This window comes from Sinohyriopsis cumingii, chromosome 1 (genome assembly GCF_028554795.1).
Source record: "Sinohyriopsis cumingii isolate HCF-2022 chromosome 1, ASM2855479v2, whole genome shotgun sequence".
NCBI classification, from domain to species: Eukaryota; Metazoa; Mollusca; class Bivalvia; order Unionida; family Unionidae; genus Sinohyriopsis; species Sinohyriopsis cumingii.
Genome location: NC_142961.1, coordinates 78,160,595 through 78,222,104, shown reverse-complemented (window position 1 = coordinate 78,222,104; position 61,510 = coordinate 78,160,595). Strand labels below are relative to the sequence as shown.

Below are 61,510 nucleotides of genomic sequence, written 5' to 3'. Positions count from 1 at the left end.
ATCATGTAAATTTATCGCGATAAATCCTTGTGGAGTAAATTGTGCTTTTGAAAAGAATTTTTTGAACTTAATCATATCCATGTCACCTGAACACCAAGTCTGATGAATATTTCGCTGAGTATGTGTATCGACTCCATTAAACACAAGTAAAGTATTGCAGTCATCTCTGATCACTTCAGATATTTGTGTATATCGCTGAGTAACATAAATCACGTCTGTGTTTTGTGTCTTCCTCGAGAAAATATCCTAGCTGGATTTGATTGTTTATACAGCATCACATCATCTATGGTTCCCACGCGTTTCTAAAGATAAATTTCCAGGTTACTTCCAGGATGAAATTAATTTTTTCAAGGTTTACATATGACCATTACTGAATGGAAATAAAGAACATTTTAAATTATAAAACATACATTATAAAGATGGTTCTCTTTCAAGACTCTCCAAAACATCTAAACCAGAAAAGATGATCATGTACAAAACCACAAAATTTACCACACGAAACATGTTTGATTATATTCCTATAAACTGGCATGTAAAGTCATTTCAGTGTACAAAATAAAAATTTTAACTTTATCTTGCTGACCTGCAATATATTGCACAGTGGGAACAACATAATGAACATAAATTAGTTTTGTTCCTTTCAAACCTTTAATTCTAAATAATTCTCTCTCTCTCTCTCTCTCTCTCTCTCTCTCTATATATATATATATATATATATATATATATATATATATATATATATATATATATATATATATATATATATATATATATATGCATTTTACAGAAAGTAAACATTTGCTATTACAGTATATAAAAAACAATAAACGCAAGTAATTAGAATCGTGTCTTGTAACGAAGAGAGTTTAAATCTGAATTTATGTGCCAATAAAATCCCACGCAAGATTTTACAAAAAACCTAATATCCTTAAGACGATCTAGTTAAAAATCCATCAGTTTAAAAACATTTTCGAAAGGGTTGATTTAAATTTTGACAAAAGAACTTCAAAATTATAAACTGTTGTATAAACAAGGACTGAGTTTTCAGTAAAATCAACTTGTCTTCTTGTAATCTGCTAAACCAGTCCCCATACCTGTATTGATACAGGGGCTCGAATCGTTTTTTATAATACAAGGGACGACAATTTCTCATTTCAGCTCTGAGATTCAACAATTTGAACTACAAATTTTGATTTGAAACGAATAGCAGTCCGTTTTCTAATCCGGGTTTCCGCCGAATATTCCCACCCCATTTTTCATATTTGGACATTTAGGTTGGGGTATGGGGTCCTTGCAATCGAATATCGAATGGATATCAAAGTTTGTCTCTCAAAGATATTCCCTCTTCAATAGATATCAAAGTCTTTCTCTCAAGGATCTTCCCATTTCAATGGATATCATAGTCTGTCTCTCAAGGATCTTCCCACTTCAATGGATATCATAGTCTGTCTCTCAAGGATCTTCCCACTTCAATGGATATCAAAGACTGTCTCTCAAGGATCTTCACACTTGAATGGATATCAAAGTCTGTCTCTCAAAGATCTTCCCTCTTCAATTGATAGCAAAGATTGTCTCTCAAGTATTTCCCCACTTCAATGAATATAAACGTCTGTCTCTCAATGATCCTGCTTCATGAATGTATATTGAAATATCATAAAACTATGCAACCAAATTTAATGAAACTATGCAATCAAATTTAATGAAACTAAATTAATTGTGGTCTTCAGATTCAGGACAGTAAACGTTGCATTTATCTTGTAAATGAATATAATTGTTAATGATCTTCCTACAAATATATAAATAATTTTTAAAAATTCTTTCCTGACTAGTAAACATTTAATTTGACTTGCGGACTTTTATGCCTGAAAATCTTGTAACCTGCATTTTTCAATAAACCTCATGAGCATACTGGGTAAATCTTGCAAGATCCATTTTTCAATAGCACTCAGGAGTATGTTGGGAAAATCTCATAACATCCAATTTTCATTAACACTCAGGGGCATGTCGGGAAAATATATTGTAGCTTCTGTTTTTCAGTAACACTAGGGTATGCCAGATAGAATATAAAGAAAGATTAAAAGCAGTTCTAGCAAGATTGAGAGCAAATACTATGAAAAGTAGCTCAAATATGACCTAAATTGTAAAAAGATAATGGAATGCGGTATTGAGATATTTCTATGAATGAATGAATGAATGAATGAATGAATGAACAGTTTATTTATCAAAGTATTAGAGTCCTCTGGACCACATTAGAGTGAAATCTTAAACAAGAATATGCGAATAATAGAGAATGTTGCGTGGTGGAAATAAAATACAATGACGGTCACATTTTACATCCATGAATAAGGGTAAGAAAATACACTGACACATTTTACATCAATGCATATGGGTAAGAAAATACACTGACAGTCACATTTTACATCCATGCATACGGGTAAGAAAATATACTTAGAGTCACATTTTACATCCATGCATACGGGTAAGAAAATACACTGACAGTCACATTTTACTTCCATGCATACGGGTAAGAAAATACACTGACACATTGTACATCCATGCCAGTTCCGGGTTACCAATAGGCAGAGTAGGCACCTGCCTATGGGCCCAACGCCTTTAGAGGCCCACGACAACGGAAGAAAATAATATTTAATAATTTTTGTTTAATAACATAAAATGTTAATTTGTTTAATAACATTAATAATTGTTAATATTTGTTTTGTGTAATAAAATTGGTTTATTAAAATGGTTGCTTGGTCAAATTAAAAACGTATTAAAAAAATAATCTGCGATGGGGGCCAAAATATTTCGACTGCCTGAGGGACTCCATAGGGTTTAATCAGGCCATGATCCATGCATACGGGTAAGAAAATACACTTACACATTTTACATCTGTACATACGAATAAGAAATTAAAATGACACATTTTACATCCATGTAAAGGGGTAAGAAAATACAATGACAGACAATTCTTCAACCATTGTTGTTGTTGTGGGGTTTAACGCCATTTTTTCAGCACACGATAGGCTATGCATGGCGGCCAGTATTAATGGTGGAGGAAGAACCCGGGAAGAACCACCGACCCACGAGAAGCTACTTGTAAGCTTTCTCACATACTCACATTGGCCGAATCCTAGACTCGAACCCACGCAGACAGAGGTGAGATGGCAGTGATCCGTAACGGAGAGCGCTTTAGACCACTCAGCCACTCGGGGCCCCTTCTACATCCATGCATACGAGTATATAAAAAAAATACAATGACACATTTTACATCCATGCACACGGGTTAGAAAATACGCTGACACGTTTCACATCCATCCATACGGGTAAGAAAATACGCTGACAGTCACATTTTGCATCAATGCATACGGGTAAGAAAATATAGTTACAGTCAAATAATTTTACATCCATCCATACGGTAAGAAAATACAGTGAGAGTCACATTTTACATCCATGCATACGAGTAAGAAAATAAACTGACAGTCACATTTTACATCCAGGAATACGGGTAAGAAAATATGCTGACAGTCAGATTTTACTTCCATGCATACAGGTAAAAAAATACACTGACAGTCACATGTTACATCCATGCATACGGGTAAGAAAATAAAGTGACAGTCACATTTTACATCCATCCATACGAGTAAGAAAATACACTGACAGTCACATTTTACATCCGTACATACAGGTAAGAGAATACAGTGAGAGTCACATTTTACATCCATCCATACGGGTAAGAAAATAAACTGACAGTCACATTTTACATCTATGCATACGAGTAAGAAAATACACTGACAGTCACATTTTACATCCATGCATACGGGTAAGAAAATATAGTGACAGTCAAATAATTTTACATCCATGCATACGGGTAAGAAAATATAGTGACAGTCAAATAATTTTACATCCATGCAAACGGGTAAGAAAATATGCTGACATTCACATTTTACATCCATGTAAAGGGCTAAGAAAATACAATGACAGACACATTCTACATCCATTGTTGTTGTGGGGTTTAACGCCATTTTTTCAGCACACGATAGGCTATGCATGGCGGCCAGTATTAATGGTGGCGGAAGGACCCGGGAAGAACCACCGACCCACGAGAAGCTAGTGGTAAGCTTTCTTAAATACCCACATTGGCCGAATCCTAGACTCGAACCCACGCAGACAGAGGTGAGATGGCAGTGATCCGTAACGGAGAGCGCTTTAGACCACTCGACCACTAGGGGCCCCTTCTACATCCATGCATACGAGTAATAAAAAAAATACAATGACACATTTTACATCTATGCATACGAGTAAGGAAATACATTGAGATTTCACATTTATGCATATGTGTAAGGAAATTCATTGAACATTTTGTATCCATGCACACTGGTAAAGGAAATAAACCGATTTTCACATTTAAATTCATGCATATGGGTAAGAAAATACACTGACAGTCACATTTTACATCAGTGCATACGGGTAAGAAAATACGCTGACAGTCACATTTTACATCAATGCATACGGGTAAGAAAATACACTGAAATATTTTATATCCATCCATAAGGTAAGAAAATAAGCTGACACATTTTACATCCATCCATACGGATAAGACAATACACTGACAGTCAAATTTCACTTCCATGCATACGAGTAAGAAAATATACTGACAGTCACATTTTACATCCATGCATATGGGTAAGAAAATAAAGTGACAGTCACATTTTACATCCATGCATACGGGTAAGAAAATACACTGACAGTCACATTTTACATCCATGCATACGGGTATGAAAATATAGTGACAGTCAAATAATTTAACATCCATGCATACGGGTAAATAACTTTATTTTCTTTTACAGTCAAATAATTTTATATCCATGCATACGGGTAAGAAAATAAAGTGATAGTCACATTTTACATCCATGCATACGGGTAAGAAAATATCCTGACAGTCACATTTTACATCCATGCATATGGGTAAGAAAGGCAAGAAAATATAGTCAAATAATTTTACATCCATGCATACGGGTAAGAAAATATAGTGACAGTCACATTTTACATCCATGCATACGGGTAAGAAAATATAGTGACAGTCACATTTTACATCCATGCATACGGGTAAGAAAATATAGTGACAGTCAAATACTTTTACATCCATGCATACGGGTAAGAAAATAAAGTGACAGTCACATTTTACATCCATGCATACGGGTAAGAAAATATAGTGACAGTCAAATACTTTTACATCCATGCATACGGGTAAGAAAATAAAGTGACAGTCACATTTTACATCCATGCATATGGGTAAGAAAGGCAAGAAAATATAGTGACAGTCAAATAATTTTACATCCATGCATACGGGTAAGAAAATACACTGACAGTCACATTTTACATCCATGCATACGGGTAAGAAAATATAGTGACAGTCAAATACTTTTACATCCATGCATACGGGTAAGAAAATAAAGTGACAGTCACATTTTACATCCATGCATATGGGTAAGAAAGGCAAGAAAATATAGTGACAGTCAAATAATTTTACATCCATGCATACGGGTAAGAAAATATGAAGACATTCACATTTTACATCCATGCATATGGGTAAGAAAGGCAAGAAAATATAGTGACAGTCAAATAATTTTACATCCATGCATACGAGTAAGGAAATATAGTGACAGTCAAATAATTTTACATCCATGCATACGAGTAAGAAAATATAGTGACAGTCAAATAATTTTACATCCATGCATACGGGTAAGAAAATAAAGTGACAGTCACATTTTACATCCATACATATGGGTAAGAAAATAAAGTGACAGTCACATTTTACATCCATGCATACGGGTAAGAAAATAAAGTGACAGTCACATTTTACATCCATGCATATGGGTAAGAAAGGCAAGAAAATATAGTGACAGTCAAATAATTTTACATCCATGCATACGGGTAAGAAAATAAAGTGACAGTCACATTTTACATCCATGCATATGGGTAAGAAAATATAGTGACAGTCAAATAATTTTACATCCATGCATACGGGTAAGAAAATAAAGTGACAGTCACATTTTACATCCATGCATACGGGTAAGAAAGGCAAGAAAATACAGTGACAGTCAAATACTTTTACATCCATGCATACGGGTAAGAAAATATGCTGACATTCACATTTTACATCCATGTAAAGGGGTAAGAAAATACAATGACAGACACATTCTGCATCCATTGTTGTTGTGGGGTTTAACGCCATTTTTCAGCACACGATAGGCTATGCATGGCGGCCAGTATTAATGGTGGCGGAAGGACCCGGGAAGAACCACCGACCCACGAGAAGCTAGTGGTAAGCTTTCTTAAATACCCACATTGGCCGAATCCTAGACTCGAACCCACGCAGACAGAGCTGAGATCGCAGTGATCCGTAACGGAGAGCGCTTTAGACCACTCGGCCACTCGGGACCCCTTCTACATCCATGCATACGAGTAATTAAAATAATACAATGACACATTTTACATCCATGCATACGGGTAAGAAAATACAATGACACATTTTACATCTATGCATACGAGTAAGGAAATACGGTGACACGTTTTACATCTATGCATACGAGTAAGGAAATACACTGAGATTTCATATTTATGCATATGGGTAAGGAAATTCATTGAACATGTTGTACCCATGCATACTGGTAAAGGAAATAAACCGATTTTCAGATTTTAAATTCATGCATATGGGTAAGAAAATACACTGACAGTCACATTTTACATCCTTGCATACAGGTAAGAAAATACGCTGACAATCACATTTTATATCCATGCATACGGGTAGGAAAATACACTGACACATTTTATATCCATCCATACGGGTAAGAAAATATGCTGACAGTCACATTTTATATCCATGCATACTGGGTAAGAAAATACGGTGACACGTTTCACATCTATGCATACGAGTAAGGAAATACAATGAGATTTCACATTCATGCATATGTGTAAGGAAATTCATTGAACATTTTGTATCCATGCATACTGGTATAGGAAATAAACCGATTTTCACATTTTAAATTCATGCATATGGGTAAGAAAATACACTGACAGTCACATTTTACATCAATGCATACGGGTAAGAAAATACACTGACACATTTTATATCCATCCATACGGTAAGAAAATAAGCTGACACATTTTACATCCATCCATACGGGCAAGAAAATACACTGACAGTCAAATTTCACATCCATGCATACGGGTAAGAAAATATACTGACAGTCACATTTTACATCCATACATACGGGTAAGAAAATATAGTGACAGTCAAATAATTTTACATCAATGCATACGGGTGAGAAAATACACTGAGAGTCACCTTTTGCATCCATGCATACGGGTAAGAAAATACACTGACAGTCACATTTTACATCCATGTATTCAGGTAAGAAAATACAGTGAGAGTCACATTTTACATCCATGCATACTGGTAAGAAAATACACAGACAGTCACATTTTGCATCCATGCATACGGGTGAGAAAATAAAGTGACAGTCACATTTTACTTCCATCCATACGGTAAGAAATTACAGTGAGAGTCCCATTTTACATCCATGCATACGGGTAAGAAAATACACTGACAGTCACATTTTGCATCCATGCATGCGGGTAAGAAAGTACAGTGAAAGTCACACTTGACATCCATCCATACGGGTAAGAAAATACACTGACAGTCACATTTTACTTCCATGCATACGAGTGAGAAAATACACTGACAGTCACATTTTGCATCCATGCATGCGGGTAAGAAAATACAGTGAGAGTCACACTTTACATCAATCCATACGGGTAAGAAAATACACTGACAGTCACATTTTGCATACATGCATGCGGGTAAGAAAATACAGTGAGAGTCACACTTTACATCAATCCATACGGGTAAGAAAATAAACTGACAGTCACATTTTGCTTCCATGCATACGAATAAGAAAATACACTGACAGTCACACTTTACATCCATGCATACGGGTAAGAAAATACACTGACAGTCACATTTTACTTCCATGCATACGAGTAAGAAAATAAAGTGACAGTCACATTTCACTTCCATCCATACGGTAAGAAATTACAGTGAGAGTCACATTTTACATCCATGCATACGGGTAAGAAAATACACTGACAGTCACATTTTGCATCCATGCATGCGGGTAAGAAAATACAGTGAGAGTCACACTTTACATCCATGCATACAGGTAAGAAATAAAGTGACAGTCACATTTTACATCATCCATATAGGTAAGAAAATACACTGACAGTCACATTTTACATCCTTCCATATGTGTAAGAAAATACACTGGCAGTCACATTTTACATCCTTCCATATGTGTAAGAAAATGCACTGACAGTCACATTTTACATCCTTCCATATGTGTAAGAAAATACACTGACAGTCACATTTTACATCCTTCCATATGGGTAAGAAAATACACTGACAGTCACATTTTACATCCTTCCATATTGGTAAGAAAATACACTGACAGTCACATTTTACATCCATGCATACGGGTAAGAAAATATAGTGACAGTCAAACAGTTTTACATCCATGCATACGGGTAAGAAAATATAGTGACAGTCACATTTTACATCCATGTATACGGGTAAGAAATTATGCTGACAGTCACATTTTACATCCATGCATATGGGTAAGAAAATATAGTGACAGTCAAATACTTTTACATCCATGCATACGGTACGAAAATACACTGACAGTCACATTTTGCTTCCATGCATACGGGTAAGAAAAATACATTGGCAGTCTTATTTAAGATAGTACATCGACACATTTTACATCAATGCATACGGGTAAGAAAACACACTGAAACATGTTGCATCTATACAGACCGCTCCGGTAGCCTAAGTGGTTAGCGCGTCCGCCTCTCATACGGGAGGTCGAGGGTTCGAACCCTGTCCGAGTCATAAGAAAAGACTTATAATGGTACTAGCAGCTGCCAAGCTTGGCGTTCAGTATTAAGAAATTAGTGCTACGACTGGTCGTCCTGGTATCAGGATAATGTGATTCGGTGGACATGATGCTACTTGTCTGCGGCATGATGCCCCAGTGCTTAGACATCACTATAAACTCCCACAATGCAGACATCGTAGCTATATGACTGAAAAATTGTTAAAGCTACGCTAAAAATCAAAATGACATACATACAAACATACATACATGTATACATACGGGTAAGAAAATACACTGACATTCACATTTTACATCGATGCATAATGGTAAGAAAACACACCGACGGTCACATTTAGATACCCCTAATGTCACGGTGAAATGACTTTGAGATAGTCCGAATGTCAGGGTGAAATATTTGGGAGATACTCCTAATGTCAGTTTGAAATGATTGGGAGATACTCCTAATGTCAGGGTGAAATGATTGTTCCAAATGTCACGGTGAAATGATTGCGAGATACGCCTCGTGTCACAGTGAAATGATTGGGAGATCTCCTAATGTCACAGTGAAATGATTGCTTCAAATGTCACGGTGAAATGATTCGGAGATACTCCTCATGTCACGAAGAAATGGTCGGGAGAAATCCCTCAGTCCATGAACGGCGTTTGGGGTTGGCATGTTATTATTTAGATTTTTAAAAAAGCCGTTTTCCAAAAATTAGGATATTTTTTAAATAATAAAAAAATTAATTTCGTGCTCCAAATCGCGAAAGTTGATCTAGTCTAGACATAATCAGTGCTTGCAGTAGCATACCAATCAAGATACCGATACTCTGGCCCTACGCGGTCATGGTCGGTCCTAGGCCCCGCATACTCCTAACGTCCCCTCTGCCTCAGTCTGTGGAGATTTAACTATACGTGCGAAGTACTATTCTTTATTCAATTATAAATGAGTACAGACATTAAATAGAAGAAAGTACTATATGTATTCAATTATAAATGAGTACAGACATTAAATAGAAGAAAGTACTCTCTGTATTCAATTATAAATGAGTACAGACATTAAGTAGAAGAAAGTACTATCAGTATTCAATTATAAATGAGTACAGACATTAAATGGAAGAAAGTACTATTCAATTATAAATGAGTACATGCATTAAGTAGAAGAAAGTACTATATGTATTCAGTTATAAATGAGTACAGACATTAAGTAGAAGAAAGTACTCTCTGTATTCAATTATAAATGAGTACAGACATTAAGTAGAAGAAAGTACTATCTGTATTCAATTATAAATGAGTACAGGCATTAAGTTGAAGAAAAAGTAATATCTGTATTCAATTATAAATGAGTACAGACATTAAGTAGAAGAAAGTACTATCTGTATTCAATTATAAATGAGTACAGACATTAAATAGAGGTACTATTCTTTATACAATTATAAATGAGTACAGACATTAAATAGAAGAAAGTACTATCTGTATTCAATTATAAATGAGTACAGACATTAAGTAGAAGAAAGTACTATATGTGTTCAATTATAAATGAGTACAGACATTAAGTTGAAGAAAGTACTATCTGTATTCAATTATAAATGAGCACAGACATTAAGTAGAAGAAAGTACTATATGTATTCAGTTATAAATGAGTACAGACATTAAGTTGAAGAAAGTACTATCTGTATTCAATTATAAATGAGTACAGATATTAAATAGAAGAAGGTACTATCTGTATTCAATTATAAATGAGTACAGATATTAAATAGAAGAAAGTACTTTATGTATTCAATTATAAATGAGTACAGACATTAAGTAGAAGAAAGTACTATCTGTATTCAATTATAAATGAGTACAGACATTAAATAGAAGTACTATTCTTTATTCAATTATAAATGAGTACAGACATTAAGTAGAAGAAAGTATTATCTGTATTCAGTTATAAATGAGTACATACATTAAGTAGAAGAAAGTATTATCTGTATTCAGTTATAAATGAGCACAGACATTAAGTAGAAGAAAGTACTATCTGTATTCAATTATAAATGAGTACAGACATTAAGTAGAAGAATGCACTATCTGTATTCAATTATAAATGAGTACAGACATTAAGTAGAAGAAAGCACTTTATGTATTCAATTATAAATGAGTACAGACATTAGGTAGAAGAAAGTACTATCTGTATTCAATTATAAATGAGTACAGACATTAAATAGAAGTACTATTCTTTATTCAATTATAAATGAGTACAGATATTAAATAGAAGAAAGTATTAGCTGTATTCAGTTATAAATGAGTACAGACATTAAGTAGAAGAAAGTACTCTCTGTATTCAATTATAAATGAATACAGACATTAAGTAGAAGAAAGTACTATATGCATTCAATTATAAATGAGTGCAGACATTAAGTTGAAGAAAGTACTATCTGTATTCAGTTATAAATGAGCACAGACATTAAGTAGAAGAAAGTACTATATGTATTCAATTATAAATGAGAACAGATATTAAGTTGAAGAAAGTACTCTCTGTATTCAATTATAAATGAGTACAGACATTAAGTAGAAGAAGGTACTATCTGTATTCAATTATAAATGAGTACAGATATTAAATAGAAGAAAGTACTTTATGTATTCAATTATAAATGAGTACAGACATTAAGTAGAAGAAAGTACTATCTGTATTCAATTATAAATGAGTACAGACATTAAATAGAAGTACTATTCTTTATTCAATTATAAATGAGTACAGACATTAAGTAGAAGAAAGTACTATCTGTATTCAATTATAAATGAGTACAGATATTAAATAGAAGAAAGTAATATCTGTATTCAATTATAAATGAGTACAGACATTAAGTAGAAGAAAGTATTATCTGTATTCAGTTATAAATGAGTACATACATTAAGTAGAAGAAAGTATTATCTGTATTCAGTTATAAATGAGCACAGACATTAAGTAGAAGAAAGTACTATCTGTATTCAGTTATAAATGAGTACAGACATTAAGTAGAAGAAAGCACTATCTGTATTCAATTATAAATGAGTACAGACATTAGGTTGAAGAAAGTACTATCTGTATTCAATTATAAATGAGTACAGACATTAAGTAGAAGAAAGTAATATCTGTATTCAATTATAAATGAGTACAGACATTAAGTAGAAGAAAGTACTATCTGTATTCAATTATAAATGAGTACAGACATTAAATAGAGGTACTATTCTTTATTCAATTATAAATGAGTACAGACATTAGGTTGAAGAAAGTACTATCTGTATTCAATTATAAATGAGTACAGACATTAAGTAGAAGAAAGTACTCTCTGTATTCAATTATAAATGAGTACAGACATTAAGTAGAAGAAAGTACTATCTGTATTCAATTATAAATTAGTACAGACATTAAGTAGAAGAAAGTACTACCTGTATTCAATTATAAATGAGTACAGACATTAAGTAGAAGAAAGTACTATCTGTATTCAATTATAAATGAGTACAGACATTAAGTAGAAGAAAGTACTATCTTTATAGACTGTCCTTAATAAACCCGTTCCCCCATTTTAAAAAAAGAATTGGCATATTTACTTAGGATATATTTGATAATAAGAACAGTTTCTGCTGTCTGACACTTTTACAGTATTTATTTCTTCCTTGACAATAGCATAGAGTCATAATAAATAAGATGTCCAAAAGTAGGGTGGGTTTATCATCCAATTAAGATAGCCCTATTAAATAATATTTGCCAGAACGTTCCTGAAACTGGGTCTGGGCTTATCATAAAGCATGTAATAAATCCCATATTTTTATCCTTGAAGAAGTAGCTTGCACAGACAGTGATCTGCTGGTGTTATCAGGTGATATTTTAGCTAAATTGGGTCATAACTGTTCACACTTGGCTACACACTATATACATTGTAGCAAATACAGTATTTACATATACCTGTAATTCTTTAACCATTACTAATAATACTTGGAAAGTCGCACACTATAGGTCACGTGACTTTCGTTTTCAAAAAAGAAACGGTCCGTCTGTACCAGATGTATATTTGATGTCAGTATGAAATTTAATATCATCCCATCCCACTTTGGAATCTATTCACAGGTTAATACAGTGTATCACATTGACAAAAGAACAAATCCGTTGGTGTGTATATAATTTACTTGCATTCAGTTAATATAGATTGCCTTGTAGTTCAAGGTGCCCTGAAGTATATCTGGCATACATATTTTAAACTCTCTGTATTTAATTTATTCCCACCCACCCACCACCTATTTTTAAAGGAGGAAATAAAGGACACGCTAAAATTCATTCTTTCCCCCAGAAAGCTTACAAATTCTGTCCAGGCTTCAAATTATATTGCCTTTTCAACTACTGTCATCATTGAAGTTCTTGGATGCTGTATGTTTTTATGAACACATGTTGAGTACCAAAAACTTAGCGTCATATCCTTTCTTGGAGATTATTCTGCGTTGCTGGGAATTACAAACTCAATTCGTTCAAGTTTGTGGACATTTTGGATGAGAACAAATGGACTCCATTTTAGAAATACCAACACTGGAGCTTTTTATCTTTTGATGCTCTTGTTAAGATTGGGGTAGAATTTTTTAGCATGGTTTATCTTTGAGATTAATCAGTATTTTATTACAGTAGCAATACTACACTTGTTGATGTTGTTGAAATTTCTATTTCCCGGGCAAAACATTCTCATAAGTATTTAGATATAGCACCTGTAAGAGAAAATTTGCAAGATGAAATATGTGTGAATTAAGGTTTGCCTAAACGTACACTATTTTGCATTGTCATATAGTCTTGGCTGTAAAACGCATTTTCACAAACTCAGATTCTTTGATGAATTTGTGAACATTTTATGTTCTTGAATATATTGTCATTTCCAGCTAATTGCCAAATGTCCGCTCAGACCATTACGTATAATAAAACTTTGCATGACTTACTTTAAAACTATTCTGACTAATCAGAAGGGTTAATTGTTTGTTTCAATTAATATCGCTTGAGTAACATTCACAGTCACGCCCGCCTTGAAGTTAGAGATACCTCTGGAATGTGATAAAGTGACCAATAATGACAGGTACAGGATTGTTACTGGCCGTTGATTTCTTTCTGTAACGTGGTTGATGGGACGGTGAAAAGCGTATGTTTAAGACAGGTGATTACTTATTAAGGTGACCCTAGGTTTGACTGCAATTTTATTTCAGTGTGACCTATAAGCCAATGAATTTTACATATTATTTACTTGCTCTGCCAACATTTCTGCATAAACATGCTGAGATAGGAAATGGTAAAGTATAGTTTTTAAGATTATAATATTCATTTCATCTCAAATAAGTGTACAGTATACATTGTCTTTATCGTACCAAAAATAAGGTTAAGTAGCAACTATGGTGGCTGAAAATCTTGCCAAAATCCCTAGAAGACAAATCAGGATACAAGATTAAATGGTAAATGTTGCAAAATGTCGATAAAGTAGATGGGCAAAAACAAGAAACAAGGTAGAAAGGGTAAAATCCTTAAAAGTACAAGGTAAGACTTTTTTTTCTGCATAAACTGCACTTTTAAAAATAAAAAGTTTATGACCCTTCTCAGGAAGAATACACTGGTCAACAGTGAAATCATTACTGACTTGAAAAGGCCCTAATCTGTAGTATTTTGGTGTGCCGAACACGAATATAACCGTGAAAAATTTGTATTGGCTCTCGTTTTGAAGATATTCATATACCTCATTTTCTATGTTTCACTGTGTAAATTTCTCCAGTAGGACTGCAGCAACATCCGGAATAATGATGTAACATTGCATAATACCATCATGCTCACATCATCCACAGTTGATTGCATCATTTTCTGATGCAATGCAATACTAATGCCATGCGGCTGCTGAAGTAAGTTGACGTCAGCAGTGTACTATACATGTGTAGGCCTATTATACTAATGCCAGGCGGCTGCTGAAGCTGACGTAAGCAGTGTACTATATAAAGCCCAATCAGATAGGTTCAGCATTTAAAATATTTTAGACGTTGTGCGAGACAGTTCAAGCTACTGTTACATAAAACTTATTATTTTATCCATTTACGTACAATAAAGAACAGTAATGCCTCGAAAGTGTGTTAATACCGCGGACAATTTTTGCTATATTTGTGGGGAAGTGACATTTGCCAACCAGAAGAAAAGTATCAATTCTCAAGTGAAGAAGGCATATCATCTTTACTTCGGATGCAAGGTTGGTGACCAAGACAAGCCTTGGGCTCCGCATATATGCTGTGCTACATGTACAACACAGCTTTCACAGTGGTTGAATTGCAAAAGGTCATCAATGCCGTTTGCAGTCCCAATGGTGTGGAGAGAGCCAAGCAACCACCTAAATGACTGTTACTTCTGCTTGGTTCCTCCTCTTTCCGGCGGAATAACGAAGCGAAAGAAGTCGAGAATAGTCTACCCAAACATTCCGTCTGCATTGAGACCAGTTCCACATGGTGAGGGACTTCCTATTCCAGAACCTCCAGCAGAATATTCTCTTGATTCATCTGACGAAGACAAAGGTGAGTCGACCTGTTCTTCTCCTGGTCCATCAGCATGCAGTGATCCAGATTTTCACTGTGGTGCATCATCAACCCCACACAGAATAACACAGGAAGAACTAAATGACCTGATTCGTGATTTGGACTTATCAAAGAACAAGGCAGAATTGCTAGGATCAAGACTCCAACAATGGAATCTTCTAGAAGAAGATGTCACAATTACTGCATATCGAAAGCGCCACCAGCAATTGGAGCCTTTCTTCAGAAAGGAAAGTAATCTGATATTCTGTTCCGATATTGAGGGCCTCATGAATGCTTTAAAAATCACTCATGACCCACAAGAATGGAGACTATTTGTGGACTCTTCGAAACTGAGTCTCAAGGCTGTGCTTTTGCACAATGGAAACATTCTTCCATCTATTCCAGTAGCGTATGCTGTCCACATGAAAGAGACATACGATAACTTAAGGCAGCTACTGAATTCCATTGAGTATAACAAGTACAGCTGGCACCTCTGTGGTGATTTGAAGGTAGTTGCCCTTTTAATGGGACTGCAGCAAGGATATACAAAATACATGTGTTTCTTATGCGAGTGGGATAGCCGAGCAAGGGAAATGCACTACATGAGGAAGGAATGGACTCACAGGCAGAATGTAGCCATTGGAGAGAAGAATATCCAACACCCAGCTCTGGTTGAGGCTCAGAAAATCTTGCTACCACCCCTTCACATCAAACTAGGTTTGATGAAGAACTTCGTGAAAGCCATTGACCGGACTTTGCCAGCATTCCGATGCCTGCATGAAAAATTCCCTCGACTCAGCGAAGCAAAGATTAAAGAGGGAGTTTTTGTGGGTCCTCAGATTCGAGAGCTTTTCAAAGATGACCGGTTCAACAACTTGCTGGAAGGTGACGCGAAACAAGCATGGAATGCTTTTCGCCTAGTTTCTACAAACTTCCTCGGAAATGTTAGGGCAGAAAACTATAAGGAACTAGTAGAAGACATGTTGATGAAGTATAAGAAACTTGGCTGCAATATGTCTCTAAAGATTCACTTCCTTCATTCCCATTTGGATTTCTTTCCTAGCAACTGTGGTATTGTTAGTGATGAACACAGCGAACGTTTTCATCAAGATATCGCAACAATGGAACAAAGATACCAGGGAAAATGGTCCACTACAATGCTGGCTGACTACTGCTGGACACTCCTCAGAGATGCTCCCGAACAGCTGTACAAGAGACAGGCGAAGAAATCTAAGATGTAGTCAATGACTTGATTTTTTATAGGTAGGCTATTACAGTTGACCTTTTACTATTGGAATGCATTTCGTTATGTAAACATTAATTTCTTGCAGATTACAAAAAAACTAGAGCCAATTTTGCAATTTGACTGTCATATTCGTGTTCAGCACATAAAAATTGATAAGAATTGACTAATTTTATTTCAGTAACATGACTTTTGTAAAAATTTGTTGTCCAGTGATACCATCACAGGACACGTTGGACTGCAAGCATTTTGTCTTGTCTTTTTCAGCGTCAACAAATTTATAATGGTAGTACATAAAGATTCTGCTCTGAATTGTAAAGTCTTTCTGACTATTGTTTTGATGTAACATTGTCCATTTTATTAGGCAACATAACGATTTGCCAATCCTGAACATCTGAAAGAATTCAATATTACCTCCTACAGCTATGTAAATTATTTATATTGATCCTAAAAATTAAAGATCTGTCTCCCACGGGATGGAGACTAATTTTAACCGCTGGGAGACGATAGTGAGAAATTGCTAATTTTGTGTCAATTAAAGACAACGACTGGGAGACAGGCAGTGTTTAAAGTAAAACTTTTGTTAAGTCTGTCATCACGTTTGTTCTGGGAGCCATGGTAGAGCACTGGACTCGTAATGCACAGGTTTCGTGTTCAATCTCCATCCAGGCCAGCCCATGTTAGTTGCTTTATTGTGTCCACGTGAAAATCGCCTATTTCCCATTTTTTGCCTGGTAAAACAAGCGATGCGTTAAAATTGTTATTATAAAACAACCCATCTACAATAATCACAATTTTGCAAGTAGGATACAGAGTGGTATGCATGAAACCACATGCAAGATTATTTCCATACTTGCATTGTTTAAAATAGCTCCTCTATGCATCACTTTGAAATTAAGATATTTTTTCAGGTTGGTAAATATATTGATCATTCTGGCTGGTAGAATACATCACATTTGCGTTATGTTATCAATAATTGATGACGCTTGAATGGCTGGTCATGTACGTATGAAGTAGCTAAATAATTCAACCCATCCTTTGATGCTATGGGCGTATAACATAACTCATTACCATTTCAATTTAGTTTGTGTCACTAGGGAAGGTAAACCAATTTCATTCATATTAAGTGCCTATTTAAAAACTTGGATAGTCACATGATGGGTGGAGACCTGAAAATGCAATCATCCTTGATAACAATCTACATGTATTATAAATCTCTCAAGGGATGTATTAGTTTGTTTCTGATACATCAACAGAATTTCCTTCAGGGGCATACTAGGACATAGTGATAGCCAGTGTATTGATTCCATTCATCCTAGACAAGAGATTCTGGACCTTACAATTACAACATAATACTACAGTAATAAGCTACAGGAAGGATAAGTAGAGTACAGGTAAGTTTACGCTCATTGTTATTATTGATTTTGTTGTACTTATTGTATCCATAAATAATTGAGCCGTATTTGCTCCCACGTGTTACAGATTGAGGTGACCAGTGGCTTTTGAAGATCGAAAGGATGTTGGGGGTTAGGGGTTATGGGACTGGGAAGAATAAATGGTAATCGAACATAAATGACAAAATTAAGATTTTGATTAAATTACATAGGGGTTAACCTACCCATAATTTTGCAAATATCCTGTTTCAGATAAACAATTGAAAACTCTTAGTGGGTGGGACCAGGATCATTGGGTAGGGTAACCCATGCCACTTCATGTGATGCGGCACATAAAAATATACAATGTGTCCTGTACTTTTTTTCAGTGAATTTATTGATACCAAACGTGTTGTATGTATGTATGTATGTTATGTATGTATGTATGTATGTATGTATGCAGGCAGGCAGGCAGGCAGAAGGAAGGCAGGTATGTAGGTGGGTAGTTAGGTACGTACGTACGTACGTACGTACGTATGTGCATGCATGTGTGTATTGTGTGTTATGTTAGAATGAACAAACTTTTGTATAATGGTGGCTCATCAAAATCACTGTCTGTTGTTATTCTTGTGCTAGCTGTGTAATCTTGATACATGAAAATCTGCAGCCTGTCTTACCACCTGTAAAAATCTTAACAACACTATTGATGGTAAGAACAATCTGGTACCTATATAATCGCTTATAAGTTGACTGAGACTGAAACAACATGATGCGCCTGCAGATCAGAGTCTATGTTATTTTGTTCAACTGATTACTCCTGCCAAACTCCATAGACGCAGATCTACCAGTGCATTATGATATGCTAGATCTGGGGTCTGTGCAGTTTGCAGTTGGACTCAAAGGCGAGTCCATATGGTATTTATAGATTTAAGAATAAAAACTGGTAGTGTCGGCATTTAAAATGTCTATTGTATCAGCTTCATTGATACATTTTCAGTAAAGCTACATTTCTGACAGCAAAATCTGTATTTAAAATTCACAAAATCCTCATATACTGGACTATTATTACATTATTAAATGAATTATTCAGTTTGATTTATTTACACCACATGCAAACTGCAAAGAAATACATCGGCACACCTAGATGTTTATACTGTTGATAGGAAAATTTCTGCCAGATTTATTTTTGTTTTCTTCACAACCGCATTGATCCATGAAAATGGCATAACTGTATAACTGATGAATCTCTGTATTTAGCCACACAATAGTTTCCACTTGATGAATCTCTGTATTTAGCCACACAAGAGTTTCCACTTTAATATATTTAGCCACACAAGAGTTTCCACTTGATGAATCTCTGTATTTAGCCACACAAGAGTTTCCACTCGATGAATCTTTATATTCACACATAAGTTCCCTCTGATGAATCTCAGTATGTAGCCACAAAGAGATCCAACATGATGAAGAGTTTCCACTTGATGAATCTGTATTCATTTATGTAGCCACGCAAAACGTCCCACTTAACAAACAACCCCTTTGATTTCCAGTTTCCATAGTAACTGACTTTTAAAACAGCTGTGAAACTGATATAAAATAGTACATATATCTCAATTGTGCTGCTGACTAATCAAGGCTGGTATGGTCATAGTCATACCAGATTTCCAGGGAAAAGTATATGGACTGAAACAGTAGAATAAACAAGACATCACAGCTAAGAGGAAACAAAAGGAAGCTGCTCATCTCTGTCCTTCTCTTTTTCTTGGTTTGCTATATGGAACTTTCAGTATTATGCTAAGAAAAAATTGCTTTCTGTTCATAATATTCATCTCCTGTGCATTGCATAATATGGGGGAACCTCAGCCAATGCATGCCACTGAGTGTGGAAAACAGTCTTATTAAGCGTGGAAACTTCCAGCTTGTGAAACAGATGTATTTTTACATCGACTGAACAAATAAAGTATTTGATGATGTACCAGTACTATCAAAAAAGCCATAGACTTTGTGCGGGAATTTGGGTTATATAACGTAATTTGACCATAGTGCTTTAAGTTTTTTTTTCTTCTTACATTTTAATGAGTTTCAGCATCTTAAATTTGAATGTTAACAAACACCACAGTCTCGCTAAAATATGAAGATGCTTTAGCAGAAACAAGACCTTATTTGTCAATTATATATTATACACAACTGTTTTTAATGAAGATCAACAATGTTGAAATTCTGGAGGACCACGTTTCTGAAGGCCTTATTGCCCTGTGGCAGTATTGTGTGTGTGAAATGTCCTTACTTTTGGGAAATTAAAAGTCTTAAAATGTAGAATACAAATCAACTTAAATTTAAAACTGTTATATTAAATGAAAGAAAATATTGCAAAATTGTTTCTTCTTAATTCTGTTTTGATGAGCTTAAGGAAAAACCAATGACAATGCAGATTTACATATGTCCATAATACTAGCATTAGGCGAATTAGCAAATACTTTTTACCTTTGACCTTAATAACGTCCCTGTTCAAACTGTTTGAATTTATCAGTGACATGTCAGGAATAATTGTGGCAGTTTCCTATTCCTGTCTTTAGCATAGGACTGTTCTTTATTTTGAGAAAATCCGTCATCATATCACTGTAATCATTACACCATGTATTTTGGACCATGACTTCAAAAGAGCACAACAAAATCATAGACTGTAATAATTACACCATGTATTTTGGCCCATGACTTCGCAAGACCACAGCAAAACTATTCACTGTAATGAATTTTAATGACTGGTAGTACCTTGATTACATTATGGCAATTACAAACAGGTACAAAACTATTTTATAACTCCCATTAGAACAAGTAATATATTTATTGTTTCTAAAATATACATGTAATTTTATAGGTACAAAGACATAGAAGGCTGGTCAGTTGACCAAATGAGCTTTAAATTATTTTATTAAAAACTGTCAAATATAATAAATTTATGTATGCCTTAAAGAGGGCAGTAATGAAACCATTGCATAACGGCAATTAGAAAAATTCTCCAAAAAATTACATATCCATTCAATTATTTGCAACATTTCCAATATCTTCAAGAAATATTACCCATCATTTCCAAAATTTGTAAGAAACAAATTTTGAAACATAAGAAATATGTACATTCTTACAAACAGATGACCGTACCGCTCCGGTGGCCTAGTGATTAGAGCGTCCGCCTCGGATGCGAGAGGTTGTGGGTTCAATCCCCGGTCGAGTCATACCAAAGACTTAAAAAATGGTGCTAACAAAAAATGGTGCTAACAGCTACCTCGCTTGGCGCTCAGCATTAAGAAGTTAGTATTAGGACTGGTCGGCCTGGTGTCAGGATAATGTGACTGGGTGGGACATCATGCTACATGTCTGCCACATGATGTCGACTTCATGCTACATGTCTGCGACATGATGTCCCAGTGCTAGACATCAATATAAACTGTCACACTGCAGACATTGTAGTGATATGACTGATGATAAAATTATAGTCCTGTCTAATGTCATATCATCCCAGGAGTATTATGTTGATGATAAAATTAAAGTCCTGTCTAATGTTACTGCATCCCAGAAGTATTATCTTGATAATAAAATTAAAGTCCTGTCTAATGTCATAGCATCCCAGGAGTATTATGTTGATGATAACATTAAAGTCCTGTATAATGTCATAGCATCCCAGGAGTATTATGTTGATGATAAAATTAAAGTCCTGTCTAATGTTATAGCATCCCAGGAGTATTATCTTGATAATAAAATTAAAGTCCTGTATAATGTCATATCATCCCAGGAGTATTATGTTGATGATAAAATTATAGTCCTGTTACAGATTCCAAAAATGACATTTCTACAAAAACTGAAGAAATATCTGACAAATAAATTCTTTATCAAAAGAAAACCAGTGTAAAGTAAAGCGTCATAAACACGTCAGCAGGTGGTGTAATTGGATTGACATCTAGAATAATTCTAGCTGCATGCTTTTGAATTTTGATTACATGAGGAACATTGGTTTGTGTGCATCAACCCCACACTGTGCAGCTGTAGTCAATAACAGGTAATATGTAGATGAATAAATTACTTGGATGAGATGGCTGATGTCATAAATATATTTTGGTTTCTAACGCCCTTGTCACCTAAAACATTTTTACCTGAATGATATACTAGTCCTAATCAGTAATGTGACCTGCATGTACCATATAAGATCAGCTTCAAAAAAATATACAACTAAGTACTAATGCATTCAATGTATCAATCATATATACTAAATCTGCTTTACTCAGACTGGCTACCAGTGAAGAAAAGCAAGCAGACAATCTAACCATGCTCAAAAGCGTGATGATTTAATTACCCAAGCATGTCATTAGTCTCTCTTTTGTTCAAATTATTTGTATGCATTAATCAATTTATAAGCGTAATGCATTGTTGTACATCTCCACATTTTTGTAGATTATGTAAATTTTAAGTGAAAGATTTGTGATGTCGATTCACAAATGGACAATAATTCATGAAAATGTCATCTCCATAGGTCTGTCAGTAACTGTCAATTATGCATGTATAGGATTTAATGGCATATCAGCACATTCATGACCACTAAATGTTATGCAGTGAAGACAATAACAATTACTAAACTCTCTAGGAAGATAAATACTTCCATGTAAAACATACACTCCTTTAAGATAAACTGAGATGAGATAAAAACTCCTAACATGGTATAAAAACAAGAAAAGGGTAATTAAGACAAAATCTTTAAACAGGGTCATGCATCATTTTAAATAAATACCCTTTAGATGGCAGACTTGGTTTTTGGAGGAAGGACCTCTTATTTGGACATGTACTGTAGATGTGCATGCCATTGTAAATCATTGCTTGAAAATGAAAATTCAGCGTTAAATACATTATCCAATAATACTGATAGAATGATTTTGTTTGGTGTGTTGTTTTATGTCATCTAGGTCTATGCTGGTTTTAGGAAAGTTGGAGTTAATTCATGGGTTCATGGCTTTTAAACATTGATTGCTGATTTATATAACAGTATTTGTACAATATTTTGTAAGATTTTTCCAAAGATAGTCCCCCTCACCTGTTGCAATCATATATTACCTGGGCTGATGTCTTACATTGTATGACTAGTACATCAGTAGATTAACAGTGTGATTGAAATGTTATGATGGTAATAAGTCTGTTCTGAATAGCATGCCTAGACACATTACATTTGCAAATCAGAGTGTATTCATAAAGTTTACCTGGACCAGGAAGAGAAAATTGATTTCTCACTGCATTGGGTATAATTAAGTTAATAAATGCAGTGATGCCATGGTACTTTCTTTTTTCCTTCCTTTCCTTAGATGTCACTATGTCAGGAAGTTGTCCGACGATTGTTATTGACATTCAGTTGAATGTAACTTTGGACACAAAAATCTAACGTGGTGGTGGGGTCCTTTATTAAATCTAGAGCAGTGAAGAAACCTGGAACTGGAAATCTGGTGTGGGTTACTCCAGAGATGTGCAAAATTATATGAGAAAAACAGAAGCTAGAAATAAAAACAATTTATAAAATAATTAATTGTGTTTTACTAGTTTCCAGGTGAAAATCTCATCCACCACTGTAGCACAAGAATAGCCTTAACAAGAAATGTGGTCAGTGAAACTTGATTACATGATAAGGAGATTTAATTTTACCCCTGCCTCAAAATATAGAGCTGATGATTTCGGTCTCACAATTTTGTTAGAGTTATTGCCCTTTCTTCTCCTGCTGAGTGTGATATAAGATAGAAGCTTGTGATTTTGTGAATGCAACTTTTCTTGCTTCCAAAATGGAGAAAATTAAAAATTATTGTGCAGAAATGTACAACAGAGTCTAGAAAAAAGAACAATCTACAGATTTCCCATACATGCTCCAATGGATGACATGATAACATATAAATAAGCTAACTTGATTTCCATTATGATATCCATCATCTACCTGTAAATTCACTATGATTAAGGTCAGTGGCACATACCACACATACAGTTATTACCAATAATTTAACTGAGATTTGGAAGAGCCAAGTTTAGTACACATGTTCTAACCATCCAGTGTCACAACCAGACATTTGAACCTGACCTAAAACTTATTCAACCCCAAAAGCATTAGACCCAATCAAAAACCAAAAACCGAATTACAACCATCTAAACAGTGGGATTGTTTATAATATTGGTAAAGTGAGTTTAATTGTTTTAAAAACCTATTTTAGTGTAATCAATGCCTTTTTATTCTTTTATAAAGGATATCATACACTAAACAAGCAGAACTAATTTGGACAGGGTATAACAAAATCACCATAGTATAGGTGCTAATTTGGACAGAGTATATAAAATCACCATAGTCTAGGTGCTAATTTGGACAGGGTATAACAAAATCACCATAGTCTAGGTGCTAATTTGGACAGAGTATATAAAATCACCATAGTCTAGGTGCTAATTTGGACAGGGTATAAAAAAATCACCATAGTCTAGGTGCTAATTTGGACAGGGTATAACAAAATCACCATAGTCTAGGTGCTAATTTGGACAGAGTATATAAAATCACCATAGTCTAGGTGCTAATTTGGACAGGGTATATAAAATCACCATAGTCTAGGTGCTAATTTGGACAGGGTATAACAAAATCACCATAGTATAGGTGCTAATTTGGACAGAGTATATAAAATCACCATAGTCTAGGTGCTAATTTGGACAGGGTATAACAAAATCACCATAGTCTAGGTGCTAATTTGGACAGAGTATATAAAATCACCATAGTCTAGGTGCTAATTTGGACAGGGTATAAAAAAATCACCATAGTATAGGTGCTAATTTGGACAGAGTATACAAAATCACCATAGTCTAGGTGCTAATTTGGACAGGGTATAAAAAAATCACCATAGTATAGGTGCTAATTTGGAGAGTGTATCAAAAATCACCATAGTCTAGGTCAGTGCTGTCCAACCTTTTTGACACCATGGGCCACTGAAAAATGTTTTTCTTGAAGCCGAGGGCCACAGCAGAAAACTGAAAAGCAACGACTATATAGCTGCTCGAGCTCTTGCAGGCCATTTAAAACCCAGGTTGGACAGCACTGGTCAAGGTGCTAATTTGGATAGAGTATAAATAGTCACCATAGTCTAGGTGCTAATTTGGACAGGGTATAAAAAAAAATCACCATAGACTATGTTTGCATTATCTTGAATGACATGACTGTAAATTTAAGTGCAAGTGAACTTTCTAGAACTTTTTCAAGTACACCTGTTTGATTGTCCACATATGCAATAAGCCAAGAGTCCTATGTCAATAAACATTTTATTCTCTGTTTAGGATTTATTGCTGGTTTTTAATGAATGCAAGTAACATTATTCACTGATCAACAGATCTTTTTAAAAAATTCAGTAAAACAATATTAATGATTTTCTTACCTACTACACATGACTGTATATAAATGTTCCTATTTATGACTTTTTTCTATATCTCCAATACTCCTGCATAGTGCCAAGCCTGTCTTAGAGGAAGTTTAAAAACCAAGAGGTCTAACTCAATAAAGATTCTATTTTCTGTTTAGGCTTTATTGCTGTTTTTTATTGAATGCAAGTGACATCATTCACTGATCAGCAGATCTCTAGAAAAATTCAGCAAAACAGTATTAATGAGTTTCCTACCTACTACCATAGACAGAAATAACAGTTGATTGGCTAAATCAATGTAGTGATCCCTTCCCTTGTTGGCAGCTCCAAAACAGATTGCTCTCTATTAGTTGAAAACTGGTTTGTGGGTGGAATACAGATTTAAATTAAATGACTGCATATAAATGTTCCTATTTAGTACTTTTTCTATATTTCCACTACTCCTGCATAGTGCCAAGCCTGTTTTGATGGAAGTTAGCAGAGTGATCATTTTGACATCTGTGTCTTTGTCATTTGATTCTACATCTGTCCATATCTTTGATTACCTTCAACATTAAAAGTTTTCTGCTTCCTTTTATTTCAATGCAATTCTTTCCCACCATCTTTGGATTTCGAATATTGTTTCACTATGTACTTGTCTTTAATAAAGAAATAAGTGCCCTGAGGTCAAAGTTCTGGGATGAGTTTGACATGCAGATCAAGGTCAACATCTTGTATGATGTGACAAAGCATGCTAAAATTGGGTTTCTGATGTCTTTGTTGTATTTTGCTGGCTTGGTATGGTAATGGGCTAGGAACATGCATTTACTGTAATATACTTACTTATAAGATGAGACCAACTCTATAGTGCACAGACCTAGATCTGCATTCGCATAATTCTCCAGCAGATCTGGGTCTATGCAGCTTGTTTGTAGTAATCAGTAGAACAAGCAGCATATACCCTGATCTGCAGATGCATTATGTTATAGTTGATCAGGATCAATGTTGTGTGTGGGCAGACTTGACAAACTATATATGGTAGTTCTTTGTCAGTAAGGAGGAACTTCTTCCGATAGATTGGAGATACATCAGTTTATTGTATGGATTTCTCATTTGAGATTTATACTTTTCTTTTATAATGATTTAAGTTATAGGATGTTTGCTAGGGAAAAAATGTCCAGCATTTTTGCCTCAAGTCTTATTCTTTTAGAAGTTATGTTCAATAGTCATTGGAGCATCAAAAAGAAACTTGATTTTTGTTCCCAGCTGTTTATAGCATTTTACCCATCCCCTGTATACAATGGATACTGTTTGATTTTTTTTTTCCCATCTGTATACAGTATCTTTTCCCATAGCCTGTATGCACTGGACATTGATTGATACTTATTTCCAGTTGTGTACAGTATCTTTACCCATAGCCTGTATGCATTGGAGAAAATTAAAAATGTGCATAAAGTCATGCTGAGATTTACTGGGGTAGATTGACTTTTGCAAAATTATGATCTATTCATCATTAAAAGTATATGAAATTAACTATGATATATGAAATAATTTTATTACCATACATGTCTGAAGATAAGTCCATGCTTGATGATACAGCCATGCTGGATAATAACCACATGCTTAATAATAGAGCCCATGTTTGAAGATAGAGCCCCTGCATGATGATAAGCCCATGCTCGATGATAGAGCCATACTTGATGATAGGCCCATGCTTGATGATAAGCCCATGCTTGATGATAGAACCATACATGATGATAGAGCCCATGCTTGATGATAGAGCCCATGCTTGACAATAACCCCATGCTTAATGATAAGTCCATGCTTGATGATAGAGCCAGGCTTGATGATAGGCCCTTGCTTGATAAAAGAGTCCACACTTGATAATAACCCCATGCTTGATGATACTGAAGATTAATAGGATTCGTTGAGGTTCAAAAAAAGTTGGGGAAGTTTTAAATTTTCTGTCCTAGATGAAAACTGAGAATAGTTGCGTTCACAAAATTCTGTGATACACTGCCTCTGGATTCCAAATCAAAAAGGGCAATAACTCTGCTAACAATTATTGGACCAAAGTGGTTTGCTGATATGAGCATTTTTAAATAATGGCCTTAGTTTTTCCCAATTTTCATGGTAATCCATTTATATCTGAGAGACTAATTGCATTTAGATAATTCTGTCCTACACTGAATTAATCTGCAAACCAAAAAGGGTTGTAGTTTTAACCAAATTTGTGGGCACTAAGTGATATGTCAATATACACATATGAAGTTGATGACCATGACATTTACAAAGTTTATTGTGATCAATTACAGAGAGTGAGAATAGTTTAATTAACAGGATTATTTTGTATAGTGCATTCATTTGTAAGACAAAAGTGGGCAATAACTCTTTAAAAATACTATATGAGCAAAATTATTTATCAATATGTGCATCTTTAATCCATAACATTCACCATATTTGATAAAAATCCTTTAAAGATGGTGGATTATGTAGGTTCCTATATATCCCAACTTTTAATAATTTTTTTTGACTGAAGTTGCTGATGCATTGATATAGAGTGTACAAGCCAATGTTGGCAAGAGTACATAACCTGCCAGTGTCCACTGACAATGGAATATATTCTTCTCAGATGTGTCAACAAGATCTGAAATGAATAATTTTTAAAAGAATATTCTTTGTGAACATTAGAACAGAAAATATGTGTACAAATATTTCTTTGTTTACCTAGTGGGTTGGCATCATTTTGTAAAAGAAATTAACAAGCAAAATCTAAATTGTGCAACACTGAATTAATCTACAAGGGAACAACCTGAAACCTGCTAAAACACCTGTGATTCAAAATCTCCCATTCACAAGGTAATGATAATGTAAAACTTTTAATATTCACATTGCTCAGAACATTGTCATACCATTTCTATTTTTTGTCATGCCATTTCTATTTATTGTCATGTCATTTCTATTTATTGTCATGCCATTTCTATTCATTGTCATTCAATCATTCTTGAAAAGATGTGTAATCTGACAGGTTGATAAGGAACTAGATGTAAAACAGTGGTTAATTACAAAGTCAACAATGTCTTTACATGTAAATTAACATATCCAAATTTAATTAAATTGACCACATGTTCATATGATTTTCATTTTGAAGAAACAATTTCTTAGAGAATTGTTTTCATTTTTCTAGATAGTCCCAATATTTAACTGAACATGTTACAGGGTATTATAGCCCATCCTTGCCCATAGTACGCTTTTGGCAGTTGAGGAACAAGATTAAACATAAGCAGGATACTTAACACCCACACATTAATTTGATTTTTAGCCTCCATAAAGAAAATCTTACACGAAACGTCTGAAAGGTCAGGCCAAGAGTGATTAGATGACCGAGTTCAGTGTAGCTTGGTGGGAATTTCATTTTGCGGTCACTGCTTAGAATATAATTGCTTAACTACTGGAGAGTGACAATATTACTTCTATTTGTCAATACAGGCAAGAATTGATGAAAGAAGTCTGTATTGGGTTGTGGTGATAACAGACATAAATAGCTTAAATTGTATATCAAATGATATAAATTTCCAATAATCAACTACCTGTAACTGTATATTTCAAAGGCAACCCATTGAGTGTTTTGAGAGGAAAACGCCCAAGGTTTTGTATCTATAAAGATAACACCCAGCCTGGAACCAATGATTTGGAAACACCCAGTTTAGTTTACATGTACTGCAATAAATAATTATAGCATATGGAAAAAAACTGATATTTGCTATCAATTTACTTTTGTCTTGTATTGGAAATTACTTTTTTTTACAGATTTCATGATTTTTGTCTTTCTTGTGAAAGTAGATGGAACATATCTGGGATCATTTTGTATCTGTTGAACTTGTTAACCTCATGCTGTATTGTGGTGGCTACTACGTTAACCCTCTGTCCATCGATCTTTCATTCTTTTCCCTCCTCACCTGATAGAAGGAAATTTATTAAACTTGATAACCATTTTTGACTGGGGAGGAGACATTTTGGTTTACTACTTAAATGTCACTGGATTAGGGTCAAACATAAAATATACTTTTTTTATCTCCTACTGACATTTTAAAACATTTGACAGTTTTTACACTTGCAGCCATCACCAAGAGCAATACAAATTCTGGGTTATGACCTGGTTCCTAAAGCATGGGGTTCCTCTATGTGATGCTAATTTCATGCTTATCAACCTATTTAAGTTTTCTGTTGTACTTTCTAATCAGTGCCTTGCAGTTTAAGAGCTTTGTTTTTTGCAATCAAGACTTTGCAATACTGTACTTGGAATATTTGTTAATTGTCAATTTCTTCACTTTATATCTGTGCACTACCAATACAACTGAAATTTTGTTATAAGGATCATCTCTTTTAGCAGTCCATTTATTGTATGCATTATTTTTAATTTTTGTAAAAAGCAAAGACACTAATTTTAAAAGCATTTAAGCAGTTAGCAGGATCATTACAATTATATATTATTGTTGGTAAGTACATGTGGTTCTCTCTTGAAAAGTATAATCTATATGCAAGAGTTAATAAAACATAAATTTATTTTTATGTTGTTTTGTTCTGATTCTTTGAGATCTTTCCTAAAATCTGATCTTAAAATATATTTGTCAAATTTGAATAATCTATTAATATAGTATTTTGCATTTTCATGCCACAGTCATATCAGTTTTACCTATGGAAATTTTGTCATTTTTTAAAGATTTCATGGATAAAAATCATATTTTATATAAGATTTTACATTTTTAAAATACATGTACCAGATCAAATTCAATTTTCACCATTTCTTACTAAAATGGCTGATTTAGAACTTTGCTTTTAATTGCATCAACACAGGAAGATTGTTGTTGTTGAGTTTAATAATAGTGGCGTGCGCACAATTGTGCATGTACCACTTTTTTCTGACCGCACCGCAGCCTGCTAGTTGTTCCTGGGGAAGGGAATGGTGCCACCTCCCCCAAGCTTTTATGGGTTCAAGAAACCCAGATAGTTTGGCCTCAATCTGTGGGTCCATAAAGGTCCCTTACAGTTGAATGGTTGGCTGTCATTAGTGTGAAGGAGAGCTCAGGAACGGTCCTGGTTGCTTCACATCACTGGTTTCTTGTTGCATTTGCCTGGTGTTTCTTGCATTTTTTTCTTCTTCTTCAAAATGTTCTAAAAAGGTGTGTGTGTGTTCTATGCTGTTTATAGAGGCTGTTAGTAGAAATCATGCATGAAGACAGGAAGATGAAGTGCATCTTTGTCATACTGAAGCATTTCTACTTATGTACCTGAATTATGTATCTTTTGAGTCTTTCTCACTTATTACATCTGCTAAACTGTTAATTGAGCATTGCTTTAAAACAATAAAAAACAGGAGAACTTTAAATTTGGCATTTTAAAGTCTTTTCTTCTGTTCATCCACTTTCAATTCTGCAAAATAAATGACCTTATCTGTTATTGGATTTCAACCAGATTTGGTATGCAGCTAGAAACTGATGACTGCTTGGTGAGTTCAGTTGTCAACATTCCAGATATTCTTTCAACATAGTTATTGCCCCGGGTTGTCAGAACAACCCACTTTCATTTCTACAGAATAATTCCCTAATTATTATTAGATACCAACTAAATTTTGTGTACAGCTTTGATTCTGATGAGACAGGCTTGGTTGAATTTGATTGTCAGAAGCCTTCAGCTTTTAGCAAACATATTGCTCTTGATTGTCAGACTTGTCCACTTTTGTTTCTGAAAATAAACCCCATTAATTATAATCAGATTTTAACCAAATTGTATAGGCAGCCTGATATTTTTCATACCTTGACTGAGTTGTTTTCTACATCATAATGGCAGAGGTTGGATATCAGCATTGTATATAATTATTTATTGATTTATAGAAGTCAATTCATTTTAATTGGATTTCAACCAAATTTGGTATGTAGTTTGAAAATTTAATGAGACCTCCGCTAAGTTGTCAAATCCAGTTACTTTAATTTTTACACAGGAAGTCAACTCATTTTAATTGGATTTCAACCAAAGTTGGTATAAAGTTTAATAATTTAATCAGACCTCTACTGAGAAAGTTATCAAACCCAGCCACTTTCATTTGTGCACATGAAGATGTTTTACTTGATTTCAAACAAATTTAGTTGGCAGCTTGATATTTATGAGATTTCAGCTGAGTTTCATTTTCAGTGTTGCTTAGTTTTATGTTCTGCATGCAACATGATGAAGCAGTGGTAACTACAGCCTCATATTGTCAGACTTACAACCATCAACTATTCTTTCTACACAATAATACCTTGTTGATGACATCTCTACTTAAGTCTGATTTTTTAGCATTCAATCTGCATTATTTAGTGGAGCTGTGGTCCATGGTTGTTGGATCTATCTACTTTTGTTTCCACACCATTATTATTGCTTGATTGCAAAAAGATTGTTATATGCAGCTCTATAGTTTATATTGATATCACTTCAGTAGAATTTGATTATCAGTTTCATATATCATAGTTTATTTCAGTTATGGCAACTAAATGTTGAACCCACATTTTGTATACAGCTTTATTTTGACTAGTGCTCTACTGTAAGTGTTCTCTGTTGCCAGTAGTGTTCCATTTTCAGTGTTCTATTTTACCAGTACTGTTCTAATGTCAGTGTTCTGTGTTGCCAATAGTGTTCCATTGTCAGTGTTGTGTACTATCAGTAGTGTTCTATTGTTAGTCTTATGTGTTGTCAATAGTGTTCTACTGTCAGTGTTCTCCAATGTCAGTAATGTTCAATTATTGTTTTGTGTTGTCAGTAGTGTTCCATTTGTATTGTTCTATGTTGTTATTAGTGTCTTCAGAATTGTCCTCTAGTTCTTTCCTTTAAAAAACAGCACTCACCTGCCTCTGAAAAGAACATGTGAGGTACATCAACTCTTGGACTTTGCTTGTTATTATTTTTTACTTTATAAAAAAGATCACTTGTGTATGCTGTCTTTGTTCTCCATGATAAAAATCAGAATGCTTGTGAAGTTGCCTTCTCATCATTGCCATTAGCTTGCCATTAAAAAGAGTGAGTGCATTATGAAAAGATATCTTCCATCTGATGTCAAACCAGTTTTAATTTTTATATAATAGCTTGATTTGTCTGCCCTATACAGTTATCAAAATCTTTGTGGATGGCTTGTACTTGGGGTAAGGAAATACCTTAACGAAATAAACATTAAAAACTCATGCTCACTGTGATCAAAAGAAGAAATCTTCCTTGTTATAAATATAAATGACTGGAATGCTACAATTTGTTAAAATAATTTACGTTTTAATCCAACACTGATGGAGCATATTGGGCAGGAACAGGAACAGAGACACAATTCAGTTTTGAAACTTGATAGTAGATGGTTTAATGGTCCTGTCTCCTATAATTTATTTATTGTTCTGTTATTATGTTGGTTAATTTATTATAGTTTTACAATGTAAAAGAGCAAACACTTTCCAGATCAGACGAGGTAGCTCATGGTCAAAGTTAACTTTCTTTAGTCCATTAGACATATTATTGTATTTCTTATCAAATAGATCACAGGACAAGCTCAATGAATTTCTTCAGTCCAGTTAGCTGTCTCATTGTATTTCTCATATGTTAGACCCATGGACAAGTTCAATAAATTTTTCAAACAATTGTGTTTACTTATTATCAGGTTAGGGTTACATAAACAAAATTATAACCATGTAAAAAAAAGTCTTTGATTTCACAGTGACTGCAGTTATGTGTAATTGTTTTCAAGATCTGGTTTTGTTATTAATGATAATTTGCTTGTTTTGAATCTTATACTTTCAGAACTGAAGTACAGGGTCCAGGTATTTACTGACTAGAATTACCAGAAGAAAAATAGAATGAGATTCCAGTCAACATGCCTCCTCTTAGCTATTTTAGAACTTTGTTTTGCACAAATGGTAGGTACATGAAAATTAAATCGAATCGGTTGAAACCACCTATGCATTGAGGGGTTATATAATCTGACTATATTCATCAAAATTATATTTTGTACATTGAAATAGTTTACTTTAAAATCAATCTGATTAATGTGAAAATAATTACAGTGAATGTCAATTTATTGCAAACAAACAATCTCTAATAGAATCAGTATATTAAAACACAGTATTCCCATTGCTTGCAAAATATGTTAGTCTATTTGAATATGTATGCATTACTGACTTGCAATATGTACACATTACTGACTTGTAACATAAACATTACTGACTTGGAATAGATACACATTACTTACTTGGAATACATACACATTATTGACTTGGAATACATACACATTACTAATTTGGAATACATACATATTACTGACTTGGAATACATACACATTATTGACTTGGAATACATACACATTATTGACTTGGAATAGATACACATTATTGACTTGGATTGCATACACATTACTAATTTGGAATACATACATATTACTGACTTGGAATACATACACATTATTGACTTGGAATACATACACATTATTGACTTGGAATACATACACATTACTAATTTGGAATACATACATATTACTGACTTGGAATACATACACATTATTGACTTGGAATACATACACATTACTAATTTGGAATACATACATATTACTGACTTGGAATACATACACATTATTGACTTGGAATAGATACACATTACTGACTTGAAATGCATACACATTACTAACTTGGAATACATACACATTATTGACTTGGAATACATACACATTACTAACTTGTAATACTTAACAATTACTGACTGGGAATAAATACACATAACTGACTTGGAATACATACATATTACTGACTTGGAATACATACACATTATTGACTTGGAATAGATACACATTACTGACTTGAAATGCATACACATTACTAACTTGGAATACATACACATTACTGACTTGGAATGCATACACATTACTAACTTGTAATACTTAACAATTACTGACTGGGAATAAATACACATAACTGACTTGGAATACATACACATTACTGACTTGGAATATGTAAAATGACACAGTTATCTCATATTCATACAGATTTAGAAAATTGGAGTTATGATACTAGAAGCAAAATCGTCTCATTTGAATCATTCAACATAAAGAAGAGAAATTAAGTGTGTGCTTTTAAAGACATGGATCATGTTATATTATTGTTTATTGGGTCTACAGAGAGAAAAGTGACTATACTGGGTCTACAGTAAGCAATTGGACAATATTGGGTCTACCGAAGGCTTGGGCAAAATCTAGCTAATGGGCCAGATGTGGCCTATGTCCTCAGATTTTATCCTTATAGGTTACTGCATTTGTATGGGAAAATATGAACAAGTTTTTCTGAGTAATACTGCACAACCTTTGGGAGTGCAGTATTAGTCCCACAAAAATCTTCGTCATATTTTCACATACAAATGCGATAACCTATACTTACTATATACTCATTTTTTATTGTTATATCCTTTGAGCATATAATAAATCAATTTATATCATACTGTGTGCCTTTAAAATCACTTATCTGGCCCATGCCCTAGAGGAAGTTGCCCATGCCTAGTCTACAGTAAGCAAATGGATTATATTGGGTTTACAGTACGTAAATGGATTATATTGGGTCTACAGTAAGCAAATGGATTATACTGGGTCTACAGTAAGCAAATAGATTATATTGGGTCAACAGTAAGCAGATGGATTATATTGGGTATGCAGTAAGCAAATGGATTATATTGGGTCTACAGTAAGAAAATAGATTACATTGGGTCTATGGTAAGCAAATATATTATACTGGGTCTACAGTAAGCAAATGGATTATATTGGGTCTACAGTAAGCAAATGGATTATATTGGGTCTACAGTAAGCAAATGGATGTATTGGATCTACAGTAAGCAAATGGATTATATTGGATCTACAGTAAGCAAATGGATTATATTGGGTCTACAGTAAGCAAATGGATTATAGTGGGTGTACAGAAAGCAAATAGAAATTGGTCAGCAGCCAGTGTCTTCATACTTTGAGCTCATTATACACTGTAATAAATTGCCATTCACTTCAACAATTTAACTTGTCATGATGAAGAACATTTTTGTTAAATGCAACAAGTGCACTGCTCTTTAATTCCACCTAAAATTTTATAGGAATTAAAACGTCTGCTTCTGAGGTTGGTCTGTCTGTCTGTCTACCTATCTAATTTAATCTATCTAATCTAATCTATAATCTAATCTAATCTAATGTATAGTAAATGTACATTTGCCATGACATATAGAGAAATGATTGTAATTCAACAGAAGTCAGTAATATGTTAATGTTGGCTTTAGCTTTTTAAAAAACATAAGATTTTCAGTTTATCTTTTCTGTTGTAGCAGTTTGGTGGTCCATTGTCAAGGGACGTAATGTGTGGCATCAGTAAAGGATGTTACCATGACTGCAGTGGGGATTCTTGTACTTTCTTGATAACATGGACAACTATTAGTGACAGAGTTGATTTTACAATTAGTTATGACTTACAGGAAAGTTATCCACAATGGATAGCACTTGGACTCTCAAGGGATGTCAAAATGGTGTGTATATCTGTCATTCTGTCTGTCTGCCTGACTGCTTATCTATGAATCTATCAATTTGTCTGTTTCTTGTTTCATTTACTTTACTTTTATGTGAGTTTTCATCAGCTAGTGGGCAACATTCCCTCTAAGCAAATGGTAGATGTGCATGCTATGCATGCAGCTTAGAGGGAATGTTGCTAGTGGGTAAACATCAGCTGCTGACAAGTGCCAGATTATATTATTTACTGAGTTTTGTAGATGTCATATCATGAATACAAGCTTTAGACTCTATTTATCATATACTGATTGTTGAAATAACCTATTACACTGTACTTGTATCATAAAATGATAATTATATGTGACTCTTACTGGGTGATAAACAAAATTTTAGGCATACACAAAAATACACAAACACGCCCAGTAATGTAAACCCCTCAAAATACACGAACACACCCATTATAGTAAACCCCTCAAAATACACAAACACACCCATTATAGTAAACCCCTCAAAATACACCCACACGTCCATTAATGTAAACCCCTCAAAATACATAAACACACCCATTATAGTAAACCCCTCAAAATACACAAACACACCCAGTAATGTAAACCCCTTAATATACACAAGCATGCCCATTATAGTAAACCCCTCAAAATACACAAACACGTCTATTATCATAAATTTAATTCAACTATTCTTTGCTCATCATCGTGACTTAAAGGCCCAATGTATATTGTTTACTTTGGTCTCTAATACATACAAATGCTACCATTGTTTACTTTGGTCTCTGATACATACAAATGCTACCATAGTTTACTTTGGTCTCTGATATGTACAAATGCTACCATTGTTTACTTTGGTCTCCGATATGTACAAATGCTACCATAGTTTACTTTGGTCTCTGATATGTACAAAATGCTACCATAATAGAAAATTTACTTTCTTACTACACAGGGTTCTGATAGTGTGATTGAGTGTGTGGTACTAGATGCTGAAGGAACCAGTTCCAATGTTTTCTTGTCATACAATGCTGATACAGGAAAGAGCAATTCTAGAAATGATGATGTGAGTATTAAGACTCATCTACAAGTACACCCAAACACACATGCACATACATGTGTGCAGATGCATGCATGCAAAAGTAGGGTAATCTAAGATATTTGTGAAACTGCATAATTTACACCGAGTTATAAAAGACTAATAGCTCAAAGTCAAATAAATGGAAAATGAAATTCACCCACTATACAATTCTGTTTGGAATATATATATATATATCCAACATTATATGACTTGAAACATCTCAATTTATACTCCACTATGACATTTGCAGGGCATGTAGTGTTACCTTTTGTCAAGCATACATGTCCATCCATATCCCATCATATAAATGTTTAGTTCAGGTTTTGTCACTTTCAAGCACTGTTGGACATAGGCATTCATTGAATACACTTTATATTGATATTGTGCTCATTAATTTTAAGAACAAATAAATGAAAAATCAGATCTGGTATGGAATTGAATATTAATAACATTTAGTTCTTTTTTTTAATTTAATATTTTCTCCCTCACTGTATCACACTTTATTATAACATGGTTCCTTTTCAAAGGATGGTATGGTAATGGGTCCCCATCTATTATACAATGCTACATTTATATGTATAATGTACTTCATTATTGGGGAGTATACATCATTGGCTGACATCGACAGCACGATTATGAGGGAGTGCCATATCTGAGTTATAGACCAGGCTTATGACATTATAATGAGGGAATGCCATATCTGACTCAGTTATAGACCCTAAGCTTTTGACTAAGTTTCATATTGTAGGCTTATGGCATTATAATGAGGTAATGCTATATATTACTGAGTTATAAACCCTAATCTTATGACTGCATTGTAGACTATGGGCTTATGACTGTTGAAATTATCACTTTAAGTTATGCCTGAAGGGGGACATATAGTATCTGTGTAATCTCCTTTCTTCTATTTATATTTATTTCAGCCCAAAATGGGAATCATATCATCTTCCAGTTCAATTGTGAATGGAATTTTTACCTGCAGCCTATCTCGGAATATTTCTATAAATGATCCTAAAGTTTTCAACCTGAATGATGACTACTACCTATTGTTTGCCAATGGAAGAATGAGTGGAGGTATATAATTCTTACATTATTTTGACACTGTTTATTTTTAAAGTCCTGGACCAGTCTGTTTCAGAGACAAGGAGATTATAACATCTTTGTCATCAACAATGTTAAAGTTTTGAATGGAAGTATTTTTCAAGTCAGACAAATTGGGATATATCAGTATATATATGCTGTTGAGACGCCAGGTTTTGTTAAATACATTTTACTTCATTTTTCAGCCATACTGGAATGGAGAAATTTTTTACAGGTATAGATCTCAAATTGACTAGAATATTTGGTTTGTTAATGTGGAATTGAAACTTTCACATGCCCAACTGTAGTTAAAATGTTTTGCATGAAGACTGCATTGATGGGGACATGTGAGTCATCTATACACACTTCTCATTGGATCAGATTTTTCTCTTTCCATCATTAATACCTGCCCAGTATTTTGGTCACTTGGTTTATTACATCAAGGTTTATCAAGTGAGATTTCAGTTACCATAGTCACGAAACTAAACATGAAAACTGACTTCAACGTTTGATGTTTTGTAACTTCACTCTGAGTGAACTTAGATTAATCTACCATTGTTATATATTATGAATTTGCTTTTCCTTTAAATCACAAATGTGTGTATATATATATATATATTATAGGTTTGAAGATGCCACATTCAAAAGATCTTTTGCCAGGAGCTTCACCAAAGAAAGTGGATTTTCAGACTAAAGTCGATTTGTCAAGAAGTGCAAAGTTCCCTCTGGTCAAAGCACATGGTAAATTAACTAATATACATTTATCTTATACTGTAAAACCATTTTATATATATATATATATATATATGGGGTCCCAATGTATACCTTAGCACCAAGTAAACAATACTATTTGCAGTGAAGTTAATTTCACAGATATATTTCTGATTCTACAGCATGTGTGTGTGTGTGTGTGTGTTTGCCAAAAGATCAGGATGTATCGTGTTTGCATCAGACCATATATTATATGATTAGTGTCGACCCATATATACCAAATTCTGTTTTTGACAGCAAATATGTGTGTTAAATTGTTTGTAGATGCATATTATACAGAGATGAACAGTTAAGTACTGTTTTTTTTTACATAGTCAGAAATCTTCACATTAGTCAGATTAGAATCACCATGTTAAAGTTCATCACAAAAACCCATAAGAGTCATGAAACTTTGTCCTGTAGAATGACTACAATTTTTTGGGAAATATCAAGAATGTTTCAATTGGCATGCAAAAACAAATCTCAGGCATATTTCCTGTATTGACTACTGGTGGTTGCCTGCATTCACAGCAGGCATATTTCCTGTATTGACTACTGGTGGTTGTCTGCACTCACACCAGACATATTTCCTGTATTGACTAATGGTGGTTGTCTGCAGTCACAGCAAGCAAGGCAAATAATTTAGAATCTTGAGAAATAATTGGTTGGAGTAATAGTCTAAAACTGCAATGTTTCTCAGTTAACCAGATGCTTATATTCAAGAAGAAGTACAATTAGTTGCTTTTATGACTAAGTTTTAAGATGTTAAAGAGGATGTTGGATGATACATGTTTGCTTTCAACAATAGAAAATATAAATACATATAAATTCAAATATAAATCTAACTGGGAGCAGAAATGGGATTTGGTGTGAAGAAGTGACCATGGACCTACATTTGTTTTTTGCAATTTTGGCAGTAAGGATTTCAGCTTAATCCATAGTGGACAAGATGTTGTTATGTTCTGTCAACAAAGGTCAGTATGGATGGAGAGTGCTGCTTAGCAAATATGACATCTGAACACTTACAAGCTACTGATAAGGCTTCATGGAATTCTTTAGGAACACCATGGAATTGTTTAGAAATACTTACAAGGTGCTGACAAGGCTTCATGGAATTATGTATGAATACTTACAAGGTGCTGAGAAGGCTTCAAAGAATTGTTTAGGAATACTTACTAGGTGCTGAGAAGACTTCATGGAGCTGTTTAGGAATAATTACAAGGTGCTGAGAAGGCTTCATGGAACTGTTTAGGAATAATTACAAGGTGCTTAGAAGGCTTCATGGAGTTGTTTAGGAACACCTTGGAATCGTTTAGGAATACATACAAGGTGCTGAGAAGGCTTCATGGAATTGTTTAGGAATACTTCAAGGTGCTTAGAAGCTTCATGGAATTGTTTAGGAATACCTACTAGGTACTGAAAAGGCTTCATATAAATGTTTAGGAACACTTACAAGGTACCAAAAAGGCTTCATGGAATTGTTTAGGAACACTTACAAGCTACTGACAAGGCTTCTTGAAATTGTGTAGTAACATTTACAAAGTACTGAGAAGGCTTCATTGAATTGTTTAGGAACACTTACAAGCTACTGAGAAAGCTGCATGGAATTATTTAGGAACACTTACAATATGCTGAGAAGTCTTCATGGAATTGTGTATGAACATTTACACAGAGCAGACAAGGCTTCATGGAAATGTGTAGTAACATTTGCAAAGTACTGAGAAGGCTTCATTGAATTGTTTAGGAACACTTCCAAGGTGCTGACAAGGATTCATGGACTTGTGTATGAACACTTACAAACTACTGAGAGGCTTCATGGAATTGCTTAAAAACACTTACAAGGTGCTGAGAAGAAAGACTACATGGTATTGTGGTTACAAGGCTACTTAGAATTTATAAGCTACTATAAGGAATTGTGTTTAGGAACATAATAGTTCAGTAGATGCCTTTTACAAATGAGGAAATTGTTGTCAAAAGCTGAGAGAGAAATTTTTTTCCCTGAAAACATTATTTACTCTCTCGTCTGTACTTCAATTGACAAACTATAACTGTTTTAAATTTATTAGCACTTAGAAGCAAAACATAGACATGTTAATTTATAGTGTATGTAGATGTAAATTTTCACATATCCTGACATCTAATTTGTTCTGACCTTTTTGTGATCCAAACCTCACATTTTGAATTGGCTGGAATTTAGCTTGTTTGCTGTATGTCTCCATTAGTAATGTATTTACTAGAATATTGTTGTAAGGGAAGTCTCTGAAGGTCTCCAGTAGTAGTGTATTTTCTGGATATTATCTGTTAGAGTTCACTCTGTATATTTCCAATAGTACTGTTCTTATAATTTTTCACAAAATGTTAAGACTGATCTGATACAAAAGTTGGTCAAGGTCAAGGTTGTTTGCAGCAGAGTCAAGTCTTACTGCAAACAACATAGATTCTAATATGCTATCACATAGCCCATATGAGTCAAGTCTTGCTGCAAACAACATAGATTCTAATATGCTGTCACATAGCCCATATGAGTCAAGTCTTACTGCAAACAACATAGATTCTAATCTGCTGTCACATAGCCCATATAAGTCAAGTCTTACTACAAACAATGTAGATTCTAATATGCTGTCACATAGCCCATATGAGTCAAGTCTTACTGTAACCAACATAGATTCTAATCTGCTGTCACATAGCCCTTATAAGTCAAGTCTACAAACAACATAGATTATAATATGCTATCACATAGCCCATATGAGTCAAGTCTTACTGCAAACAACATAGATTCTAATCTGCTGTCACATAGCCCATATAAGTCAAGTCTTACTACAAACAACATAGATTCTAATATGCTGTCACATAGCCCATATGAGTCAAGTCTGACTCCAAACAACATAGATTCTAATCTGCTGTCACAGTGCATTGGCAGATCATGGTCTATAATATGTGTTCAACCAACTAATTACTGCTAAAAAAAGGTGCAGTTTGCAGTTAGTTCTGACTTACAAGAAAGTGTAAAGTTGAGTTTTCCTATACTCTGAAAATTTCCCCCTTTTTGCAAACAAAGGTGGGGAAAAAATCTTAAATTTTCAGTTCTAGAATAAATCATGCTTTTTATACACCACAGTGCTGTTATTTTTCTGTTCTCTTCACTGTATTACCTTGTTACTTAATATATGTAACTGTATTACCTGAATATTTAATAGACATAACTGTATTACTTTATTACTTAAAAGACATAAGTTTTGAATAGTTAGATTTTTACAGCTGGATTGCCATGTCTAGTATTTGTTCAGTCCATTAACAAAGGTGTTGAAATCAGGTCAGTCTGGGCATGCATTGCCATTTTAGATCTGTGGCAAATTAGCAATTACTATATTGATGGCTGCTTCATTTGCCATCCCACTCACTCTCTCCATCCTTGCAAAGAGCTACTTGACTTGAGAAATCATTGTCAGGACTTTGAATAATCTGGAAAGTGCTGACATGTTTTTATGAAAAGCTTTACTTTAATGAATGAAGTTTTTACAATGTAATATAATTATATGTATTAACAATTTTAAATATACTTCTTGTTTTGGGATGAATTTTGAAGTGACTTTTTTTTTACAGGTTGTCTGATGGTTTTTGCATGGGTATTTGCAGCCAGTATTGGGATAGTTATGGCTCGCTATTATAAGCTTGAGTGGCCTGGCAAAACACTTTGTAAGGAAAAAGTCTGGTTTCAGGTATGTTTTGTAAACGTTGTACTTGGCAAATTCTGTTATTAATAGTTATTTGAAACTTAATGGTAAAACAGTTTCCTAGTGTGTCAAACTAAATAAGCCCTTCATCAGTGGAATAAAGAGCTTACATGCACAAAACAAACACTAAACACAAAAGCCAAGACTAATTCAGGACTCTGGCATGTTAGAATGACTAGGGGTAATTTACAAAAAAAGAAATAATTATATTTTTTAAAAAAGCATTGTGTAACAACATATATACACATATATATTTCAAACCTAAATTTTCTTATATTTACAGGCAAACATATCTTAGATTTTATTTGTGCATTTTATAATTAAAGGAATTAGCTCTGGCTTTGTTTTGTATTCAGTGTATTTTTATCTCTGTTATGAAAATGTGTTACTGATGCGTAGTATGTTAAGACTCATAAAGTACTCTATAAAGATGTTAAGACTCATAAAGTACTCTATAAAGATGTTAAGACTCATAAAGTACTCTATAAAGATGTTAAGACTCATAAAGTACTCTATAAACATGTTAAGTTTCATAAATTACCCCATCAGCTTAGTAATATTAAAACTCAAAAAGTACACCATCAGTTCAGAAATATTAAGACTCATAAAGTACCCCATCAGCACATAAAGACTCATAAAATACTCTATAAACATGTTAAGACTCATAAAGTACCCCATCAGCATGTTAAGACTCATAAAATGTTCTATAAACATGTTATAAGACTCATAAAGTACCCCATCAGCAAGTTAAGACTCATAAAGTACTCTATAAACATGTTAAGACTCATGAAATACCCTATCAGCTTAGTAATATTAAAACTCACAGAGTTAACGAATGTAAAGTACCCCATCAGTTCAGAAATATTAAGACTCATCAATTTCCCCATCAGCAGGTTAAGACTCATAAATGCTCTATAAACATGTTAAGACTTGTAAAGTACCGCTTCAGCATGTTAAGACTCATAAAGTACCCCATCAGCATGTTAAGACTCATAAAGTACCCCATCAGCATGTTAAGACTCATTAAGTACCCCATCTGATCAGTAATATTAAAACTCAAAAAGTTAAGACAAGTAAAGTACCCCATTAGCTCAGAAATATTAAGACACATAAAGTACCCCATCAGCTCAGTAAGGCTTCTTTTCAATAACACTGATCAACAAAAATCATAAGTTCTACATTATACCTTCACATATCTCAAATTCTACATCTTTTTTACAGTTTCATCGTGTGTTGATGGTTACAGCCTTTGCATGTGTTGTGGCTGCTTTTATCATCATATTTATAGATGTCATGGGATGGTCATATGTAAGTAATATATCTTAATCACATGTTTATTTCAAATTGTTTCTCTTTTAGATTTCTTTCTCTTAAAATTGGTTAATTACATGATGGCATCAAACAGGATAATAACTTTGGCTATCTGATATGTCACTTCTGTTTGAATGTCCCCATTTTCTTTCGTCTGCAAAAGAAACTTTAGAAAAACAGAATAATGGTGCAAAATTTGCTTTGAAAAATTATAAAGGTTTACACCAAATTTGACAGAGTTACTATCTGTTTAACATTTTCACTGCAAGACCTAGTTTCCATGTTAGAATAACTAATGAATACCTGATGGATTTAGATACAGTATGATATTTAGAGTGGTAATGATGACAATAATTGGATGTTTAAATTCTACAGCCACCTATAAAGGTAATTACTTATTTTACCTACACTCACATACTAGAAGATATCCCAGCCAGAGGAAAGAAACACAAATTAGACATGGATTTGTGGAAACATATTTAAAAATTTTATTGAATAGAAACAACTACAATACCATATATACTAGCATATAAGATGAATTCAACTGCAAACTGCACAGACCCAGACCTGCTATCACTTAATGCACTGGTAGATCTGGGTCTGTGCAGTTTGTTAGGAGTTGAAAATATTACGTAAAACAACTTAGACTCAGACCTGGAGGTGCATTATGTGATGGCAGATCTGGATCTTTGTTGATTGCAGTTTGACTTGACTTATAAGTGAGTGTATATGGTAGACTTGTACAGCTTTTCTGTGTGGTCTCAGCTTCACAAGCCAGTCTAGATCAGCAGACTCAATGTTGTCCATGGGAAGGACTCTTAAACCAGTGGTTCCGTTTCCTTGGCATGATATTGCCTGCAGCAATGTGTTAAAAGTGTTGTTAAAACCAGTACAAGCAAACTCACCTTCATTAGTTTGGTGAGACATAAGTAGCACTATTTTCCAGTAATGGTGATAGTGAAATTAGCATTCAGTGGAGTATTCAGTTTTTGGCAAGTCAAATCATAAATGTGTAGGGAGACACATCTTTGCATAGATGCAGTGGAGATCCTGGGTTTCATGGAATGCTTGATATTTTTGGAAATAGACAGCTTCTTATGGCTAATGTGCCATTATGACTGAAAAGAGATTTTCATTTGTAACATAACACACAAGTTACCATATATACTCACTTATAAGTCAAGTCCAACTACAGACAACATAGACACTGATTTGCCAACACATAATAAATACTGCTAACAAACTGAACTGTATCAACCCAGATCTGCCAGCACATTTTGTGATGGCAGATCTAGGTTTGTGCAATTCGCAGTTGAGCTAACTTATAAACAAGTATAAACAGTTTAAAAAATCAAGAAAATTATTATGTTGATTGACAGTGTATAACAGCTTGTCTTTCTTCTTTACTAGTCATTTCAGTTTGTAGTAAACACTCTCATCTTTACTAGTCTTTTCAGATTAAATGAAACACTCTGTCTTCTTTACTAGTCATTTCAGTTTGTAGTAAACACTGTCATCTTTACTAGTCATTTCAGATTGAAGGAAACACTCTGTCATCTTTACTAGTCATTTCAGATTGAAGGAAACACTCTGTCATCTTTACTTAAGTCATCTCAGATTGTAGGAAACACTTTCAACTTTTTTATTTCACCTCAACAATGTACATGGTCTTTCATCTTTATTATTTATTTCAGCTTGAAGGAAGCACTATGTCACCTTTATTATTTATTTCAGCTTGAAGGAAGCACTATGTTCCAGAGAGCTCATCCAATACTTGGAGTAATAGTCACAGGTCTGGCAGTCATAAATGTAAGTTTTCATGAGCCAAACATAGTTCCCAACTTACTGCATATGTACAGTGAGAACACTATATGAATCATGAAAAATGCATAGTCTGTAATTTGGACTAAATTGCATGTCAAATTCAAAGATGTGAGAGACAATAATAAATGGCATCTATAATTTAAATGTGATTTAAGATACAAAGCAATGGAGGATGTATCATTTTATCTCATTATCATCTTAATTCACATATAAATATTTCTATATTCTCATAGAGTACAATCATACTCTGGGGACAATAAACAATGTCAGATATGAATAGTGTATTTTCAGAACTTTAATTATACCATCTTATCTGACTCACATTTCCAGCTATGACATGTTTTCAATGTTAAAGTTTCATACTAAAACTTTTTGCAAGTTCATTATTGAGAAGGGGCATAAATCAAGACACTAGGTTATGTTGATCACTAGTTTTTGACAAATTCTCCTAAATGTCACATAATATATCATTTACCTTACTTATAACAGTACAAGATCATTCAAGGTCTTCCTGTACATTTGCTAAGGACTTTTGATGGTCAAAGCCATTTCTATCACGTTACTTGAGCTTGCATTCTGCTGTTGGGCCAGAATGAGTACAAGATTCCAAGGCTGTAGGGCTGGGGAACAAATAGAGTGACTAACCAACAACAGGACAAGCATTGCATCCATGTGTAGTCATGACATATACTCTCATCTGCTTCACACCATGCAATCCATGATAAGCTTTAGGCTTTAGGGTGCTTTACCTCTTTCACAAACTTTACAAATATCTTGTTACTGATATTTAAATGGTTTCTCTGTCTTTCAGCCCATCTTGGCATTGATACGCCCACACCGAGGTACAAGAATCAGAGAAATTTTCAACTGGTCCCATTGGTTTATTGGCACTGTTGCACATATTTTATCAGGTAAATATACTTGTATTGCTTTTCTAATCTTGGATAATTCAGCTGGATCAAGCTGGTTTTAGGCTCAGACTGTTTTAGTTATGTTATTTGTGCAATGAACTGCCTTCAAATCTCAGACGGATATGTGCCTCAATTAACACAGTTGCTGAACACAAAGTCACTCACCAGGCCATGTCAAGCACAAAGCAGAAAATTTAGGAAAAGAAGACGAGATCCTGTTACATGCACCAGGCCATGTCAAGCACAAAGCAGAAAATTTAGGAAAAGAAGACGAGATCCTGTTACATGCACCAGGCCATGTCAAGCACAAAGCAGAAAATTTAGGAAAAGAAGACGAGATCCTGTTACATGCACCAGGCCATGTCAAGCACAAAGCAGAAAATTTAGGAAAAGAAGACGAGATCCTGTTACATGCACCAGGCCATCACTCATCATAACCTTGAATAACGTATATCTAGATCTTTATAGATCTATCCTAGGTAGAAAAATGTCTGGGGGAATAAAAAAGTTTTATGTACTCTTATGTAATTTTTGCAGTGGTCCCGTCTTGAATACACCTCACCCCAACAAGCAGCTAAATAAATTGGGGGGGTGGAGAGTCCTACAATCAATTTTATAGCAAGAAGATTCAAATAAATATCATTGGTTATACATTCAATAGAAGTTAAGAAATGGACTGGATTGACTGTAGTCTGTGTATCGTCATTTGTTTTTACAGAATTGTACATTTAAAAAAGCAATAGGCCATCCACCCAATAACATTTCCTCCACCTAAACTTTTGGATAAGGGTTTTCTCACATAATGATTATGATTGTCCATTTAAGAATAACAGACTGATATCTGATTGTATTATCTGACATTTTAGTGCAGTGGAACCCATATGTCAGATTCTGGGGGAATTTTTTGATCTAACATATTTTGTTGGCAGAGGGCGTGGTCTCTGAAGACAGGTATTCTCTGTAGATGAATTACTTGCACGTACTTCTGTACATCTGAAGCATATGTTTATTTTCAGTCCTAACAATGATAATTGGTGTCACACTCAGCAGAGCTTCCACTCCGATCTATGCTGTATGGATTTTGATAGCCTATGCAGTGTACCAGTTTTTGATAGAACTCATCCTTGAAATCCACGAGTGTACTCTATTCCGGAGAGGTAATTTCATGTGGTTTATTAATTCTGTTCAGGAGATGTGATTACCTATGGTTTATGACACTGTATTCAGGGGAGGTAATTTCATGTGGTTTATTAATTCTGTTCAGGAGATATGATTACATATGGTTTATTACACTATATTCAGAGGAGGTAAATGCATGTGGAATATTACATGAGTGCAATAAGAGCATGACCATCTTGAATTTTATGATGTGAACTAGTTTGGTTAGTATTGCTTTGTGATTCATGTTTACTGTAAGTCCATGCAGCTAGTAAAATGCAATTTCACGACGAAGGTAACCACTTAACTTTTCTAATCCTTAAATGTAAGATTACTATTTCCCATTTCAAATAATAATAATAATAATAATAATAGTATCATTATTATTATTGTTACATATGGCTTTCTGAGTCTTATCAAGGTTGAGAGAAATCGAAATCATCTGCTAAACACATAAATGGATGCAAATGTGTAAGGAATTAATTATTTTCAATGAATAACACTAGTTTCTGCAATGTTTAATACATTTAAAAATGTTAATATATTTAGAAACAAAAATCAGGTTGATAGTCACATCATAAATACTTGTGTCAGAGATATAGAAATGTATATTGCTGTCACCAGAAGTCTGTACATCTAATTACTAATATTAAGCAAATACAGATTGAATGCATTTTTATTTTATTTTTTAAATGATTTATTCATTTCTACACATGCTGGAAATACAAAATAATTTTTATTGCAGGAAAACCATCAGCTTATAGAAACAATTCATCCACAGAAAAATACAGACAGCCCTGGGAAATACCAAAGGTAATTTTTATACTTTTCACAAATTTTTTGCCATGATAGTAAGAACTGATAAGCAGCTCCAGTTTGGTCACTCATACTTTTGTGAAATATCTAAATAATACATACCATATAGAATTACAAATGACTTCTTTTTTTCAATATGTATATTTTGAAATTTCACTATTATTCATGAGATAACCATAATATCCATGGAAAAACCATATTATCCATGGGATAAACATATTGTCCATGGGATAACTACATTATCTATGGGATAACCATATTATCCATGGGATAAACATATTGTCCATGGGATAACTACATTATCTATGGGATAACCATATTATCCATGGGATAACCATATTAATAATTGGGTAATCATATTATCCATGGGGTAACCATTAATCCATGTTATCACCATATTAATAATTGGGTAACCATATTTTCCATGGGGTAACCATATTATCCATGGGTAGCCATATTATCCATGATATAATCATATTAATAATTGGGTATCCATATTATCCATGGGGTAACCATGTTATCCGTGGGATGAACATTATCTATGGGATGATCATATTATATATGGGATAACCATAGCATCCACGGGGCAACCATATTATCCATGGGATAACCATATTATCCATGGGGTTACCATATTATCCATGGGATAACCATCTTATCCATGGGGTAACCATATTAGACATGATGTAACCATATTATCCATGGGGTAATCATCTTATCCACGGGATAACCATAGTATTCATGGAGTAACCATATTATCCATGGGATAAGCACATTATCCATAGGATAAGCATATTATCTATGGTGTAACCACATTATCCATGGGGTAATCAAAATTATCAATGAGGTAACCATATTAATAAATGGGAAACCATATTTCCCATGGGGTAACCATATTATCCAATGAGTCATATTTTTTTAGATGTTGTTGTTGCTACAAACCACAAATATAATGACCCTACCAAAAATATTCATCCTCTGAGACAATAACACCCATTTCCAAGTCAGAAAATATAAGGGTGCAAGAAATGGTGATTGGTCACAAAACTTTGAAAATAAACAAGTTCACAGTGCATGTCAGTTTGGTAGAAAGGGTGGTAGCTTCCATTTTATGATTTTGTCAGAGTAATCTTGGCATTAAATCTTTACTGATATTTATTTATTAAAATAGACTGAATATTTTGTAAGATTTCAATACTGGCAAAATTATTTATGTAACTAAGAAGCAGGATTTCTCAGGATTGTCCATAGCTAAATAGGAATATCAGGTATTCTGACTGTTCAAGTTAATATATTTTGGAATACTGATCAGTCATTTTTTATATAGAAAACAATACTTGTATAATTTTTATTGTGGAATAAGAAATATTAAGTACAGGCATCATAACAATTTGAAATTAGTATTTTACTCTTGTGTTTAAGCTCTTTGAATCACAGTCATGCTCTTGTTTTTATCAAAAGCAAAGCTATATTTGAGTCTTCAGTTTATTTTCCAAATATTACCTAGTTATTACAGTAATTACAGTTTATTTTCCAATGACTACAAAGTTATTATAGTAATTACAGTTTATTTTCCAATGACTACCTAGTTATTACAGTAATTACAGTTTATTTTCCAATGACTACCTAGTTATTACAGTAATTACAGTTTATTTTCCAATGACTAATTAGTTATTACAGTAATTACAGTTACTGATTATTAGTGATTTAGCCAACAAAGGGGTTGTGAATGTATATTGGACTCACTAATTTTCCAACACATACCTTCCTTTTAAAATGTGTCATGATGATTTTTTAAGTTCTGGTTATAATTTTTGTTGTTGATTCATGCAGGCTATATTTATGTACATTCTTGTTCACTTATGTATATCCCATCTTACGAATTGCTGACAGTGTCAAAACCAATTATCATGCCAGTATGATACCTCTTGTTTTCTATTTTCAGGGAAGTCTCCTCAGGAGGATTCTTTTGGGTTTACATGTCATCATAATCACAGCCTTCACTGTAGTATTGATTGTAATAATTGCTATTCACTGATCAGGACAAATATGCTGCATCAGCATTTTTTCTTGAAGTTTGGTGCTAGCCCACTTTGAACACACATTATAAATTATTTTCATCATTTACCATGATAGTTCTGATACATCAAAATATTCATGTGCAATTTGTATACATGTATTTGATTTACTGTTGGTAATATTGTTTGCATCAATTTGGATGTGCTCATAGTAATGTCATAATTTCGAGTGTAGACAGAGCAGTGTTTTTTCGGCAATGTGAGGTAGTCAGAAATTTGTCTCTCAAGGCAGGTAGCTGCTTAACAAATGTTTATAAGTGACTAATTAAAGTAATTTATTGGTAAAAAGATGCAAATCTTAAAGAAAATGAACTGCCTGTGATAATCCTTTGTTTTTATTCATGTAAAAAAGTGTCTACATGATTCTATATTTACCAAGGTTTACCTTTATTGCACTTTTGTTAAGGGATGATTTCTAGACTTCATTTCCCTCAGTTGGCCATTTTACAAATGCATTAAATGTGCCATATTTATAAGCTCTTTACCTGTGAAAGCAGTAATTAACAGTTTTTAGTCTGTTGGTGCAAGGGACAGGTTATATGCACAAACTTTGGGGCCACATCAACCTGCTTAATATAAAAATTATTCCAAACTTAAATGCATCAGTGATGTCAAAAAGATTCCTATTTTTGGATATCTATAACTAAACAAAAAAAAGAACATTATTTACCTGACCTGACAAGTCAACTGAAACTCTGTCATAGCAAAAGAAGTTTATACACTTCAACCCCAAATTCATGTATGCATTTTTCAAATCCAAGGCGATTTTTGGCAGAAAGTGATGCTCACAGTGCAGATGCAAGCTGTTTCCTTGTGTGATAATATTAAAAAACACTGTCCAATAAACAATTTGATACAATTAAAAATAGTTGCTCTCTTGATCATTTTTTAGATATTTGACTTGTCTTGAGCATATATGCCTACTGCTATGGGTTGCTAGCTCTGCTTCCTAGCCAACTATTGGTATTTCACTGTCTTCATACTGTGAAATAACTATGGAAGGTGTAAATGCCTCACATCAATTTCTAGAATATCACAAGCACTAAATTTCCCAAACATAGGAAAAATTTCAATTATTAAACAATAATAGCTAGCAAAAGGCACATAGCCTCCAGTTTTGACTGGAACCAATTTACAAAACTAGCCCCCACCACCTATACTTGCTGAATGATGACAGTTGGTTTAAACTGAAAGAAGTTTTAAAAGTTAGAAAACTGAATTTAATCTGGATTTAATTTTATTTTATATGAAGAGGTAAACATCTCATTAGGATCTTGGAATTGTGATCCATTTTTCATTTAAATAACAAATTATTTATGCTATATTAATGTAGTAAAAAGTGGTTGGATTTGTGGATTAGGTAATCTGATAAGCTGGTTCTTCTTGTCTCTCCTTAATCTGAATTTGTTTTCATTTTATACTAAATGTTTAACATTCTTCTTCTGCATTATTTTTTTAAAAACTCTATGAACTTTACGTCAAAAGTGAATTAGTAGACCAATGTGTCAGTTGTACAATGGCTGCATCTTGTAGGTGAAATTTCTACATATATTATGGTGACCTTTGACCCAGACAAACAACACATTCATATTGCCATATAAGTAAAACTACTCTGTGGATTTTAATAAAAGTTTGCTATATAATATTCCATTGATTTAGTATATCCATTCAATGCACATATCGAGGCTCAGAGTGACCGAGTGGTCTAAGGTGCTCATCTTTACCAGTCAGTGCCATCTCACCTCTGTCAGCATGGGTTCAAGTCTTAGGCTCAGCCAATATGGGTATATGAAAAAGCTTGCCACTAGCTTCCCATGGGTCCATGGTTCTTAATGGGTTTTTTTTGGGGTTCTTCCTCCACCAGACATATTGGCCATCATGTATATCCTATCATGTCTTGAAAAATGGGTCTAAACCCAAAATAGCATCAACATTGTATATATCACAGTTCAACCAATTTGGGTATATGAGAAAGCTTCAAGTAGCTTCCGATGAGTTGTTGGGTCTTCCCAGGTCTTCCTGGCTTCTCCTTCCATGAAATATAATGGCCACCATAGAGAACTTTTTGTGTGATGAAAAATGGTATTAAACCTACAAGACACACAAAAATAATCAATGCACATTTGAAAACAAGAGTTCATTTTCATCTAAGGTCGATTTGATGATACATCAGTGTTGGTGTAAAATATTTTTCCGTTTTCACTCTGTAATGGCAGCTTTTATCTAGAATTCCAGCCTTCTTACTGGTGCTTTAATATATTATAGAATTAAATAACTACTTGCTATGTAAGTATAGAAAACTTTTAATGCCATTTTCAGTTATTCTCCAGATTTACAAGAAAACAAAGGTGCAATGACAGATATTTGGAAAATATTAATCGGTGCTAGACACAGGGTTATATGGCAAGATTTTTTAATCAAAATGTTAACATAACCTGAAAAATGTATCTTATTTTTGTCTCACCTGCATAAGCATGGCAATACCTTGGTCTCAGTTTTCCTGTAATGCTCATGTTATCATTATTAACTTTATGATTCTGTTTTAATGTTTCATGTAAAATGTTTGGTCCAGTAGAAACTGAATTATAGTGCAGTTCACAGACAAGATACCTTGTTCTACTGAACCCTTGCTTGTACAGTACACAGGCAATTTACCTTGTTCTGTGGAACCCTTGTTTGTTAAAAGGAACATCTATTTATCTATCATATTTTCATTGTCTCTGTTTAGAGAGATAGGTAAACTAACACTATGAGTAGAAATCTTCACTGGGTTAACATTTCATGGCATAAAGGGATGGTTTCATAGAAAACTGTGTAGTTTTGGAGTAAATAGATTATTTTGTGGGGTACAAAATTAATGGTTTGTGAGTAAATAGGACTTTGAAGAAATAAAATGTTATGGATTGGGAGTAAAGGAATGATTTCATAAGGTTAACATTTCATGGTTTTGGGGTATATGGATGATTTTGATGAGATTAAATGTTACAGATCACACAGTTAAACTTAAGAACTAGTACACAAATTTTTTTTGTGGTGGAATTAATTGTATGGATATCTGATACCCACAAGAAGAGATTAAATCTTCAACAGTATTTCTGACTGTACAGTAAATATATCTGTCTCATGGGAGCTCTTTCTGTATGTACAGTAAATATGCCTGTTGCAGGGAACCTATTTCTAACCATATGGTAAATATATCTGTCTTAGGGGAGCTCTTTCTGACTGCACAGTAAATATATTTGTCTCAGGGGACCTATTTCTGACTGTACAGTAAATATATTTGTCTCAGGGGAGCTCTTTCTGACTGCCATTGCCAAGATATGATAAGCAGACTCTTGTGTATAGATTGTGATTTGGAATAATGTACTCCAACAGATACAAGAGTTCAAATATACTCCAACAGATACAAGAATTCAAATGTACTCCAACAGACACAAGATTTCAAATGTTCTCTAACAGATACAAGAATTCAAATGTACTCCAACACAAGATTTCAAATATGATCTCAATTGAAATAATGTGCTTCAATAGATACAGGAGTTCTAATAATGTACTCCAACAGATACAGGTGTCCTAATAATGTACTCCAACATATACAAGGGTTCTAATATGAGATCAGTTTTAATAATGTACTCCAATAGACAAAGGAGTCCTAAAATGTACTCCAACAGATACAGGAGTCCTAATAATGTACTCCAACAGATACAGAAGTCCTAATAATGTACTCCAACAGATCCAGGTGCCCTTTGAATGGACTCAGACTGATTCAAGAGTTCTAATATCATATCTGTTTTTTAGGAAAAAAGGACCAAACATTTCAAATCACACTTACTTCATGTTGTAATTTATTGTGCATAATGCTGTTTTTGTTCAAAGAATCTGTTTGTTGATAGAGAGGAGAAAATCAGATTGTAACTGAATGATTTTAATCACCATGTTAATAGCATTACCAAATGATGAATTGTTGTTACTGCTGTAATTTATAACTCATTTGCTCAGTGTGTGGGAGATTATACTATAGCCCTAGTGTGTAAAAGTTAGTGGTGTTGTTAGTAAACGTATGTTTAATTCATTCTATCTACATGCAAGCTTTTCTATCCTATGACAGATTCCATTCTTGTTATAAATTACAGCAAAATTGATTTAACATTTTATGTGTTTGTTTTACAGATTGAGACCTGATAAAACTTTTAAAAACATTGGCAATGTACAAAAAATACCAGTCATATGGGTATTTTCTTAGTTCGTACGGTTTCTTTAGGTTAAAATATAATTTGTGTTTACCTTGGCAAGTTGTTTTGATGCTATTTATGTATTTTCTTAGCAAAGAAATCTGAACACTTGAAAATTTAAACTGAATATCAGTGTTTGTATCTATTACCTCTTGACATCAGTCAATCCCAATACTGAATCTATGATTTCTATAATTACTCAGTTCTAATCCTGAAAGATAAAATAACATTTTGCAAAAATAAATCAAATCAAATATTAAACCAAGTAATTATAATTACAAGTTCTTCTAGATTTTTTGATATTTTTATATTACAAGTTCTTCTAGTTTGTTTGATATTTTTATATAACTGTCTCTATAGAAACATGGCTATACATAAAACTTTCATGTCTGTCTGTCTGCCCTTTTGTCATGTATACAATCTTGTGGGTGCAATTGGTCCTTCAGGTTGACTGATTGCCATGTAACTCAGTAAATATTATGGCCACCACCTGAAGATATGCATGTCAACAAATCAATTTGCTCCTGTAATATTATGAGTTGCAGATTATTATTTCTTTTTGAGTGAAGATTTTTTTTAAATTAAAAAAAAATGTTTTTCTGGTCAAGTTTAATTTTATCAGTCTAAAGTATACAGTCATTCCATGTCATAGCACTGAAATACTTGACATAAATGTGTTACTGTCGAGCATATTGACAGAAATTCAACACAGCTATCACTTTAGCATCCATGTGCAAGTCCATCCATATATCCTCTAGATTAATTTAATGTGAAAGATTTTTAACTTTCCCATAATTCATCCTACCCTCTCATGATTCTGAAACATATCATAGGCAAACATTTACCATTATCAAAGCTTGGTGTCAGACTCAACCTACAGTCCATGGTTAATTCTTGTTTACATTATAAAAATGAAAAACTGTTGATTTAAACAAGAAATCATTTTTATGCTTAACCACAGGAGCAATAGCTACATACAGTTACCTTATATATGCATCACATCTTGGTTAAGTTTTGTGTTGAGGTCACTTCAGCAATGTGGTGGGGCATCTGTGTTCCATATACACATTTATAGTTTTCTCTGCTTTATAATGCTTTACTGCTGCTCTATTGTGTTGAAGTAAAATAGTTTAAATGTGCCAAATTTTTTTATAAAAAAATGTATAGTCCCTAAATGTAGCATGGTATGTAGGTAGGTAGGTAGGTATGTATGTATGTATGTATGTATGTATGTATCTATCCTGAGAAACATTTTTGTAGCTCTTCTGGACATGAAGTGAAGTAAGCTTATGATAAGTCCTTACATCCATCATGTGTTATTCATCCTGCACTTTCAACTTCCTCTATAAAAAAACACTATCCCAGCTTCAACCAAACTTGGCAGAGAACATTCTGGCATAACAGCCTTTCTATTTTTTTACAAATAAGGTTATTCTGCCATCAAATATGGCTGCCATTACTAAAAATAGAGAGTTTTAAAAATGAAATGCAAACTTTGCTGAACTCCTTTTGAACAATTGGACAAAGCAACTTGAAATGAAAGACATTTATGAAGGCCTTTTACATTTTTGCAAATAATGCTGATACACATCAAATAAGGTGGCTGTTACTAAATAAAGAAACACCTTTCAGTGATATCTCCAAATTTGCAGGACAGAACATAATCAAATTTGACAGAAAGCATCCAGGCATAAAGGTTGTGTAAATTGTTTCAAAATTATGTAAATTTACCATCAAATGAGACCACCGTTACTCACGATATATAAAAAAATTAACTGACTGCTTCTCACAACTGTTAAACAGAATTTACCTATTCTGATAAAAATGATCCTGGCAAGAAAGCCATTCAAATTTGTACAAATTACACTGAACAGCCATTGACTTGGGTTGCATTACTATAAAAAAGCTACACTTATTTATGACTTCTTATCAAGCATTGCTCAAGAAAATTTCACAAATGTGACTGAGAGCAACAAGTCCTGAAAGCCTTTAAATTTTTTACACAGCTTTGGCAAATATTTACTGAGGATAACTGTGTCATAAGCTCACCTCAAACAAGTTTATGAGGCTGGTCCTCTAGACTTATTATGACAGATTTGTACTATATTTGTTATTATATTATATTGTGTTGTTAGTTGTCTATGATGTGACACTGTGAAGATAGTTAAAATGAATGCTATGTAATAATATTATTTTAGGGCCATATCTTGCAAATCACAGCAAGAATTGTAATATGATTTAGACAAATCCTATGCTGTGCATTGTTAAATTAGTCTTCATGTTCCAAATTTTTGTATACATTTTATATATATTCTACCCATATCATTTGTCTTTCAATAGTATAATTTATGAGAAGCTGACAGGAGCTCTTTCTTATTTAATGACCTGCCCCTCATTGCAGTTTCATGAAAAGGCATATTGTTTTGCTGCTATCCCAAATCCATTTTGGTGCCATTAAAACTGACTGCCCATTTTTATTATGAAAATAACACAGTGACTATTAAACTTACAGCCATAAAACTGTACACAGTTTATTCTGCTTGTAATTTTTTTTACCTGATTAGACTTTCAGGCCATTTCATTACTTAAGAAAATATTACTCTAACCTTTTAACTTGCTGGACTTTTACCACTTTGACAAACTCTTTTAAGCGTGATGGAGCAAAATCACTTGAGACAAACAGATGAAGTTCGGTAGGCGTGTGTTTATTTATATACATGTATGTTGGTAGATGACCTGATTAGATTTTCAGGATGTCACAGTGGTATTAAAATTTGTTACTAATTAATAATAACTTTCTGAGCTTGTCCTCTTTTTGGACAAAGACCTAGTTAGCATGAAGTAAAACAGATTAAATTTGATAGGCTTAATTGAACCAGGACTTTCTTAGAGAGATTAAGCAAAACAACTTGAGGTAGAAAGCAAAACAACTTGAGGTAGAAAGCAAAACAACTTGAGGTAGAAAGCAATTTGGTATGCATGTGCATCAGTGACTTGATTAGATTTTTATGAAATTATTTTTGATTTTATTTATGATTTTACAAATATTTCTACACTTTTAATTATTTTATATTTTGCTTAAACCTTTAATGGTTTGCATGGCGGCACATGGTGTTTTACAAACACAAATCTAAGTTATCTTGAGTTCTTGACAGTCTCTTGGACTTTTTAATACATTTATTTTACAGTGTTGGGAGATTTGTAAGAAAACAGAGTCCAAGAAATTAAACTTATCATAACAGAATCAGATAAAATAGTGTCATCACATATTGTTTATTATCTACAATATATTTCTGCAACATTACAGTACCCTCTCATTATAACACTTTGGTAGTCACATGGTATGCTGCCTTATGGTGAAACCACCTTATAAAGTATATGAAACAATAAACCCTCATTACAATGCTGTCCCTAAGATCCATAAAGTATATCACCCTATGGTAAAGCAATCTCAAATACTTTACACAGAATTTTACTACTGCATAATACATTAAAATACATGGTCCTACCTGTCTTGTAAATGGAACCATGTTATAATGAGGCGACCTATATTGAGGGAGTGTTGTAATTTGTCCAACTGATTTCATGCATACATTTAGTGTGGGTTTAGTCCTATATTTTCATTATGCTTAGATTTTCATATATGTATTAGATTGTGGAAAATTTGTAAGTTTAAATGTGCACTGGTTGTGCAGTACCATCTGTACTTGCTTATATTTCAAGCTGCAAACAACATAGATCCTGATCTGCTGTACCATAATGCACTTACAAATCAGGGTCTATCATGTTTGTTCTATTGATTAATTCTTACAAACTGCAAAGATCCAGATCTGCTGGTGCATTATGCAGGGGTAGATATGAGTCTGTGCAGTTTGCATTTGGCCTTTCTTATAAGCAAGTATATACGATAAACATAAATCTCATATGATAAACTTGTACTTCATGATGAACCCATCCTGCATGTTTCTAAAAATGGTGATATATCTGCATATTAGAAGGATGTATTAATTTATATGACCACGATTCCCATTCAACTTTTTCGAAATGGTGACAAATTTATGTATTAGAAGGTTGTATTAATTTATATGACCTCAAGTCCCATTAAACTTTCTTGAAATGGTGAAAAATTTCCAAGAGAGGTCTGGCTGTATGAGACTTTAAGACCACTCCTGGCTTCTTGCTAAATTTATTTGGTGTTGGAGTCATCATAAGATTAACCTATTGACCTATAGTTCCTATAATAGATGGTGGCATGGTGGAATCTCTCTTAGAGGTCTTTAGTTGCTCCATATATCATGTAACTTGGTGGATGGGTGGGATCAGCCTTTCTATGTTTTGTTTCCATACTGTTTTAGATAGTGAACTTGAGTCTGATTTTTTTTACCTGCATCAGGATATAGGGAAACATGGATATCATATTTACAACAGCAGTGGTGTCAGCATCAATGATAAGGTTTTGCGCTAATAGATTTTGAAAGTCTTGTACGGGTAAATAGCATGGTTCAAAATATAGTTCCGTAGAAATCTTGTTTTTTTTGTATAAAAATTATTTTTGTATTGTTATGTTAATTATGTATGTAAATTAAAACTCATTTTCCTGCTTCTGGTGTGCTCATATAACTGTGATGAAAATTCCCCTTGAACCTTTAGGCAACCATGTTTTGCTTTTTAATATTGATTCAATTACATGATATTTACTTGACACATTTATGCAAGTATTAGAGAATGCAGCACAGCTTCTATCTGACTATGATCTGATTGCAAGTTTAAAATGAGATATTATCTACACATACCTATCTGCAAATCTGTACCAATAATTGGAAATGAGATACTATCTACAAATACCTATCCGCAAATCTGTACCAATAATCCAAAATGAGATACTATCTACAAATACCTATCCACAAATCTGTACCAATAATCCAAAATGAGATACTATCTACAAATACCTATCCACAAATCTGTACCAATAATCCAAAATGAGATACTATCTACAAATACCTATCCACAAATCTGTACCAATAATCCAAAATGAGATACTAGCTAAAAATACCTATCAGCAAATCTGTACCAATAATCCAAAATGAGATACTATCTAAAAAATACCTATCAGCAAATCTGTACCAATAATCCAAAGTGAGATACTATCTACAAATAGCTATCAGCAAATCTGTACCAATAATTGGAAATGAGATACTATCTACAAATGCATATTAGGAAATCTGTACCAATAATCTGATATGAGATACTATCTAAAAATACCTATCAGCAAATCTGTACCAATAATCCAAAATGAGATATTATCTACACATACCTTATCAACAAAATATAGTTTCCCACATAAATTTGAACCTCACAGTCATTTTATGGTCAGATAGTAGATATACTGTATATATTCACTTATACGTCAAGTCCAACTGCAAGCAACATGAACCATGATCTGCTATTGTATAATGTGCTATTGCCAGCACAACAGGTTCTGTGTTGTTTGTTCTACTGATTATTTCTAGCAAACTGTGTAGACCTAGCTCTTCTGACACACCATGCACCAGAAGATCTGGGTATGTGCAGTTTGCAGTTGAACTTGATTTGTTTATAGATACATGATATCAATAAACAAATGATAAATGTCAAAACTGGTGTACTGTTCACCTTAAGGTGTGGAAGTAAGGTGTACACTTCATGGCCTGTTGTCCACATCTTACTGTCAGGCAATCTGTATCACTTCGTGGCCTTGTTGTCCACATCTTACTGTCATGCAAATTGTATCACTCTGTGGCCTTGTTGTCAACATGTTACTGTCACGCAATTTGTATCACTTTGTGGCCTTGTTGTCAACATGTTACTGTCAGGAAATATGCATGATTTTCATTATGAACACTGAAGTTGTTCACCCTATAAAAGACATGATCCAAAAACACAAACACCATGTATTGATATCATACATATTGTGATAAATGTATAACTTGGAAGGTACATATAAATCTAGATTTTCTACTACATTTTATAAATCCACATCTTTATGGTATGCACTTTATTTTCATACAAATAAAGGAGGGTTAATTTAACTTGTGTTTTCATTTATTTGTTGATGCATTTCATCACATGACTGGGTGCCCAATATAGCCTGGAATCTTTTTAGAGTCATCACATAATTTAGTTGCCTACCTATCTATTTATCTGTCTATCTATCTCTCTGCTTGTTTGTCAGTCTGTTTCTTTGTTCCTTTCCAAATCAACCATTGATCTCCATCTAACAATCAATCAGATTTAAAAATAATTCAACTGCTGCTCATCTCATCTTAATGCAACTACTAAATATTCAACCATCAATCCGGAATCCATTCAATAATAATAATGATAATAATAATAATAAGAAGAAGAAGAAGAAGGAGGTCTTTGTTTAAAGAGGGTAGCTCAATTAAATATGACTAATCTCCCTTTAGTCGCTCTACTCTATGAAGAAAAATTAAATTGCAAAGTATTCTCAGTCATATTAAGGCAATGTATTTTTGT

General features: G+C 33.7%; 1 protein-coding gene across 1 annotated transcript; it reads left to right on the top strand.

Moving 5' to 3' along the window:
• The first annotated feature begins 17,969 nt into the window (after positions 1–17,969).
• LOC149807174 (ferric reductase 1-like) lies at positions 17,970–61,062 on the top strand. The gene is made up of 13 exons (XM_089963085.1): positions 17,970–18,110; positions 33,296–33,411; positions 35,840–36,037; positions 36,975–37,085; positions 38,024–38,174; positions 38,805–38,921; positions 42,534–42,649; positions 43,886–43,972; positions 45,710–45,784; positions 46,611–46,710; positions 47,727–47,867; positions 48,614–48,681; positions 50,630–61,062. The coding sequence occupies exons 2-13, from the start codon at positions 33,352–33,354 to the stop codon at positions 50,720–50,722; spliced, it is 1,317 nt and encodes a 438-aa protein (XP_089819211.1). The 5' UTR covers positions 17,970–18,110; positions 33,296–33,351; the 3' UTR covers positions 50,723–61,062.
• Positions 61,063–61,510: the final 448 nt, after the last annotated feature.

Coding starts and splice junctions, on each gene's coding strand:
- LOC149807174 (XM_089963085.1), top strand. CDS start 33,352: ATGAGATTCCAGTCAACATGCCTCCTCTTAGCTATTTTAGAACTTTGT. Junction 38,922..42,533: donor CCCTCTGGTCAAAGCACATG/GTAAATTAACTA, acceptor TTTTTTTTACAG/GTTGTCTGATGGTTTTTGCA. Junction 43,973..45,709: donor ATGTCATGGGATGGTCATAT/GTAAGTAATATA, acceptor TATTTATTTCAG/CTTGAAGGAAGCACTATGTT.